The sequence below is a fragment of the Dendrobates tinctorius genome, unplaced genomic scaffold (assembly GCF_039654945.1).
Source record: "Dendrobates tinctorius isolate UK_male_01 unplaced genomic scaffold, ASM3965494v1 ptg000152l, whole genome shotgun sequence".
Classification (NCBI taxonomy): domain Eukaryota; kingdom Metazoa; phylum Chordata; class Amphibia; order Anura; family Dendrobatidae; genus Dendrobates; species Dendrobates tinctorius.
The window spans coordinates 1,739,584-1,806,351 of NW_027361819.1; the positions used below are offsets into that span (position 1 = coordinate 1,739,584).

Genomic DNA, 66,768 nt, shown 5'->3' on the forward strand with positions numbered 1-66,768 from the left:
TCAAGATGTACACTGCCCTGCCATGACTCAGTTTGTCGCTTCAAGTACTCGGCCAGCACCTCGGCGGTATGTCTGTCGCCCAAACACATCATCTGCAACACAGCCTGCTGACGCTTTCCACTAGCTGCTCGATAGGGGGACACATCGTGTGCAACAGTGGCAGCTGCAGATGGAGTGCTCGTACGACTGCGCTCTGTGGACGAGCTTTCGCTTCTGGAGGAGGAGGAGGAGGAGGGTGGAACGCCTACAGCCAACTGTTTCCTATACCGTGGGCTAGGCAGCACTGTCCCACCACCGCTGTCCCCTGTGGACCCTGCATCCACCACATTAACCCAGTGCGCAGTGATGGACACGTAACGGCCCTGGCCATGCCGACTGGACCATGCATCAGTAGTGAGGTGCACCTTTCCGCTCACTGACTGCTTGAGTGCATGGACAATGCGGTCTTTCACATGATGGTGGAGGGCTGGGATGGCTTTGCGAGAGAAGAAGTGGCGACTGGGTAGGTCATAGCATGGTACTGCATAGGCCATGAGTTCGCGGAAAGCTGTGCTTTCCACCAACCGAAAGGGCATCATCTCAAACGAGATTAGTTTGGCAATGTGGGCGTTCAAACCCAGTGTACGCGGATGAGAGACTGAGTACTTTCTTGACCTACTCATAGTGTCTGGGAGGGTGAGCTGGACTTGAGAGCTGCATATGGTGGAAGTAGCGGTGGACAGGGCAGACTGAGAGAGGGTTGATGATGGTGATGGAGTTGGTGTTCTTTCTGATGGCCTAGAATCAGTCTTTCGTTGATATAACAGTGGGATTCCCTGACTGCTGTGGCTTTGCAACGACACCTCAACATTTGCTGCTGTGCTAACCGGTGGGCTTACAGTGGGGGAAACAATGTAGCGTTGCTGACTACCTTCGTTGTGATCAGTTGCACATGTGGTACTTGAGGTTTGGTGTTGTGTCCACGCTTGCAAGTGCATGCTGGTTAAATGTCTAAGCATGCAACTGGTATTCAAATTTTTCAGATTTTTCCCTCGGCTAAAGGTCTTTGCGCACTTCTTACAGATAACCTTGGCCTGATCATGAGGATTTTGTTCAAAAAAGTTCCACACTGCACTCTTCCTACTTTGGCAGACATTTTGCGGCCTAGCACGCTGTGATCTTTTGACCCTCTGGACAAGCTGTCCAGCAACTCTTTTGATGTTTGGAACCTGTCTTTGGAGTGCTCCGGGCCTGCCAGATAACAGCTGTTGCGATGTCGATGTCTGCTGTGGATGCTCCTCATCTGAGCTATTGGAAGCAGCACCCTCTTCCCCCAATGGATGCCAATCTGGGTCAACAACTGGGTCATCCATCACCTCCTCTTCTATGTCATGTGCACCTTCCTCTGTGTCACCGTGTATGGTGGTATAGTGTGCGGGAAGGGGCACCTGAGTCTCATCAGGGTCAGAATCTGGCTCTGTACACTGCGAGGACAATGTAGTGCTCTGAGTGAATGTACCAGCAGAATCATCCATCAGCGGCTGTGCATCAGTGCACTCCATGTCAGATTCATCTTGGCCTGGGTAATTCACCATTTCACTTGATAATCCAGGCATGGTATGTGAAAACAGCTCCATGGAGTAATCAGTAGTATGGCCTGCGTCATCCTTCAATCTTGGTTGGGGTGAAGGACACAAGGAAAGGTGTGGTTCATGAACATGAGCCTCCAATGACGACTCAGTGCTTTTACTTTTTACAACTGAAGAAGAGGAGGCGATAGAGCTGGAGGCTGAGTCAGCAATGTAAGACAAAACTTTTTCCTGATGCTCTGGCTTTAAAAGCGGTTTGCCAACTCCTAGAAAACTAAGCGTTCGAGGCCTTATGTAGCCAGACGATGACGCAGGCTCAACACCTCCTGCATTCGGTCCTATTTTGCTCTTGCCACTACCATCAGATCCACCACCAACACCATCATTACCAGCTGCCAACCCCCGCCCAATTCCACGGCCTCTTCCACCAGCCTTCCTCATTTTTGGTAGAAATGTAGACAAAATCCAACAAACTATATATTATGTAAAACAAGGTACAAGGTGTCTATAGGACAGGGGAGATTTTGAATTTCTGCACACACTTTTGGACACTGGACACTTTTGGATTGTGTGAGGCCCACTGATATCTGAGCGCTATGTGACAGGCTCGATGGCACAGCTGTGACCTAAGTGACTAGAGGATAAGTGAGATTTTGAATCTCTGCACACACTTTTGGACACTGGACACTTTTGGATTGTGTGAGGCCCAATGAATATCTGAGCACTATGAGACAGGCTTGATGGCACAGCTGTGACCTAAGTGACTAGAGGATAAGTGAGATTTTGAATCTCTGCACACACTTTTGGACACTGGACACTTTTGGATTGTGTGAGACCCAATGAATATCTGAGCGCTATGTGACAGGCTCGATGGCACAGCTGTGACCTAAGTGACTAGAGGATAAGGGAGATTTTGAATCTCTGCACACACTTTTGGACACTGGACACTTTTGGATTGTGTGAGGCCCAATGAATATCTGAGCGCTATGTGACAGGCTCGATGGCACAGCTGTGACCTAAGTGACTAGAGGATAAGGGAGATTTTGAATCTCTGCACACACTTTTGGACACTGGACACTTTTGGATTGTGTGAGGCCCAATGAATATCTGAGCGCTATGTGACAGGCTCGATGGCACAGCTGTGACCTAAGTGACTAGAGGATAAGGGAGATTTTGAATCTCTGCACACACTTTTGGACACTGGACACTTTTGGATTGTGTGAGGCCCACTGATATCTGAGCGCTATGTGACAGGCTCGATGGCACAGCTGTGACCTAAGTGACTAGAGGATAAGTGAGATTTTGAATCTCTGCACACACTTTTGGACACTGGACACTTTTGGATTGTGTGAGGCCCAATGAATATCTGAGCGCTATGTGACAGGCTCGATGGCACAGCTGTGACCTAAGTGACTAGAGGATAAGTGAGATTTTGAATCTCTTCACACACTTTTGGACACTGGACACTTTTGGATTGTGTGAGGCCCAATGAATATCTGAGCGCTATGTGACAGGCTCGATGGCACAGCTGTGACCTAAGTGACTAGAGGATAAGGGAGATTTTGAATCTCTGCACACACTTTTGGACACTGGACACTTTTGGATTGTGTGAGGCCCAATGAATATCTGAGCGCTATGAGACAGGCTCGATGGCACAGCTGTGACCTAAGTGACTAGAGGATAAGTGAGATTTTGAATCTCTGCACACACTTTTGGACACTGGACACTTTTGGATTGTGTGAGGCCCAATGAATATCTGAGCGCTATGAGACAGGCTCGATGGCACAGCTGTGACCTAAGTGACTAGAGGATAAGTGAGATTTTGAATCTCTGCACACACTTTTGGACACTGGACACTTTTGGATTGTGTGAGGCCCAATGAATATCTGAGCGCTATGTGACAGGCTCGATGGCACAGCTGTGACCTAAGTGACTAGAGGATAAGGGAGATTTTGAATCTCTGCACACACTTTTGGACACTGGACACTTTTGGATTGTGTGAGGCCCAATGAATATCTGAGCGCTATGTGACAGGCTCGATGGCACAGCTGTGACCTAAGTGACTAGAGGATAAGTGAGATTTTGAATCTCTGCACACACTTTTGGACACTAGACACTTTTGGATTGTGTGAGGCCCACTGATATCTGAGCGCTATGTGACAGGCTCGATGGCACAGCTGTGACCTAAAGGGGGTTTTACACTAAGCAATATCGCTAGCAATATCGCTAAAACGTCACTGGTTTTGTGACGTTATAGCGATATTGCTAGCGATATCGCTATGTGTGATACTTACCAACGACCGGCTCCCCCGCTGTCCATCGCTGATCGCGCGAGAATGTCCGGCTCCATTTCTCGTCGAGCGCTTCCTGCTGAGACTTCCTGCTGTGACGACGAGCGACGCTGGACGCGGGCGGGAGGACGCCAGGATCACTGTGTGTGAATGGTAAGTATCGTGCGCTGCGTTGCTGCTGCATCGCTGTGAGATCTTTCTGTATGAAAGCTCACTAGCGATCATTTAGCGATGCACCAGCGATCCTGACCGGGTCGGATCGCTGGTTGGATCGCTGGTGCATCGCTAAATGTAAAAGGGCCTTAAGTGACTAGAGGATAAGTGAGATTTTGAATCTCTGCACACACTTTTGGACACTGGACACTTTTGGATTGTGTGAGGCCCAATGAATATCTGAGCGCTATGTGACAGGCTCGATGGCACAGCTGTGACCTAAGTGACTAGAGGATAAGGGAGATTTTGAATCTCTGCACACACTTTTGGACACTGGACACTTTTGGATTGTGTGAGGCCCAATGAATATCTGAGCACTATGAGACAGGCTCGATGGCACAGCTGTGACCTAAGTGACTAGAGGATAAGGGAGATTTTGAATCTCTGCACACACTTTTGGACACTGGACACTTTTGGATTGTGTGAGGCCCAATGAATATCTGAGCGCTATGTGACAGGCTCGATGGCACAGCTGTGACCTAAGTGACTAGAGGATAAGGGAGATTGGATTGCTTTTAAAAAAGCAGTTTGCGGAGCAGTGGGTAAACAGCAATGCCAGCCTGTCAGGAAGCCTTAAAAGGCAGCCCAACAACCAACACTACTGATACACCACAATATAGCCTCCCCTTGCACTGCACACACAGTGACTGGTGTGTTGTGCAGGCCAAATTGCTATCAGCAGCAGAAGCAGTTTTTTTTTCTTCTCAGCAGGACAAAAAAAAAAAATTGGGATTGCTTTTAAAAAAGCAGTTTGAGGCCCAATGAATATCTGAGCGCTATGTGACAGGCTCGATGGCGCAGCTGTGACCAAAGTGACTAGAGGATAAGGGAGATTGGATTGCTTTTAAAAAAGCAGTTTGCGGAGCAGTGGGTAAACAGCAATGCCAGCCTGTCAGGAAGCCTTAGAAGGCAGCCCAACAACCAACACCACTGATACACCACTATATAGCCTCCCCTTGCACTGCACACACAGTGACTGGTGTGTTGTGCAGGCCAAATCGCTAGCAGCAGAAGCAGTTTTTTTGTCTTCTTCCCTGCCTAACGCTCTCCCTACAGAATCAGCAGCAACCTCTCCCTATGCTAAGATCGGCAGAAGTAAGATGGCGGTCGGCGTGCACGCCCTTTTATACCCCCTGTGACGCCCACCAAAGCAAGCCAATCACTTGCATGCCCTTCTGAAAGATGGTGGTGACCCCTGCCTATGTCATCACGTTGCCCACAGTGTCCGTGGATCCTGATTGGCTGAAAAAGAGCGCAAAACAAACTTTTGAAACGCGACTTTGGCGCGTAAGTCGCCGACCTCGTGGCCGACCTCATCCTAGGGCGGGTTTCGTTTCATGAAACCCGACTTTGCCAAAAGTCGGCGACTTTTGAATTTTTTCGACCGGTTTCGCTCAACTCTAGTAACGAGGACTAGTAGCCACGCTCGTCCTTGTGGTATATTTGAACTTTGACATGTCATGTGCTTGGTTCGGCAGCTCTTTTTCAAGAAGACACAGCATATAGGACATCTTAACCATACAGTCTCCCGATGGTGTGTCCTAATGAAGAGGTCCTGCGTGACCTCGAAACGCGTTGACTTTCAAACCTGTTTAAATAAAAGCATTTTATTTTACCGACAATTTGTCATCAGCAACGCATGAGTGATGCCTCCGTTTTCATCTTTATGTCAGTTCTCTGGGGCAGAGGTAAACGAGCAGCGCTGGGTAGCTGAGCAGCCCTGCCAGATTTGGGGACATTAGCTGGGGAAGGCATAAGCCACAGGGTAGAGGTTATTTTTTGGGGGGGCATGAGAGTCCTTTAGGGGCATGTTATTCTTAGCCTCCAGATGAGAGGCATGGCTGCCGACTCCAGACTTCTTAGGGGTAACCTTGGACATTTTGAAATCATGGAAAGTTATAATCCGCACAGGCTGGTATAAGAGGGTCCTATGATCCAAAACACAGCAAACTTGTCCCTTTTTTCAATTATCATCGCTTCTGTAAGATCTCCAGAAGGAGCTCAGTGAATGTACATGGGTCGCCCTCCCAGGGCTGTGGGGTACTCGGTACCGGGCCGGTATCAGTGGGACGTGTCACAGCAGCGGTGACCCGGACCGTGGCCCTGGGCGCCCAAGTAATAGGAAGATGTGAATGGTGGAATTTAGTTACATGAATAGTTCGTGACGCCACATGTGGTGCTCGGCAAGGGAGGTGTTAAGCCGACGCTGCATGCAGATCCGCTGGGACTGATGGTGTGGTGCAGCAATGATGGTATAGCCCTCCACAGGCAGGGCTGTTGTCCCAGGGCAGGATAGGTGAAGAGACACCTAGATGGTGTAGTGTTTGGAGCAGGGGATGTAGCAGTGCCAGGCGGACAGACGCAGGAAGGAATGGAGGACACCAGGGCACGTAGTTCCAAAGCTTTACTCACAGTCTGTAGTGCTCACTTCTGTGCCGTGTCCTCCGGGTTAGGGACTCAGTCAACCTCCAAGCAAGATGGAATGCTCCCTTCCACACTCCGCCAACTTATGTGCCTTTTCTGAACGTCTCCTCTAAAGCGCCTTTAAGTGTCAAGATCTCCTAGTACTGAGTTACACTGGAGTTCCTCCTGACAGATGTTCCCAAGAACTCTACTAGTACGGCAGACAGCTGTAGCCTGCTTCGGGGACTCCTCTCTCCTGAGTCCCGGCTCCCTATCCGTGTTGCTGTTGTGCCCCCAAGTCTTAGATGGGAGTAGTGCATTTACAGCCCACTACTCCACCGGTGTCTGCTGCAGAACCATTAGTGTCCATACAACCTCGGGGACCGGGCCCCGGCCTTGTGCTTAGAACTTCTAGGCAGGGTTCTTCCTCTAACCCACGTCCTCTGTGTTCCCTTTTACTCCTACGTTCCGTACTTGTCTTTCCTATGGAAGCTCAGGCTTCAGTTCAATGTCTTTCTCCTTCTTTCCTTTCCCGTGCCAGCTGGCTCAGATCACTCAGATCGCATACATCTTAGGCTAGTTTCACACTTGTGGACAGAGGGCTGCGGACTTCCTCTGTGAATCCCCGCCCCCTGCCGTGCCTCCTCCGGTCAGCTCCGCGAATTGCTTCATGCGGCCTGCGTACTCTATCTTTAACATTGGAGAGGTTTATGTTTTTATTGAATGGTTTTTCTTCAGGCATATTGACTTAGGGTGTGTGTAAACGCTGCAGATTTTGCTGTGGATCCGCAGTGTTTCTGGCCCTGTGGGTCTGCAGCAGAATCTGCTGTGTTGTACAGTACCATTTTACTCTATGTAAAATGGAAACCGCTGTGCACATGCTGCGGAATTTTCTGCGCGGTTTTGCTGCGGTTTCAAATCCACAGAAAAAAAAGACATGTCACTTCTTTTCTGGGGATTCCGCTGCGGTTTACCATCTCCTCCATTGTAGAGGTGATAAACCGCAGCCTAATCCGCAGGTAAACCGCAGGTCTTTTGACCTGAAATTTACCTGAAGATTTTACAAAATCCGCGGGGAGAAATCCGCAGCACCTAAAAACTACGTGTGCACATACCCTTAGAGGATTTCACCCCTGGTATTTGTAGGAGTGATCTGTTTCATCTTTCAGACACTGGCCTGGATATCTTTAATTTGGATCTTCAGTCTATAAATGACAAAAGGCTGTGGTGTTTTGGGGGGCCATGCCTCTTTGAGTCATGGCATTTAGTAAAGTCGACCAGTTTTCATGGTGGATTGGATTATTATATAACTAATCTATTGGTGTTATGGTTATTAATATGTTATAAAGGACTATTCAGTTACCCTAAATAAACACCACGGCCATTATTCTTCCACAATTTGGTGTCTCTTTTGTTTAATAATTTTATTTATGGGTTTTGTGTTACCATGAACTCTGCTGTTTTCTTCCTTCCTTTGGAGTATGTCATCCCAGAAAGCCTAAACAAATCATTGCGGTGTTCGACTCAAGCGCCAAGCATCATGGTGTGTCTCTGAACTACGTTCTCGTCAGTGATCCCGACCTGACCACTGACCTGGTGAGAGGACTTAAGCCCCCGTTACACACTGCGATATCGCTAGCAATATCGCTGTAAAGTCACCGATTTTGTGACGTTGCAGCGATATTGCTAGCGATATCGCTGCATGTGATACTTACCTCCGACCGGCTCCCCCGCTGGTTATCGCTGATCGCGCGAGAGCTCCTGGACCATTCCTCGTCGTCCACTTCCTGCTGGGCTTCCTGTGGCGCCGACGAGCGGCGCGTGGAGCCGGGCGGGAGGACGCAGGATCGCCTCGTTTGACAGGTAAGTAGCGATCCCCGTCCCCAGCGATGTCGCTGGTGAGATCTGCCTGTGTGGCAGCTCACTAGCGACCACCTAGCGATGCACCAGCGATCCTGACCGCGTCATATCGCTGGTCGGGATCGCTGGTGAGTCGCTAGGTGTAACGGTACCCTTAGAAAGAGCCAGTACAACAAGATCACAGAAATTATCTCTGGTTTCTATGGCACCGAGACACCAGCAAAGAAAAGGTTGAATAAAACATGAAGGTACACGTGTTCGGAAACAGTCCTTCTCTTGCAGAAGGACTACCTAAGATGGCGAGTTAGATTATGGAAAGGATGCCCAACAGTTTGTTGAAAAGGACTTCTATGTGGATTACGAGCTCAAGTCCCTACAGTGGAAGAAACCATAGATCTACTTAAGCGAACGCAAGGTATGCTTCCCGAAGCTCCTCTGAGATTGCATAAAATTGCCTCCAACAGTGCTGTCGTCATGAAGGCCTTACGATCATGTTGCAGCAATTTTATTTTCAATGAGTGCAATCCAGAGTGAGAAAGATCTCCAAAATAAAGTTACTTCTTTTCACTATAACTGAGTGCCAAGTTTTCATATCCACATCATTACAGCTCAGGATCCTACTTGAGCACCCTCCATCCAGAAGTGCCGTGTTCTGCGTTTATGCTGCAAAATTTAGAGACTCAAATCTAGGCTTTGACAATCCACCAGTACAGCGAAGTCTGAGCTTGACATGGAACTTGTTGAAGAACTCATTCTGGTTTTAGGTTAGTTCTACAGAAATTTTTTTTTACAAAGCGTGGGGTTCTGTCCGTGGTGATCAGTCTATATGATCCACTCGGATTGGTAACACCCCTGACTACAAGGCAAACATTTGCGATGACACCTCTCAGAGTCTATTAAGGACTGGGACGCCCCACTGCCTGCTGACAAACAACTAAACTGTAGGTTCTGGAGGGAATCTTTTTTTGCCTTGATTGGAGTCCACATACCACGCTGATACACTTTGGCATCCCTCGATGCGAGTCAAAGGAAGGGGATCCATATATTCTCTGATGCCTCTACTCAAGCTATTGCAGCTGTTGCATATTAGAAATCATAGACTCTAATTATGAAGCTCATGTTGGCTTTCTATATGGGAAGAAAATTGGCTCTTAGACATGAGCACACCACACCCAGACTTGTACTAGCCATAGAGATTACAGACTTCATACAGGGCGTGAGCCAGCTATTGACGTGGGTAACACAAAATTCGACACAGACAGCCAAGTTGTTCTAGGTTTAACATACAGCCAGACAAAACACTTCTATGTCCACTTTTAATTTTCTGATGTATAATATTGCAGCTGTCAATCATTTTTACACTTTATTTTTCTCAGTTGATCTGCTACAGTGTAGGAGCTCTAAAGGGCCCGTTACACATAGCGATATTGCTGTAACGTCACTGGTTTTGTGACGCAGCAGCGATATTGCTAGCGATATCGCTATGTCTGATACTTACCTCCGACCGCTCCCCCGCTGGTTATCACTGATCGCACGAGAACGTCCTGGACCGTTTCTCGTCGTCAGCTTTCTGCTGGGCTTCCTGCTGTGGAGACGAGCGACGCGTGGACGCGGGCGGGAGGACGTCAGGATCGCCTCGTCTGACAGGTAAGTAGCGACCCCCGACCCCAGCTATGTCGCTGGTGAGATCTGCCTGTGTGGCAACTCACTATCGACCACTTAGCGATGCACCAGCGATCCATATCGTTGTCGGGATCGATGGTGCATCACTTAGTGTAACGGTACCCTTAGGTGACACATTGATGTCACCCTTTAAGTTGCTTAATCTGTTATCTATGTCTAGTTGGGCTACCTGTTCATTTTTCCGAGATGGGATATTGAGATGACACATTGTATGATATAACATTGCATGAAATGCCTTATGTATTAAAGACATATCTCTCTACCTGATTAATAGCTCATTGTCTGATTTCCTTGGCTGATGGCGCAAAATACTGCCACAGTGTGACTTATGTTAAGACCAAAATGTCATGTAACCTAAACAAATCTTAACTACTTAGGGTATGTGCACACGTTGAGGGTTTGGCTGCGGATCGCTGCGGATTTGGCCCTGCGGATCCGCAGCAGTTTTCCATGTGGTGTACAGTACCATGTAACTAGTAGCGTAGCTACCGGGGGCAGAGGGGGCGGTAGCAGGTGCCAGACCAAGTCAGAGAGGTCCGCCGCCTGCGCACTGCATTACTTTACTCTGCCCTCAACAGGGCAGATAAAGTACGCCGGCGCTGGAGCCGCGACGTGAAGCAAAGAAAAGGACTTCACCGCTAGAAGATGGGAGGCGCTGGACCAGACCGCGACACCCGTCGGACCAAAACCGGACCCGGACGGCCCCTGGGTGAGTATAATCTAACTAGTTTTTCTTCTCTTTCAGGATACATCCGGGGTTTATCTACAGCATTACAGAATGCTGTAGATAAGCCCCTGATGGCGGTGCCGCCAGCTGAAAGTCCAAAAATGGGGTGACAGATTTCCTTTAAGAACTCTGTTTATTTCAGCATGAAAGTAGGTCGCCCTCCCAGGGCTGTGGGGTACTCGGTACCGGGCCGGTGTCAGTGGGATGTGTCACAGCAGAGGTGAGGGAGGTGTTAAGCCGATGCTGCAAACAGATCCTCTGGGACAGATGGTGTGGTGCAGCAATGATGGTATAGCCCTCCACAGGCAGGGCTGTTGTCCCAGGGCAGTGTAAAAGTGGTTGGCATGGGGATGAAGCAGTGCCGGAAAGGTAGGAAGCAGACAAGACACAGCGGGGTGCAATTTCTGTACCTTTACTTGGTAACTGCAGTCCAGGGTCCTGATTACAGATGGTATTGGAGCAGGCTAGCCTGGAAGCAACTCAGGGATTCTCTTTCAGCAGATGGGCTGTGCGGTCTCCTTCCTAGCGCCTATTTGAATGAAGTACTCCAAGCACTGAGTTACTCTGAAGTTCCTCCTGTCAGATGTTCCCAAGACCCTTACTTGCATGGCAGACAGCTGTAGCCTATCTCGGGGACTCCTTTCTCCTGAGTCCCGGCTCTCTATCCAAGCTGCTGTTGTGCCCTCAAGTCTTAGATGGGAGTAGGGCATTTACAGCCTCCTACTCCTCTGGTATCTTTTGTAGGACCGTTAGTATCTGTACAACCGTGGAGACCAGGCTCCAGTTCATGCGCTCACTGTGAGGGAGCGCTCCTTTCCTAGCTCAACCTCCAGCTTCTCTCTACACGTCTGCACACTTCACCCTCCGCAGACTAACTAACCACTCCTTCCTCTTGGCCCTCAGAGCGCACTCCTCCCCTTAATTCCGGTTCAGAGCTCCCCCTGCTGGCCTGGAGTGGAACTGTGTTGCATGTATGGATTGACTGCGAGAGAGATCCATCATTGCCTCCAAGCCTGGCATTACCCTCCCCTGGAGGAAGGCAAAGCCACTGTGGCGACCATACTCCTGAGGGCGCCACAAAAGGAAGAGGTGAATATAAATTTTACTTCACTCAACTCAACATTTGCAAACATCCTTCTTTGTATGCACTAAAGTTTTCTTGGTTTTCTGCTTCTCCTACATCAAACTGTTGGTGGATTCTCTTGATAATCAGGTAAAGTCACTGCAAGTTCTAATACTCCATTAGATCCTCATGGCTGATCAGTAAGTAATTTCTTCCTAAGGGGGAATCAGCCGGGAACACAATCACGGAGCTGAAGGGGTTAATTATTCTCAGAAACCTCCACCCTTCCTACTGGGAGGAAACTCTTTCAATATCAGTTCCCGCTCTTTCCCAACTACAATGGCGTCTGTGGAGCTGAATGACGAGCTGAACTGCTCCATCTGCCTGAGCCTCTATAGATCCCGTATCCCTGAGATGTGGACACAACTTCTGCCGCTCGTGTATTGTGAGTTTGCTGGATACCCAGGAGGCGGCTGGAGGGTATTCCTGTCCTGACAGCAGAGCAGAATATCCGGAGCGTCCGGCCCCGGAGAAGAACAGAAAGCTGAGGAACATAGTGGAGCGTTTCTCATCTACTCAGCCTGGTATGGAGGATACTGGTATCTTTTGTGCTTACTGTACAAAGTCTCCTGTACCGGCTGTGAAATCCTGTCTGCAGTGTGAGAACTCTCTATGTGACGACCACCTGACTGTCCACAATAAGACGTTGGATATATTAATAGATCCCACAAGATCTTTTGGCAACAAAAAATGTTCCCACCACAAGAAGGTTCTGGAATATTATTGCCCGCAGGACGCGGCTTGTCTGTGTGTGTCTTGCTGTCTGGTTGGCAAACACCGAGGACACCAGGTGGAACTTCTAGATGAGGCTTCTGAGAAGAAGAAAAAGGAACTGAGGGAATATCTGGATGAACTATACCCACAAAAAGCAGATATTTCGACAAGAGTCCAGAATCTGCAGGATCATAAGAGGAAGATCCAGGAGAAATCCATAGATAAGAGGAAGAACATCAGTAAGATATTTATGGACATTAAGAAGCAACTGGAAATAGCAGAAAAGAAGGCGCTGAGCGAGGTCTCCAGGCAGGAGGAGAAGATTGTGTCCCAGATATCTGATCTGATCAAGCAGCTGGAAATACAGGAGGACAAGCTGTCCAGGAAGATGCGTCACGTGGACGAGATGTGTCGTGTCACCGACCCAATAAGACTCTTACAAGAAAGTGACATTACAGTGTGTAGTCATGGAGGTGATGAGGACACAGGAGGAGATGGTAGAGAGGTCAGTTCTGAGGAGGATCTGGATGAGGTTCTGATCTCACTGACCTTACACCGATCTATGAGGGATATTGTCACCAATGTAACATCAGAGCTCGGGGTCCATGTCCCAGACACATTGCTGGATGTGGACACTGCTCATAAATGTGTGAAGTTAACAGAAGATCTGAAGACAGCAACAGAATCAGGAGAACAAGAAAGACCAGAATCACCAGGGAGATTTATAACATCTGTCCAGGTGTTAAGCAGATGTATCTTCTCCTCAGGGCGACATTACTGGGAGGTAAAGTGGAACCAGATAGGAGACTGTGCCATCGGATTGTCCTATCCCAGTATGGATAGGACAGGAGGACAGTCTGGTATTGGATATAATGATAAATCTTGGTGTTTCGATATGTATCATGGAGGATATAAAGTATATCACAACTCAGGTGAATTAGCCCTCAGTGTAGAGCCAACATGTCCGACACTTGGGGTCTTCTTAGACTATGAGGCCAGGCTTCTGTCCTTCTATGAGCTGTGTGACCCCATCAGACACTTACACACCTTCACCGCCTCCTTCACTGAGCCCCTACATGTTATCATCTATGTGGATGATGGGGCCTCTGTTACAATAAGAAGCTGAGGCCGATGTCGTCCACGTCACATTATAATGACATTATTCCTTGTCACATGGACACATCTGTATATAGTGAGATATCAGCGGGACCCTCTAATAATACAATGTATATGGCGGAGTCATGGGGGGATTGTTCCTATAGTTTTTCCCTCTTCCCTGTAGATTAGATGCAGAATGTAAATATTAATGGCTGAATTGTCCTACTGATAATTGTAATTCAGTAATGAGTTAATCTTTTCTGATGGCATAAATTAACTTTTTGATGATATTCTAATTTAGTTACAAGTTCTTGTGTATGTCAGTACTGTCCCTTTACTTCTAAGGCTGAGTTCACACGTGGCGTTTTTTTCGCGTTTCCGCGGCGGTTTTAACCACGCGATTTTGCCGCGAAAACGCGAAAAATAAGCATCCCATGCATTCCTATGGGATTCCGCAATGCTGTGCTAATGCTGCGGTTTTTACCGCGGCGGAATCGCTTCGCAGTAAAAACCGCAGCATGCTCATTAATTTGCGGAATCGCAGCGATCCTGCACCCATAGGAATGCATTGTTACGCATATTTCCCGCATGTGGCTGTGCACACCATGCGAAAAGTAAGCGGAACATTTGCAGATGGTACCCACGGTCCGGAGGAGAGGAGACTGTCCTCCGGGCTTTGGGTACCATATCCCTGTAAAAAATAGAATTTAAAATAAAAAATATTGTTATTCTCACCCTCCGGCGTCCCGCGCAGCATTCCCGCCTCTCTCCACGCTCTCGTTCCCAGTAAGCCTTTGCGAAAATGCCCGCGATGACGTCCGTTCTCGCGGGATCGCGAAGTCTCGCGGTCATTCGCGCGACGTCATCGCGAATTACCGCGAGACATCGCGATCCCGCGAGAACGGATGTCATCGCGGGCATTTTCACAAAGGCTTACTGGGAACGGCTGCGCGAGACGTCGGAAGGTAAGAATAATACCATTTTTTATTTTTTTTACATTCTATCTTTTACTACTGATGCCGTATAGGCGGCCTCAGTAGTAAAAAGTTGGTCACACTCGTCAAACACTGTTTGACGAGTGTGACCAACCTGTCAATCAGTTCTCCAAGCGATGCTACAGATCGCTTGGAAAACGCTAGCATTTTGCAAGCTAAATACGCTTGCAAAATGCTAGTTTTTCCGTGGGAAAATCGCGGGAATTTAAAATGCGATTTTCCCGCGGAATGGAATTCCGGAATTCTCGCGGTAATTTCCGCGAGAGTTCCGGTACATGTGCACTTAGCCTAAAGCTTTCCGTTAATACTGTCAGTGCGCCCTCTAGTGGGTCAGGATATCATCGATGATTTCTCCTTCCCTCTATACATACAGAGAGCTATTGATATCTGACGCTGGTTTCATGTACAATGTGCGCCCTCTAGTGGTTCTCCATATTACAGGTAGTACGATCCTGGTAACATGTAAAATGTGCGCCCTCTAGTGGTGCTCTTTATTACAGGTAGTACATCCCTGGTATCAAGTACAATGTGCGCCCTTCAGTGGTTCTCCATATTACAGGTAGTATGTCCCTGGTATCATGTACAATGTGCGCCCTCTAGTGGTTCACCATATTACAGGTGGTATGTACCAGGTGTCATGTACAATGTGCGCCCTCTAGGGGTTCTCCATATTACAGGTAGTATGTCCCTGGTATCATGTACAATGTGCGCCCTATAGTGGTTCTCCGTATTACAGGTAGTGTGTCCCTGGTATCATGTACAATGTGCGCCCTCTAGTGGTTCTCCATATTACAGGTAGTATGTCCCTGGTATCATGTACAATGTGCGCCCTCTAGTGGTTCTCCATATTGCAGGTAGTGTGTCCCTGGTATCATGTATAATGTGCGCCCTCTAGTGGTTCACCATATTACAGGTAGTGTGTCCCTGGTATCATGTACAATGTGCGCCCTCTAGTGGTTCTCCATATTACAGGTGGTACGTCCCAGGTGTCATGTACAATGTGCGCCCTCTAGTCGTTCTCCGTATTACAGGTAGTGTGCCCCTGGTATCATGTACAATGTGCGCCCTCTAGTGGTTCTCCATATTACAGGTAGTGTGTCCCTGGTATCATGTGCAATGTGCGCCCTCTAGTGGTTCTCCATATTACAGGTAGTGTGTCCCTGGTATCATGTATAATGTGCTCCCTCTAGTGGTTCACCATATTACAGGTAGTGTGTCCCTGGTATCATGTACAATGTGCGCCCTCTAGTGGTTCTCCATATTACAGGTGGTACGTCCCAGGTGTCATGTACAATGTGCGCCCTCTAGTGGTTCTCCATATTACAGGTAGTGTGTCCCTGGTATCATGTACAATGTGCGCCCTCTAGTGGTTCTCCATATTACAGGTAATGTGTCCCTGTTATCATGTACAATGTGCGCCCTCTAGTGGTTGCCCATATTACAGGTAGTACATCCCAGGTATCATGTACAATGTGCGCCCTCTAGTGGTTCTCCATATTACAGGTGGTACGTCCCATGTGTCATGTACAATGTGCGCCCTCTAGTGGTTCTCCATATTACAGGTAGTGTGTCCAGGTATCATGTACAATGTGTGCCCTCTAGTGGTTCTCCATATTACAGGTAATGTGTCCCTGTTATCATGTACAATGTGTGCCCTCTAGTGGTTCTTCATATTACAGGTGGTACGTCCCAGGTGTTATGTACAATGTGCGCCCTCTAGTGGTTTTCCATATTTCGCTAGTTTCACACTAGCATATGGAGGAGCTGCAGACTGCTGCGGGCTTCCTCCGTGAAGCTCTGCCCCCTGTAGCGCCTCCTCCGGTCAGCTCCGCCTCTGTCGACCACACGGACGGCCGCCGGGGAAGAAGCTGCTACTGTAAGCGCTCTCTTCCCCGGTGGCTGGTGCTGAAGCCGGCTGTCATGCTCCCCTGCTATGCCTGCAAGCAGAGGAGAACGATCAGCGGTATATTAAAGTCAGAACCACAGCACATGTCGGATGATATGGGCAACAGTCCCAAAAGCCCCCACCTGCTGTCGTTCGGACTTGTCATGATACCAGTGCTGGGTGACCGGCACTTCTGGGGTTAATGTTCTGATCTCAGTGCAGACTCTCACCTGCACACCTGGGACCTATTATGGTGGCCTCTCATTGGTTCTGGGGAGGCTTCTTATAGCCGCAGGAAGCTCCCATCCCCCGTCAGTTATACTTTCGCCCTTGGCATTGTGTGGTAACCCCTGAGTGTGTTTGTGCTGTGTTCTGGTTACTTGATTCTCTGTGTATGACTCGGTCTGTTCCCTGGATATCGCTTTGGATTCTGCCTGGTACCTCCTATGTCTGTTTGGTTCCGATCAAGGTGATGGCCATTGACTCCTCTCCCCTCACTAAGGAACTGTCATGATACCAGTGCTGGGTGACCGGCACTTCTGGGGTTAATGTTCTGATCTCAGTGCAGACACTCACCTGCACACCTGGGACCTATTATGGTGGCCTCTCATTGGTTCTGGGGAGGCTTCTTATAGCCGCAGGAAGCTCCCATCCCCCGTCAGTTATACTTTCGCCCTTGGCATTGTATGGTGACCCCTGAGTGTGTTTGTGCTGTATTCTGTGTACAAGAGTTGTCCTTTTTGGGGTTAATTGTATCCGGTGAGGGTTTTCGCATGGACCCCAAGAAGGTGCAGGCCATTGCGGATTGGGTGCAACCCCGAGATCTTAAAGGTCTTCAGCGCTTCTTGGGGTTCGCCAATTATTACCGCAAATTTATACGGGGGTTTTCGCAAGTGGTCAAACCTCTCACGGATCTAACATGCAAAGGTGCAGATGTGAGAAATTGGTCCTCGCTCGCAAAAGAGGCATTTGCAACGCTGAAAAAATGTTTTATGTCTGCTCCTGTCTTGATACAGCCAGATCCTTCCAAGCCATTTGTGGTGGAGGTGGACACCTCCGAGGTGGGGGTGGGGGCAGTGTTGTCCCAAGGGCCTGCCACTCTAACCAAACTCAGGCCATGTGCCTTCTTTTCCAGGAAGTTCTCTGCTGCTGAAAGAAATTATGATGTAGGCAATAGAGAGCTTCTTGCGGTTAAGTTGGCGTTTGAGGAATGGAGGCACTTTTTGGAGGGGGCCAGTCACCCGGTTACTGTGATCACTGATCACAAAAATTTGTCTTACATTGAGTCTGCTAAAAGATTAACGCCCAGACAGGCCCGTTGGTCACTTTTTTTTTTTTCTCGTTTCCAGTGTACTATTACGTTCCGTCCAGGGTCAAAGAATGTCAAGGCTGACGCCTTATCTCGTAGTTTTCACCCTGTGTCTGTCCCTGAGCCACCGTCCTCCATTCTGCACCCTGGGGTGGTGTTAGCAGGGATATCGTCTAAATTGGAACAGGAAATTGAGGGGGCCCAGTCGCTGGCTCCTGCGGCCAAGCCAGGGGGCAAGTTGTTTGTCCCAGAGCAACTTCGCCTTAAACTCTTGCAAGAGTTCCACGAATCCAAGTTGTGTGCTCACCCTGGTATATCAGCCACGCGACTGGCGGTGGCTAGGATCTTCTGGTGGCCTACTCTGGGTTCTGATATAAAGAAATTCATTTCTGGTTGTGGGGTCTGCACGCGTTCTAAAAGCTCCCATAGCCGGCCGGCGGGGGAGCTGATGCCCTTGGAAGTTCCCGAAAGACCGTGGACCCATCTGTCCATGGATTTTATTACCAATCTTCCCTCTTCCAGGGGTAATACAGTGGTATGGGTAGTGGTGGACAGATTTTCTAAGCAGGCTCGTTTTGTACCCCTGTCCGCATTACCTTCTGCTGAGATCTTATCCAGATTGTTTGTGCAGCATGTGGTCCGCTTGCATGGGGTACCCCTGAATGTGGTGTCTGATCGTGGTGTGCAGTTTGTGGCTAAGTTTTGGCGTGTTTTCTGCAAAAAAGTAGGGATATCTCTGTCTTTTTCGTCTGCATACCATCCTGAGAGTAATGGTCAGACGGAACGCACTAATCAGTCTCTGGAACAGATCCTCAGATGTCTGACTTCTGCTAGACAGAATGACTGGTGTGATATACTGCCGTTGGCTGAATTTGCCTTCAATAGTCGGGTGAGTCAATCCACTGGTATGTCCCCTTTCTTGATTAACTATGGGTTCAGTCCTCATTTTGGTGAGTTTTCTCGTCTGGATTCGGTGTGCCCCGGGGCTGAGGACTCTGTTCAGCGGTTAAAAGATACATGGGCAGAAGTCCAGCGGCGTATTTCTAGGTCTCAAGGCAGGTATAAGTTTTTCGCGGACAGGAAACGAACACCTGGTCCCATGTTTCAGGTGGGAGAGAAAGTTTGGCTCTCCACGCGAAACATTAAGTTAAAGATTCCGTCAGCCAAGTTGGGCCCCAAATTCATTGGCCCGTACAAGATTGTGGAAAAAATCAACCCAGTAGCATACAGGCTGTGCCTTCCACCCTCTTTCAAGATCCCTAACGTCTTCCATAGATCTCTACTGAAACCGTTTGAGGCAGTCCGGGGAGAATCCGAGTCCGCTGCTCCCCCGGTTTTGGTTGAGGGACATGTGGAATATGAGATTGGTTACATAGTGGATTCTAGGTTGGTACGGCGGTCAGTACAGTACCTAGTTCATTGGAAGGGGTATGGGCCAGAGAACAGGTCCTGGGTGCCGGCCCGGTTGATGCATGCGGATCGTCTGGTTCGGGCTTTCATGCTAGGTACCCGGGCAAGCCTGGGGGTCCAGAGGCCCCCCCGTTGAGAGGGGGGTATTGTCATGATACCAGTGCTGGGTGACCGGCACTTCTGGGGTTAATGTTTTGATCTCAGTGCAGACTCTCACCTGCACACCTGGGACCTATTATGGTGGCCTCTCATTGGTTCTGGGGAGGCTTCTTATAGCCGCAGGAAGCTCCCTTCCCGGTCAGTCATACTTTCGCCCTTGGCACTGTGTGGTAACCCCTGAGTGTGTTTGTGCTGTGTTCTGGTTACTTGATTCTCTGTGTATGACTCGGTCTGTTCCCTGGATATCGCTTTGGATTCTGCCTGGTACCTCCTATGTCTGTTTGGTTCCGATCAAGGTGATGGCCATTGACTCCTCTCCCCTCACTAAGGAACTGCCCCCTGTAGCGCCTCCTCCGGTCAGCTCCGCCTCTGTCGACCACACGGACGGCCGCCGGGGAAAAAGCTGCTACTGTAAGCGCTCTCTTCCCCGGTGGCTGGTGCTGAAGCCGGCTGTCATGCTCCCCTACTATGCCTGCAAGCAGAGGAGAACGATCAGCGGTATATTAAAGTCAGAACCACAGCACATGTCGGATGATATGGGCAACAGTCCCAAAAGCCCCCACCTGCTGTCGTTCGGACTTGTCATGATACCAGTGCTGGGTGACCGGCACTTCTGGGGTTAATGTTCTGATCTCAGTGCAGACACTCACCTGCACACCTGGGACCTATTATGGTGGCCTCTCATTGGTTCTGGGGAGGCTTCTTATAGCCTCAGGACGCTCCCATCCCCCGTCAGTTATACTTTCGCCCTTGGCATTGTGTGGTGACCCCTGAGTGTGTTTGTGCTGTGTTCTGGTTACTTGATTCTCTGTGTATGACTCGGTCTGTTCCCTGGATATCGCTTTGGATTCTGCCTGGTACCTCCTATGTCTGTTTGGTTTTGATCTCTGCTTGGCCCTGATTATCCGTCCTGTCTCGTCCCTGGTACTGTACTTATATCTTGTGTATGACCTTTGGCTTTGTCTGACCTCCCGTCTGTTTATCTCTCCTATACCTCGCTGGTCTGTTCTGTACATGACTTCTGCTTTGCCTGTATCTGAGTTCTCTGGCTTCTCTGAAAGCCAACGCTAAGCCCCGCCCCCTTTCAGTCACATGACCGTTCACATAACCGAAGGTCCTGTGCCTGCTTTCTAGACTTCTAAGCTAAGGTCCCGTGCATCTGCATTTCCCGGCTATTCTTGTCCCCGGGGGTCCCTGCGGTGCGGGTGAGTCCCTGCTTAGCAGAGGCTGCACGCCGACGCTGTCAGGACCCTGACAGGACTTTACTATACCGCTCATCATTCTCCTTTTCTCACAGGCAGTGCAGGGGAGAATGACAGCCAGTTTCAGCACAGCGGTCCGTGCACACGGAGGACAGTGTGCACTGTTCTCCGTGTGCATGTTTTGCGGACCATGCTGCCGGTAAAAACGCACATGTCAGCGTGTTTTGCACACGGACACACGGTCCGTGAAAACATGCTGACATGTGCATAGACCCATTCATTTGAATCGGTCTACGTGTGTCAGTGTCTGACGTGTGAAACCAGCCTTAGGCTATGTGCACACGTTGCGGATTCTGCTGCAAAATATGTTGTTATTGATAACAAATTTTATCTGTTATTTGAGAGGCAGCAGGCAGGGAAAAGGGAGAGAGGCAGGAGAGCTGCAAGTGCAACATCCAACCCCACTGCACTTGCAGCTCATTAGCATTCAGTTCAACTATGGATTTCTCTAAATCAGCAAAATGGATTTCTACAAGAAAGGTCAAGATTTCATCAACATTAAAAGCCCCCCCTGGCGTAGCGTGGGGGGGGCGGTCCGCCCCAGGCGGCATGTGTGTGGGAGCGGCGCGGCAGCAGCAATTCCACCCTGCAGTGCAGTGCAGCAGCGGGCAGGGAGCAATGCGATCACGGCAGCTCTGCTGCCTGCAAGAGTGAATAGCAGGAGCGGAGCGGCAAGGGTCCGTCCTGCTTCCTGCCCGGAGGCCGCGCTTCCTGTTTCACACAGAGGAGCGCCGCTGAATGACGTTATCATTCAGCGGCCGCTGCTGTGTGAGGGAGGAAGCTTGGGCGATGCTGCGGACAGGTGAGAGGAGAGAGGTGGTGTCTGTGTGTATGTATGTATGTATGTATGTCTGTGTGTGTGTGTGTGTGTGTATGTCTGTGTGTATGATGGAGCAGGCAATGATGGGAGTGATGGTCTAGAAGGCAGTGATGGGGGTGATGGAGCAGGCAGTGATGGGGTGATGGAGCAGACAGTGATGGGGTGATGGAGCAGGCAATGATGGGAGTGATGGGGTGATGGAGCAGGCAATGATGGGGGTGATGGAGCAGGCAATGATGGGGGTGATGGAGAAGGCAATGATGGGGGTGATGGAGCAGGCAATGATGGGGTGATGGAGCAGGCAATGATGGGGTGATGGAGCAGACAATGATGGGAGTGATGGGGTGATGGAGCAGGCAGTGATGGGGTGATGAAGCAGGCAATGATGGGAGTGATGGGGGTGATGGAGCAGGCAATGATGGGGGTGATGGAGCAGGCAATGATGGGGGTGATGGAGCAGGCAATGATGGGGTGATGGAGAAGGCAATGATGGGGTGATGGAGCAGGCAATGATGGGGTGATGGAGCAGGCAATGATGGGGTGATGGAGCAGACAATGATGGGAGTGATGGGGTGATGGAGCAGGCAGTGATGGGGTGATGAAGCAGGCAATGATGGGAGTGATGGGGGTGATGGAGCATGCAATGATGGGGGTGATGGAGCAGGCAATGATGGGGTGATGGAGCAGACAATGATGGGAGTGATGGAGCAGACAGTGATGGAGCAGACAATGATGGGGGTGATTGAGCAGGCAGTGATGGGGTGATGGAGAAGGCATTGATGGGGTGATGGGGCAGGCAATGATGGGGGTGATGGAGCAGGCAATGATGGGGGTGATGGAGCAGGCAATGATGGGGGTGATGGAGCAGGCAGTGATGGGGTGATGGAGAAGGCAATGATGGGGGTGATGGAGCAGGCAATGATGGGGGTGATGGAGCAGGCAATGATGGGGGTGATGGAGCAGGCAATGATGGGGTGATGGAGCAGACAATGATGGGAGTGATGGGGTGATGGAGCAGGCAGTGATGGGGTGATGAAGCAGGCAATGATGGGAGTGATGGGGGTGATGGAGCAGGCAATGATGGGGATGATGGAGCAGGCAGTGATGGGGTGATGGAGAAGGCAATGATGGGGGTGATGGAGCAGGCAATGATGGGGTTGATGGAGCAGGCAATGATGGGGTGATGGAGCAGACAATGATGGGAGTGATGGGGTGATGGAGCAGGCAGTGATGGGGTGATGAAGCAGGCAATGATGGGAGTGATGGGGGTGATGGAGCAGGCAATGATGGGGTGATGGAGCAGACAATGATGGGAGTGATGGAGCAGACAGTGATGGGAATGATGGTGTGATGGAGCAGGCAATGATGGGGGTGATGGAGCAGGCAGTGATGGGGTGATGGAGCAGGCAATGATGGGAGTGATGGGGAGAATGCAGTGATGGGGTGATGGAGAAGGCAATGATGGGGGTGATAGAGCAGGCAATGATGGGGTGATGGAGAAGGCAATGATGGGAGTGATGGGGAGAAGGCAGTGATGGGGTGATGGAGAAGGCAGTGATGGGGAGAAGACAATGATGGGGTGATGGTCTAGAAGGCAGTGATGGGGTGATGGAGAGGGCAATGATGGGGTGGTGGGTGAGAATGCAATGATGGTGGTGGTGGAAAGGGCAATAAATGGGGGTGGTGGAGGAGGAAATGATGGAGGTGGTGGAATGGGCAATGATGGGAGTGGTGGGGGAGAAAGCAAAGATAGTGATGGAGAAGAAAATGATGGAGGTGGGGGAGAGGACAATAATGGGATGCGAGGGGAGGAGGACTATGAGGGATGTGGGGGATTGGGATGGGAGGAAGGGGGACTTATAATGGCCTTAGGAACAGGGGGAGGTGGAGGAAGACATTATCGCTTATTATGTCTAACACAGTCCCTTAGTATATAGTGTACTCACTAATTCTGTATAACTCCATCCTTAGTTACATAGTTTCCTCTTTTATTATGTATAACACCATCCCTTATTACGTATCATTCTCTCTAGTTATATATGATGCCGTCCCTTATTATATAGCTGTTATGTATAGTGCTGTCTCTTACATAGTGTATTCTTGTTAATTTTGTTATTTACAGTGCCCTCTTTTATTACATAGTCCCTTCTCTTTTTAGATATAAAATGACTGCTGATCGAAGAGCCGGTGACCAAACTACCAGTCCATCAGCTCCTCCATTAGAAAGGAAGCTTTCCCATACTCCATCAGCCATCATTGCATTATACAGCCAACAAGACAGGACGGTATGTAATAAATAACAGGGCTCTATATAATCCAATATGTAAGGGACGGTACTGTACATAACAAGAGAGGGCACTGTGTAAGGGACAGCAATATACATAATAAAGGAGACTATGTAATATATACCTGTATGTGTGTGTGTGTGTGTGTGGCTATATAATATCAATAATCTATCTATCTATATATACAGTCATGGCCAAAAATATTGACACCCCTGCAATTCTGTCAGATAATACTCAGTTTCTTCCTGAAAATGATTGCAAACACAAATTCTTTGGTATTATTATCTTCATTTAATTTGTCTTAAATGAAAAAACACAAAAGAGAATGAAGCAAAAAGCAAAACATTGATAATTTCACACAAAACTCCAAAAATGGGCTAGACAAAAGTATTGGCACCCTCAGCCTAATACTTGGTTGCACAACCTTTAGCCAAAATAACTGCGACCCACCGCTTCCGGTAACCAATGAGTTTCTTACAATGCTCTGCTGGAATTTTAGACCATTCTTCTTTGGCAAACTGCTCCAGGTCCCTGATATTTGAAGGGTGCCTTCTCCAAACTGCCATTTTTAGATCTCTCCACAGGTGTTCTATGGGATTCAGGTCTGGACTCATTGCTGGCCACCTTAGAAGTCTCCAGTGCTTTCTCTCAAACCATTTTCTAGTGCTTTTTGAAGTGTGTTTTGGATCATTGTCCTGCTGGAAGACCCAGCTTTCTCACAGTGGGCCCTACATTAAGCTGCAAAATTTGTTGGTAGTCTTCAGACTTCATAATGCTATGCACACGGTCAAGCAGTCCAGTGTCAGAGGCAGCAAAGCAACCCCAAAACATCAGGGAACTTCCGCCATGTTTGACTGTAGGGACCGTGTTCTTTTCTTTGAATGCCTCTTTTTTTCTCCTGTAAACTTTATGTTGATGCCTTTGCCCAAAAAGCTCTACTTTTGTCTCATCTGACCAGAGAACATTCTTCCAAAACGTTTTAGGCTTTTTCAGGTAAGTTTTGGCAAACTCCAGCCTGGCTTTTTTATGTCTCGGGGTAAGAAGTGGGGTCATCCTGGGTCTCCTACCATACAGTCCCTTTTCATTCAGACACCGACGGATAGTACGGGTTGACACTGTTGTACCCTCGGACTGCAGGGCAGCTTGAACTTGTTTGGATGTTAGTCGAGGTTCTTTATCCAACATCCGCACAATCTTGCGTTGAAATCTCTTGTCAATTTTTCTTTTCCATCCACATCTAGGGAGGTTAGCCACAGTGCCATGGGCTTTACACTTCTTGATGACACTGCGCACGGTAGACACAGGAACATTCTGGTCTTTGGAGATGGACTTGTAGCCTTGAGATTGCTCATGCTTCCTCACAATTTGGTTTCTCAAGTCCTCAGACAGTTCTTTGGTCTTCTTTCTTTTCTCCATGCTCAATGTGGTACACACAAGGACACAGGACAGAGGTTGAGTCAACTTTAATCCATGTCAACTGGCTGCAAGTGTGATTTAATTATTGCCAAAACCTGTTAGGTGCCACAGGTAAGTTACAGGTGCTGTTAATTACACAAATTAGAGAAGTATCACATGATTTTTCGAACAGTGCCAATACTTTTGTCCACCCTCTTTTTTATGTTTGGTGTGGAATTATATCCAATTTGGCTTTAGGACAATTCTTTTTGTGTTTTTTCATTTAAGACAAATTAAATGAAGATAATAATACCAAAGAATTTGTGTTTGCAATCATTGTCAGGAAGAAACTGAGTATTATCTGACAGAATTGCAGGGGTGTCAATACTTTTGGCCACAACTGTATATGTATATATACACACACACACGTAGCTTTGACGCCATAAAAGGAGGGGGGCCCGGACACATTTCTTGCACAGGGACCCCAAGCTGTCCGCGTCCGCCCCCTGTCCGCCAAAATAATTTGTACTTTCTGGGTTTTTTTCTGTCACATTATTAAAAATTATTATTAAAAAAAGCCATTAGGTCTTCATCCAGCATCATCAAGCTAATACATACATATATATAGAGAACTGCAAGAAGTTGAAAGTCTAGAAATTTAGAAATAATACCAGAGTTAGTAGCAGACTAAAAATTAGATCTTTGAGTGTAGTGTGGGCTCTTCGGATGCTTCCGAATTATCAACGACCAAAGGGGCGGCAAATTTTTCGACCGCCCCGGGCGCCACAAACAGTTGCTACGCCACTGAAAGCCCCTTTACTTACCTGCCATTAGTTTAGGTTATGACGTCCTGAGTAGAGATGGGCGAACCCAAACAGTAAAGTTCGGCGGCTGTAGTGAAAGATCCAAAGGGTGCACTCGTCCCCGAGACGTCTTCCACATATGAGGGAGTAAAGATTTCACCATTATAGAGTTCACCTATCGGTCATTGGTGCAGGATCTCTCTGTAGGTTTAGCGAGTGCCATAAAGACCTTTTCCTTATTTCTGCAGCTGCCGACATAAGTCGTAATGTCCACGGCTGCCAATGTTCTCTCCATAGAACAGGAGAAAGGAAGAGAATATTATTTCCTGGGGATTTATGACAAAGTCTAAGAAGATGTTTGTTCCATTAAGAACAATGTCCAACTTTCATAAATGAGGAGACGAAACAATAAAATGTCTCTCCGTATATATGGACCGTGCATCCAAAAATAAGATTATAATGAAAATGCCGGTAATATAATAGCAAACATTAGTTTATTCAAATTCTCAGAAGTCTTACTGGTTACAGGGTTCAAGCCCTTCTTCAGACTCCTAGATAATGACAAGAGAGCACAGCAGGGCAGTAGAACTGTGCAACATGGAGCCAAAAGTATCACAACCGTCTAATCAGAACCTGCACAGCAGAGTTAGGAGTGGCCATCATGTGTATAACCGAGCATGGTGGAAGTCTTAAAAAACATATATAACAGTATATATATTACGCCAACACAGTAAAAAATATAAGTATATTTTGTTTTTTAAGGGGGGGGGCAATTTGAACATTTGCATGGGGCCCTGTGATTTCTACATACACCACTGCCTGCAATGCCAAGGACATAATTTTCTCTCCTTCAGTGTGACTGGTCTTCTTCTTCATTACAGGCAGATTGTGCAGGTACATAGAGCTACATCTTTATATATCAGCGCATTTCTATGTATGTATTTCAATGTATTCTTGAGGTAAAATAAAAAGTCTTTCTTCCTTTAAAACTACTAAAAAATAATGAAGAACATTTATAATAAATTTTTACTGCGCTTCTTCAAAAATAAACAACACAAATCTTCAAATAAGAGACAAATTTGGTGTCCTTGTAATCGTAACAATCTGTACAACACAGTGATCAGATTATTTATGGTGATCGGAAAATGGTGTCAAAAAATGGTGTCATTGATTTTTTTCCTTAATTAAACCCAGAAATTTTTAATAATATAACGCTGAGGCTGTGTTCTCACATAGTGTAAATGCTGCGTGTTTTCTGCAGGTGTCCGTACCACACGACGCAATCTTATTAAGCTTACGCTGCATTTTTTATGCCTTTTCCCGTTTATTTGATACATTTTTGGTGCAGATTTGGAGCTGCGGTTTTTATATAATAAAGATTCTGTTTTTAAAAGAGCAACTGCAGATTTTTTTCTTGCAACTTTCAGGTTCCACAGGTTAAAAAAAAAAAAAAAAAACACCAAAATCGCACAGATCAGCAGCATCTTTAAACACAGCGGACAGCAGTTCTCATGAATTTGCATCCATTTTGTTAGCACAGTTAGGCCGTGTTCACATCTGGTGTAAATGATGCGTTTTTTTTCTGCTACATGTTATTTTGTGCAGAAAATCTGTTGCGTTTAACTGTTCACGCGGTTTCTCATCTAAACAGCCTGAATTGGAGGATACCAGAATCTTTTTACAGTACTGACTTGTTGTCTGAAATAAATCCGGGGAACAATCAAGGCTAAAAATTATTGCAATTTGTCTTTAAATTCAGAGGTGAGTTGTGAGAAATACAATAAGTTTCATAATCAGACTCCAGGATAAGGTTCTACTGACTGTAAACCTCCCTGTGAAGCACAACCACGGCCGCCCCTTTATTGGCCTGACGTATGACATTGTCAGGTATTGTCTCCAGAAAACGAGTCTTTCTTCATATTTTACATTGTGCTTTGAAGATGCAGAACCAACGTCAGAATGTAGAGGAACAATTTAACCCTCAGTCATCAGCAGGTCCATAGAGGGAGGCGAGGAGGGTTATCTACAAATTATTAGGATTACTGTACTTCCACATTGAGCATTCACATCAGTGTGCACCACCGGTTATAATGGTAATTAATGTGAAAGGAGTTAGACGGCAAAGGATATAAGTGTGCAAGAATTATAAATAATACAGTAAAAATTATATATTTAATATTGTGTGTATACTAAAATTAGAATAAAAGCCTGACTAGTTATGGTGTATTAGAGGAATCCTTAAACTGGGGTACCCATAATAAATGAAACCCAGTTTAAGTAGGAAGTTCATCTTTGGATATCCATTTCACTAGGTGCCCTGGATGAAGCTGAGTGACCTGCGAAACGTGCATTGGGATGTTAGTTCTGAGAGTAGTTTAGGGAGAGATCCAATTTTCATTCCGCAACGAAACAAGCAAATGTGCGATAGCAGCGTGTGAATGACGGATGCTAATGCAATCAGTTTAGTGATCACTAGCGCTAATCTCTGCTTGGAGACAGCTCAGCATGCTATTATTATGATTATTTATTTTTAGAGCGCTATTGATTCCATGCCGCTGTCCATGAGAACGGGTTCCATACAAATATAAATTACAGTGAACAAACTAACTATGAGAGACAGGTACAGTGGGGAGAGGACCCTGCCCTTGTGGGCTTAGTCTACCAGATAACGAGGAAGGAGAATTAGGTTTGGGGCAACTCTGGTGGTGGTCAGTAGGCACCTCTGGTGGGGGTTAGGTGAAGCTCCGGTGGCAGTCAGGAGGCAGCAGGGTAATTGCAGGCTGTAAGCTTGCTTGAAGAGATGTGTTTTTAAGTTCTGTCTGAAAGTTTTGAAACTGACTGATAATCAAATGTGTTACGGCACAGAATTCCAGAGTATGGGGGGTGCTCAGGAGAAGTCTTGGAGGCGATAGGGTGAGGAACAAAAAGTGTGGAGGGGAGAAGGTCTTGAGTGGACCTTAGGTTATATGTTGGAAGGTAAGTAGAGATGCGTTCAGAAATGTATGGAGGAGACAGATTATGGACGGCTAATGAAGGGATTTGTATCGGGGATAAGCGGAGGAGTAGCGAGGTGAGAGGTGAATTAGTCAGGCAGCAGAGTTAAGGATGGACTGGAGAGGTGTGAGAGTGTTAGCAGGGAGGCCACAGAGGAGGATATTGCAGTAGCTGAAGTGGGAGATGATGAGGGCATGCACTAACATTTTAGTAGACTAAGGGTTGAAGAAAGGAAGGATTCTGGAAATATTTTTGAGTTGGAGGTGGAAAGAGCTTGAATGTGTGGTTTGAAGGACAGGGCAGAGTCAAGGGTTACTCTAAGGCAGCAGACTTGCTGTACAGGGGAGAGTGTGATATCATTTATTATGATAGATCAGGTGAGATGGAGGAAAGATGATGAGTTCAGTTTTGTCTACATTGAGCTTTAGGAAGCGTGATGAGAAGAAGGAGGATGTGGCTGGTAGACACTCATGTATAGATTGAGAAGGGTAAGGGTTCCAGAAAAGGGTCTTAAGGGACACCAACAAAAGGAGGGTGGGATGAGGAGGTAGTGTGGGATTGGGAGACGCTAAATGCACAGTTGGAGAGGTATGAGGAGATCCAGGAGAGAGCGAAGTGTTTGACGCCAAGGGAAGCGAGGATTTGTAATAGGAGGAAATGGTTGTCTGTGTCAAAGGCAGAGGACAGGTCTAGAAGGAGGAGTATAGAGATTTGTCTGTTAGCTTTGACAGTCAAGCCCCCGTTACACACTGCGATATCGCTAGCAATATCGCTGCAAAGTCACCGATTTTGTGACGTTGCAGCGATATTACTAGCGATATCGCTGCATGTGATACTTACCTCCGACCGGCTCCCCCGCTGGTTATCGCTGATCGCGCGAGAAGCTGCTGGATCATTTCTCGTCGGTCACTTCCTGCGGCGCTTCCTGCTGTGACGACGAGCGACGCGTGGAGCCGGGCGGGAGGACGCAGGATCGCCTCGTCTGACATGTAAGTAGCGATCCCCGTCCCCAGCGATGTCGCTAGTGAGATCTGCCTGAGTGGCAGCTCACTAACGACCACCTAGCGATGTACCAGCGATCCTGACCGCGTCATATCGCTAGTCGGGATCGCTGGTGCATCGCTAGGTGTAACGGTACCCTAAGTCATTGGTCATTTTGGTAAGGGCAGTTTCGGTGGAGTGGTGGGGACGGAAGCTGGATTCGTAGGTTGTCAAAGAATGATTGAGATGAGAGGTGGGAGGAAAGTTCAGCATGGAATAGATTGTCATTCTTGCAGAGCCTGTGTGGTTAAAGAGCAACATAATTCCCCCATAAATGTATTTTTTTTGTAAATTATATACTGTAATGTATTTATGTACAGGGGTAGTGAGTAGTTTGATACCACCATTTTTTATGCAGTTGATGCAACACAAGTTTGAAAATTTACAATTTGCATTTTTTCAGTCTCTTTTATCATTTTTTCTGTATGTTCTGAGGAACACAACTCAAGTTTGATTGCACTAGTTTTTCAGTGTTCAAAGTACATCCAATATGGCACCAATGTGGGTACTGGACATATGGCTCTGCCTATAATAATGGATGGCACACCATTTGGTCTTTAGGGTAAAATTGATGGAATTCCCGGACTCATTCAGAGCTAAGAGAGACATTGAGCTATGAAACGAGAAAATCCTTCCAGGAATTATAACTCACAGAGGGAGGCATGCCCCTAAAAACACATTCGCTGATTATAAGATTTGATCTTGCTTACAAAACAGTTGTGCTGCAATTGCGTATATTGTAGTAGGAAGAATAAACTGGACTGGACTGGGGAGGCTATGGGGGTCTTACTGTGGGGAGGCTATGGGGGTCTTACTGTGGATATGGGGAGGTTATCGGGTTTTCATGCTTGCTATGGGGAGGCGGCTGTGTGGGCCTCGTATGCAGGATATGGGGAGGCTATGGGGGTCTTGCTGTGGACATGGGGAGGCTATCAGGTTTTCATGCTTGCTATGTGGAGGCGGCTGTGTGGGCCTCGTATGCAGGGTATGGGGAGGCTGTGTGAGCCTCCTATGCAGGATATGGGGAGGCTGTGTGGGCCTCATATGCAGGATATGGGGAGGCTGTGTGGGCCTCATATGCAGGATATGGGGAGGCTGTGTGGGCCTCATATGCAGGACATGGGGAGGCTGTGTGGGCCTCATGAGCAGGATATGGGGAGGCTGTGTGGGCCTCATATGCAGGACATGGGGAGGCTGTGTGGGCCTCGTATGCAGGATATGGGGTGGCTGTGTGGGCCTCGTATGCAGGATATGGGGAGGCTGTGTGGGCCTCGTATGCAGGATATGGGGAGGTTGTGTGGGCCTCGTATGCAGGATATGGGGAGGTTGTGTGGGCCTCGTATGCAGGGTATGGGGAGGCTGTGTGAGCCTCCTATGCAGGATAAGGGGAGGCTGTGTGGGCCTCATATGCAGGATATGGGGAGGCTGTGTGGGCCTCATATGCAGGATATGGGGAGGCTGTGTGGGCCTCATATGCAGGACATGGGGAGGCTGTGTGGGCCTCATGAGCAGGATATGGGGAGGCTGTGTGGGCCTCATATGCAGGACATGGGGAGGCTGTGTGGGCCTCGTATGCAGGATATGGGGTGGCTGTGTGGGCCTCGTATGCAGGATATGGGGAGGCTGTGTGGGCCTCGTATGCAGGATATGGGGAGGTTGTGTGGGCCTCGTATGCAGGATATGGGGAGGTTGTGTGGGCCTCGTATGCAGGATATGGGGAGGCTGTGTGGGCCTCATATGCAGGATATGGGGAGGCTGTGTGGGCCTCATATGCAGGACATGGGGAGGCTGTGTGGGCCTTGTATGCAGGATATGGGGTGGCTGTGTGGGCCTCGTATGCAGGATATGGGGAGGCTGTGTGGGCCTCGTATGCAGGATATGGGGAGGTTGTGTGGGCCTCGTATGCAGGATATGGGGAGGTTGTGTGGGCCTCGTATGCAGGATATGGGGAGGTTGTGTGGGCCTCGTATGCAGGATATGGGGAGGCTGTGTGGGCCTCATATGCAGGACATGGGGAGGCTGTGTGGGCCTCGTATGCAGGATATGGGGAGGCTGTGGGGGCCTCATATGCAGGATATGGGGAGGTTGTGTGGGCCTCGTATGCAGGATATGGGGAGGCTGTGGGGGCCTCATATGCAGGACATGGGGAGGCTGTGTGGGCCTCGTATGCAGGATATGGGGAGGCTGTGTGGGCCTCGTATGCAGGATATGGGGAGGTTGTGTGGGCCTCGTATGCAGGATATGGGGAGGCTGTGGGGGCCTCATATGCAGGACATGGGGAGGCTGTGTGGGCCTCGTATGCAGGATATGGGGAGGTTGTGTGGGCCTCGTATGCAGGATATGGGGAGGCTGTGTGGGCTTCGTATGCAGGATATGGGGAGGTTGTGTGGGCCTCGTATGCAGGATATGGGGAGGCTGTGTGGGCCTCGTATGCAGGATATGGGGAGGTTGTGTGGGCCTCGTATGCAGGATATGGGGAGGTTGTGTGGGCCTCGTATGCAGGATATGGGGAGGCTGTGTGGGCCTCGTATGCAGGATATGGGGAGGTTGTGTGGGCCTCGTATGCAGGATATGGGGAGGCTGTGTGGGCCTCATACAATATATAGGAGAGTCTGTATTCGGGTTCAAATGGTATATAAGGGAATGTCGGCATACTTAATTCTGCTCAATATTGAGTGATGTAATTTATATTATAATTATTATATTAATAATTATTTTTTATATTAATATTGATGTTAATTGATTTCAGTCTATTGGTTCGGCTTCCACAACAGTCATGGTCTCTCATGTGGCCCCTCGGGAAAATGAATTGCCCACCCTTGGTATAGGGGGATGCTCGTGTACTAGCTGTCAGTATACACGTGGTACCCTTACTGGAAAAAGTGTGTCATTAGCTCCCAGACAATGTTACTTAGGATGCCAATTGTCTGGGGACGGTTTGGGGGGCTGATTTGGCGCTCCTTACCTTCATATGTTAGGAAAGTGGATGTGTAGCCTGACATGCTCTCGCACATTTTGTATAGTTTAATGCTATATTTTGCTTTCTTGGAGGGGATGAATTGGGGGAATGACAGACGGCCCTTGAAACTCATCAAGGACTTGTCGACTGCCATATTTTGCTCTGGGGTGTAAGAATTTAAAAATGAAAGTTTTAGGAGGGAAACTATGGGTCTCAGTTTGTTTAGTCGATCATAGTTCGGATCAGTTCTTGTGGGTGCTTGGGAATTATCACTAAAGTGGAGGAATCTTATTAGGGCTTCATAGCAGGCTCGGGACAAGAACAGCTGGAAATACAGGGATACTGTGGATAGATTTTGTTGCCTACTAGGAGCAGAGTGAGGTTTTTTTTTTTACCAATCCCATGTTAAGGCCGGGATCACACACAGCAAGATACGGCCGAGTCTCGCAGGTTAAAACCAACCTCTGGTGCCGGCACTCCGGAGCGGAGCGTGCAGCCGCACAGCAATACATGGAGCTGCCGGTGCCAGAGCTTGGTTTTAACATGCGAGACTCGGCCGTATCTCGCTGTAGTGTGACTCCGGCCTAAAGGGTAAGGCCCAACTTTTTTATTTTCTATTTCGGGGGCATTTGTGGGGATTCGGGAACGGGAATGAAAGGCAGTGGGTTTTTGGGAGATAAATAAATTGGTTTCTTGGGCAATCAATTGTAGGACTTCTGGGGTAATGAAAATTTGGAAAAAATCAAAGGGGGTAAAATTGTTGACATCTAATTTTATTCCGGTGGCTGCTAAAAAACGGGGAATTGGAGGGTAAAATGATGTCATGATACAACAGCGATGGGGGGACTGAGGTACTTGGTCCTGCCTCTGAACCTTCAGCAATGACGACTGACACCGCTACCATCGGGCTGTGGGATCCCGCGGAGGAAGAGTCGTCGTCATTCTCTGAAAATTGCCCTCCTTCAGAGGCTCTGCACTGAATGCTCTGTGGGCTATTCCTTTATTCGCCGGGCTATTCCTTTATTCGCCAGACTAACAAGAAAAAACAAACCTAATCTAACACTAGCATTGTTTTTTAACTTTTTTAAAAAAATGCCTAACCCTAACCCTCACTATACTCCGCTCCATTGGCCTCAAGGACACCGTTCTCTCCTGGTTCTCCTCCTATCTCTCCGACCGCTCCTTTACTGTTTCTTTTGCCGGTTCCTCCTCCTCTCACCTTCCCCTTACTGTTGGGGTTCCTCAAGGATCGGTTCTAGGCCCCCTCCTCTTCTCCTTGTACACTGCCCCTATTGGTCAAATAATCAGTAGATTTGGTTTCCAGTACCATCTCTATGCTGATGACACCCAATTATACGCTTCTTCTCCTGACATCACGCCAGCCTTTCTAGAAAACACCGGCGATTGTCTAAACGCTGTGTCTAATATCATGTCCTCACTATATCTGAAACTGAACCTGTCAAAGACTGAACTCCTTGTGTTTCCTCCCGCTACTAATGCACCTATACCCGACACTGCCATTTCTGTGTGTGACTCCACTATTACTCCCCAGCAACATGCCCGCTGTCTTGGGGTCATATTTGATTCTGAGCTTTCATTCACCCCCCACATCCAATCACTGGCTTGCTCTTGTTATCTGCAGCTCAAAAACATTTCTAGAATTCGACCTTTTCTTACTTTCGACTCTGCAAAAACTCTACCCGTTTCTCTTATTCGTTCTCGTCTGGACTGTTGTAACTCTCTACTAATTGGTCTCCCTCTTACCAAACTCTCCCCCCTCCAATCTGTCTTGAATGCTGCAGCCAGGATCATATTCCTCACCCATCGTTATACCGATGCCTCTACCTTGTGCCAGTCATTACACTGGCTACCCATCCACTCCAGAATCGAATTCAAACTTATTACCCTCACCCACAAAGCCCTCCATGGCTCAACACCACGCTACATCTCCTCCCTTGTCTCAACCTACCACCCTACCCGTGCCCTCCATTCTGCTAATGACCTGAGGTTAACATCCTCATTAATCAGAACCTCCCACTCCCGTATCCAAGACTTCTCACGTGCTGCGTCAATTCTTTGGAATGCACTACCCAGGTTGATACGATTAATCCTCACAGTTTTAAGCGTGCCCTAAAAACGCATTTGTTCAGACTGGCCTATCGCCTCAGCAGCACATTAACCTAATTATCCCTGTGTGGCTCATTCAAAAATGTTTTTTTTTTTTACCATAACCAGGTTCCTTGCATCATGTTCTCACATGCTGTATGCATTTAATAGCCCTCTCTGTCTGTACTGTTATATACTTAGCTGTTAACTGATTCATGCAGCATTACAGGAACACCCGATTCGTACACTATGGCTGGTCCGAACAATGAAAGCAATTGTTATCACCCACCTTTCATGTCTGCCCTTTTTCCTCATAGATTGTAAGCTTGCGAGCAGGGCCCTCATTCCTCTTGGTATCTTATTTGATCTGTGTTTATTGTTATGCTGTAAAGTCTATTGTATGTCCAAGCCACCTCTATAATGTAAAGTGCTGCGGAATATGTTGGCGCTATAGAAATAAAATTATTATTATTATTCTGCTACGACACTCACAAATATGCGGTAGCAGCGTGTGAATGATGGATGCTAACACAATCAGTTTAGTGTGGAGCGGCCCACACACATACATGTGCAGGCAGCAGACTCGGATCTCTGAATATCAGCACCTCCTCTATCACTAATGTCTATTTTGAGACAGCTCAGCATGCTATTATGTCCATGAGAAGGGGTTACATACAAAATACAAATATAAATTACAGTGAAAAAACTAACTATGAGACAGGTACAGTACAAAGGAAGTAAAATTCGTGACTTGTAATTTTTTTCAGGAGCTGCTAAAAAGGGGGGAATTTGAGGGGAAAATGATCTGTCGCGACACCATAGCGATGAGGAGTCTGCATCTGAAGCCTCAGCAGTGACGGCTGACTCCGATACCATTGGGCTGTGAGATTCCCACGGATGAAGAGTTGTTGTCACTCTGAAAATTGCTCTACTTCAGAGGCAGATTCAGTTTCGCTGGTGGAGCAAAGCAGGCTGTACGCTTGCTCCACGCTGAATGCTCTGCATGTCATTGCTTTAGTCGCCTGTATACCAAAAAACAAACAAACCTAATCTAACACTAGTATTTTTTTGTACTTTTGAAAAAACTGCCTAACCTTAATAATCCTAAGCCTAGTAAACCTAACCCTATCTGCCAAAAATGATAAAGTGGATGACGCAGAAGGGAGGGTGATCAATTTGGTTTAGGGGATTATAGACACGGAGGTAGAAATGTGATTTTTTTTTTTTTTTCACTTTCTCTTCACTGACATTGCAGCACTCGGACGTACTGTATCTTTCTTCTCTCCTAGAATAACTACAAGGATAGAAGAGAGAGGAACAGCCCAAGTACTGTCATACTGTCATATTTGCTAATATTGGGAGCCTTTGATCTGTGTCCTCAAATCCCCCCTTGCTCCCCATACTGTGTCCTCAAATATTTCAACCCCTCACTCCTCATAGTGTCTGCACCCATCCTGCTCCCCATACTGTGTTCTCAAATTTCCCTTCTTCCAATATTGTATTCACACCCATCACTTCCCCATACTGTGTGTGTCCTTACATTTCTTCTCCCCCTCACCATACTGTTTCCGCACCCATCATGCCCCATCACTTGTCATCATACTCCCTCACTCCTCATACTGTCCTTAACTTTATTCACCCACTTGCTCCCCCATATGTCCGCACCCATCTCACCCCCATGCTCCCAATACTGTGTCCTCAAATTTCCCCCCTCGCTCCCCATACTGTGTTCTCAAATTTTACTCCGTGTCTGTATACCCATTCCTCATACTGTGTCCGCACCCATCAACCCCCTCGCTCATCATACGGTGTCATCAAATTTCTCCCCCACTAGTTTGCTCCTCCTACTGTGTCCTCACCAATTCCCACCTAACTTCCCTTACTGTGTCCTCAAATTTCTTCTACCACTCTACTAATTACAATACATTTTCAGTGTTTTTAGTTCCACTGGAGCGTTTATCACACCTTCTGCTTTTCTCTGCGGAGCCGAGTAGTGACATCAGCAATATAATCACAATATGTGATCACGAGCAATATGATCAAGACCTGATCATGCTGCTGACGTCTCCCTGACTGGAAGTGCTGGCAGGCAGGACTTCAATTGTACTCCCATCTGAATTACGGGCGTACAGTTGATCATTGGGAGCAGGCTCACTGCACCTTATGTCAGCCTGACAGCTCACAGAACGGCCAACTCCCATTATGGGAACAGCAAAATGAAGCCACTAGGGTCATACCTTGGATTGCTGCATGAGGCGGCCCAACGGTGCACCCTTGCTGACTACGCCCGGGGAAAATTCCGCACATGCCCTACCTAGATACGCCCCTGAATTAACAGACAGCATCATAATCTATAGGTCAAACTAAGTGATCCCACAGCCCAAGCCTCCCATAGTAGCTAGGATTACAGGTGTTTGCACTGTGAGCTCATCCTTGGTTCTGTGGCTACTTGGTACACTGACCCTCCTGCTGATGATCATTAACCCTTTAATAGCACAATTGTTGGGTTACACAGAACAGCTTGCAATGACAAATAAGGCAGACACAGGCGAGTGTACTCCACCATATTCTGCTGCCATCACAATCACCGAGTTTGTGACATCTGTCCCCGGCTCCTGATGAAATAGACATCCTAACAGGAACTTCCTGCTTATCTGGGTTTCATTTATTATTTGGACCCCAGTTTAGTGTCTCCTCTCCCTACACTACTAGTAGGCAGGTTCTTTATACAGTTTTGTTGTGGTAGCTATTGAGGGAGGGCTAAATTAACCCTTCACGGTTGATCCAGTGATTTCCAAATTAATCCACAGAGTGTTGCTAGCAACTCAAATGACCACACGGAGATGGTGGTCTCTGTACGGGAGGATCGAGACAGATCACCAAGCCCCTTTATTTTAGTCACTTCTTTTATAACATTTTGCTTAATTATGCAAAGTTCTCAACTACCAATAACATCACTTCACTTTATAAGCCAATAATATTGCAAGAAAACCGGAAACTGCATATATGTCCGTATCCAAATGGCATATTCTTCAGAGTTCTACACCCCGCCTCCCTTATTTTGCACCTGATGGGAACAGTCTGGTTTCATGACAGCCCATCCCAATTACAAAAATTTCTCTTACAGCAGCAAAAACGGAGAAACGAAACCTTCAGGAACAAAGGAGAAGTGAAACTTCAGCTCTGATATTAGTATTAACCCTTCACAGTTTCAGCAGATGCACAATATTAATATCGTAAAATTATATATTAATCATTCTCGCACATTCACATCCTTCCATCTTATCTACAAATTAGAAGACATTTCTGTCACCTACAGACAGGGCCGGTTTTAGGCAAAGTGGGGCCCTAGGCAAAGTTTAAAATGGGGCCCCAAATGCTAACATATTGCACATCACACAGAAGCGTTTCGATTGTATTTACATGCGCTGAGTTCAGGCCGCCAAATGATAGACAAAATTGAAGAAGTCAATCAATACTTGTTTCCCGGCCTCTTTCCACCATCTGAGAAAGAATGATGGGGAAAGAATGATCACTAATGGATAACTAAGGGTGTGTGCACACGTTGCTGTTTTTGCTGCGGATCCGCTGCGGATTTGGTCCTGCGGATCCGCAGCAGTTTCCATACGGTTTACAGTACCATGTAAATCTATGTAAAACCGAAACCGCCGTGCACATGCTGCGGAAAATTCTGCGCAGATTTGCTGCGGTTTATTTTCTGCAGCATGTTACTTATTTTTTTGCGGAACCGCAGCTGCAGTGTACGTTCCAGGACATACAAATCAATCAATCTCTCTCTCATCCGCACTGACAAACCGCACTAGAACCTGCATCAAATCCGCTGTACACATGCTAGGAATCCGCAGGAAAAATGCATGTGTTTTACCCTGCGGTTTCTGCCAAGAGATATGGATTCTCTGCAGAAAAAGCCGCAGACTAATCCGCAACGTGTGCACACACCCTAACAGATCACCATACAGTATCATGTTATCAGCAGCACATCTACAGTTTACCCCCCATAGTCCTTCATATAATATAATCTGCCCCATAGTCCTTCATATAATATAATCTGCCCCATAGTCCTCCATATAGTATAATACACTCCTCAGTCCTCCATATAGTATAATACACTCCTCAGTCCTCCATATAGTATAATACACTCCTCATAGCTCTCCATATATTCAAATACACTGCTCAGTCCTCCATATAGTATAATACACTCCATATAGTATAATGCACCGCCATAGTCACCCATGTAGTACAATTTACTTCCCGTAGCATAATGCACCCCATAGTTCTTCATATAATGTATTCCCTATAGTCCTCGATACAGTATAATGCAGCCCACATATAGTATAATGCAGCCACCCAATAGAGCATAATGCAGCCACCCCACAGAGTATAATGTCGCCCCGCCATACAATATAATGTAACCCCCATAGAATATGCAGCCCCCTCTTATAGTATAATGCAGCCACCCCAGAGTATGATGCAGCCACTCCACAGAATATAATGTAACCCCCATAGAATATAATGCAGCCCAACCCCCCATATAGTATAATGCAGCCCCTCCATAGAATATATGGCAACCGCCTCATGGGATATAATGCAGCCCCTTATATAGTATAATGTAGCCCCTCCATAGAATACAATGTAGCCCTCCTCATATAGTATAATGCATAATGCCCCCATAGAATATTACAAATATAATACAGCTCCCCCACAGAATATAATGTAGCCCCAAATAGAATATAATACAGCCCACCTCCCCATAGAATATAATGTAGCCACCCATATTATATAACACAGCCTCCCCCTATAGAATATAATGTAAAATGTACCCCCCATGGTATATAACACAGCCGCATAGTATATAGCCCAGCACCAGTTGGTATATAGCCAAGCACCACATGGTATACAGCCCAGCCCACCATGGTATACAGCACAGCATGGTATAATACAGACCACCATGGTATACAGGCTGTATACCATGCTGGGCTGTATAATACAGCCCACCATGGTATAATACAGCCCAGCATGGTATAATACAGCCCAGCATGGTATATAGCCCCCCAAAATGGTATAATACAGCCCAGCATGGTATATAGCCCCCCCAGAATGGTATAATACAGCCCAGCATGGTATATAGCCCCTCCAGAATGGTATAATACAGCCCAGCATGGTATATAGCACCCCAGAATGAAATAATACAGCCCAGTATGGTATAATACAACCCAGCATGGTATATAGCACCCCCCCAGAATGGTGTAATACAGGTCAGCATGGTATAATACAGCCCAGCATGGTATATAGCCCCCCCAGAATGGTATAATACAGCCCAGCATGGTATAATACAGCCCAGCATGGTATATAGCCCCCCAAAATGGTATAATACAGCCCAGCATGGTATATAGCCCCCCCAGAATGGTATAATACAGCCCAGCATGGTATATAGCCCCTCCAGAATGGTATAATACAGCCCAGCATGGTATATAGCACCCCAGAATGAAATAATACAGCCCAGTATGGTATAATACAACCCAGCATGGTATATAGCACCCCCCCAGAATGGTGTAATACAGGTCAGCATGGTATAATACAGCCCAGCATGGTATATAGCCCCCCCAGAATGGTATAATACAGCCCAGCATGGTATATAGCCCCCCCAGCATGGTATAATACAGCCCAGCATGGTATATAGCCCCCCCAGAATGGTGTAATACAGCCCAGCATGGTATATAGCCCCCCCAGAATGGTGTAATACAGCCCAGCATGGTATATAGCCCCCCCAGCATGGTATGATACAGCCGAGCATGGTATATAGTCCCCCCAGAGTGGCCCCACAGTCCAGTACTCACACTGATTTTAAAGAAAAAAAAACACTCCTCACCTCCTCGTGCCTGCGCTGCTGGCTGCTCCTGTCTCCTCCTGCTCTGTCTGGCACACAGTGAGAGCGCGATGACGTCATCGCCCCCCCGTGTCAGAGGCAGAGCGGGGAATGATGGGAGAGAGAGCGTCATAGAATCATAGAATCATAGAATCGTAGAGTTGGAAGGGACCTCCTGGGCCATCTGGTCCAACCCCCTGCTCAAAGCAGGATTCGCTAAATCATCCCAGTCAGATGTCTGTCCAGCCTCTGTTTGAAGAGCCTCCTTCAGTGCGGCGGCGGCGGGAGTCAGCGCTGGGGCAGGAGGGCCCCCCTGCCTCACAGGGGCTCCACAGCGGCTGTGTGATGGGCCGCTGGCTGGGGGCCCCTGGAGGAGCGGGGCCCTAGGCAGCTGCCTGGTCTGCCTGCCCATAACGCCGGCCCTGACTACAGAGAGGGAACCGGCTGCTACTTTGTAGCTCAGAACCATTATTTGGTCATGTAGGCATTAAACAGGTGAACTACCTATCTATCTATATATATATCTCTGTTCTCCCTATATATTTTCTATATAGCTATATGTATTTTCTCTATATATATATATATATATTCAGTTGTACTCAAAAGTTTACAAACCCCAGCAGAATTTTTGCTTTCTTAGCCTTTTTTTCAGAGAATATGAATGATAACACGAAAACTTTTTTCTCCACTCATAGTTAGTGGTTGGGTGAAGCCATTTATTGTCAAACTACTGTGTTTTCTCTTTTTAAATCATGGCAACCCAAAACATGTAAATGATTCTGTTCAAAAGTTCACATACCCCATTTCTTAATACCGTGTATTGCCCCCTCTAACATCAATGACAGCTTGAAGACTTTTGTGGTAGTTGTGGATGAGGTTCTTTATTTTCTCAGATGGTAAAGCTGCGCACTCTTCTTGGTGAAAAGCCTCCAGTCCCTGTAAATTCCTGGGCTGTCTAGCATGAACTGCGCGCTTCAGATCTCCCCAGAGTGGCTCAATGATACTGAGGTCAGGAGACTGAGATGGCCACTCCAGAACCTTCACTTTGTTCTGCTGAAGCCAATGACAGGTAGACGTGGCCTTGTGTTTTGGATCATTGTCATGTTGGAACATCCAAACATGTCCCATGTGCAGGTTCTGGGTTGATGATTGCAAATTTGCCTCCAGTATTTGCTGATAACGTGCTGCATTTATCTTTCCTTCAACTCTGACCAATTTTATTGTGCCTTTGTAGCTCACACATCCCCAAAAAACATCAACGATCCACCTCCGTGCTTTACAGTAGGAATGGTGTTCCTTTCATCATAGGCCTTGTTGACCTCTCTCCAAATGTAACATTTTGGGTGTGTGCACATGTTGCGGATTCTGCTGCGGAATTTTCCGCGTGGATTTCGCAAAATCCGCAGGTCAAAAGACCTGCGATTTATCTGCGGACGGATTAGCCTGCGGTTTCCCCCTGCGGTTTGACACCTGTACAATGGAGCAGGTGTCAAACCGCTGCGGATTCCGCACAAAGAAGTGACATGCTGCGGATTTTCCATTGAAAATATAGGTACTGTACAACGCAGCAGAAACTGCAGCGGATCCGCAGCAGAATCCGCAACGTGTGCACACACCCTTATTGTTGTGGTCAAAAAGTTCAATTTTGGTCTCATCTCTCCAAATTACCTTGTTGCAGATGTTTTGAGGCTTGTCTCTGTGCTGTTTTGCGTATTGTAGGCTATCAAAGCAACCTGGGCTTCCATAACCCCTCAGCAGTGCCACAGGCTGATCGCCTCCATGCCACGCCGCATTAATGCAGTAATTGATGCAAAAGGAGCCCGACCAAGTATTGAATGCATTTACTGATCATACATTTCAGGAGGACAACATTTCAGATTTTACAATTATTTTTTCAAGCCGGTGTTATAAAGTATTCTAATTTACTGAGATAATGACTTTTGGGTTCTCATTGGCTGTAAGCCATAATCATCAACATTAACAGAAATAAACCCGTGACATAGATCACTCTCTGTGTAATGACTCTATAGAATAGAGGAGAGTCACTTCTTGTATTGAAGAAATGAAATAAATTAATTTTTGGATGATATTCTAATTTTGTGAGAAGCTCCTGTATATATTCTATTTATTCTATTGTGACATTTCGGGCTGTAAATTTATTGCACTCGGTTGATGAAATGTCAGGTTTCCTATGTGATGTGTGCATAAAAATCAGGTGCCATACGCATGATTTTTTTTCTCCCACTCATTGACTTGTATTGGCGAGTGCGCTCTGATTCTCGCATCCACTCGTAGAATGCTGTGATTTTTTCTTTAGTCTGATTAGAGCTGAGGAAAAACTCCCAGATCAGCACTGACCATAGCTCCCAACTGTCCCGATTCTCGCGGGACAGTCCCATTTTTGACCCTTCCACCCGAGTCCCGCCCGAGACTCTATTTTTCCCACACTGCACTGAGCCGCCATGCCCCCCCATGCACCGACCCCATCCTCGCCCTCCCAGAGAGACCCACCGCAGCCTGCAATGATGTCCTAGGCTGTTCTATTCTGTGCGCACAGGACCTGTGATGAGGTCACAGGAGGGGAGGAGTCAGGGGTCTCATGATCAAGGGCCTCCGTGTCTGCAGGACTCTGCTGTGCTGGTTGTCATGGTGCTGGATGAGGTGAAGTTTCTGTGTGGGGTCAGGAGGGGTTTACAGTGTGGATGTGTGTACGAGGTGTACGGAGCGGAGCCACGCGTGTGTACGAGGTGTACGGAGCGAAGCCACGTGTGTGTACGGAGCGGAGCCGCGCGCGTGTGTACGAGGTGTACGGAGCGGAGCCGCACGCGTGTGTACGAGGTGTACGGAGCGGAGCCGCACGCGTGTGTACGATGTGTACGGAGCGGAGCCGCGCGTGTGTACGAGGTGTACGGAGCAGAGCCGCGCGTGTGTACGGAGCGGAGCCGCGTATGTATGGGGTATGCGGAGCGGAGCCATATGTACGGAGCAGAGCCAAGTGTGTACAAGGCATACAAAGCGGGCTTTTCCCGGAGTACACGGTGGAGCCCTGAGGTGCAGTTTAAAACTCGCACATGACGTTCCACTGAAAGTGACGTGCTGGAAGCTGACTGGAAATTAGGTAATTTCATGAGGAGATAGTGACGGAACCATGGAGGCACTTCAGGGAATGCTTCAGATCCATCACCATGTCCTCCTCCGACAGCGCGGACAGCGGGATCACCTTGGAATCGGGGATGCCAGCCATGTGAGCGGATCATGATATGTCCTGCAACAGGAGGCTCAGGTGGGTATTATAATGGGAGCTAGGCTTCTATAGTATCTTTATAGAATCGTTCTTTATTTCTTTCTCTCTCTGTTTCTTTCTCTGATCTTTTCGTCTCTCTCTCTATTTCTTTCTTTCTCTGTTCTTTCTCTGTTTCTTTATCTCTGTTCTTTCTTTCCCTCTCTTTTCCTTTCTCTTTATCTGTTCTTTCCTTCTCTCTCTAATCCTTCTTTTTTCTTTCTCTCTCTCTGTTCTTTCTTTCCCCTTTCTTTCTTTCTTTCTTTCTTTCTCTCTGTTCTTTCTCTTTCTTTACTTCTTTATTTCTCTCTCTGTTCTTTCTCTCTATCTCTCTGTTCTTTCGTTCTTTCCCCTCTTTCTTTCTCTCTCTGTTCTATTTTTCTCTTTCTTTCTCTCTGTTCTTTCTTTCCCCTCTTTCTTTTTCTCTCGCTCTGTTCATTCTTTTTCCCCTCTTTCTCTTTTCTTTCTTTCCCCTTTCTTTCTCCCTCTCCCTGTTCTTTCTTTACCCTTTTTCTTTCTCTCTCTCTGTTCTTCCTTTCTCTTTCTCTCTGTTCTTTCTTTTTATCTGTTCTCTCTCTGTTCTTTCTTTCCCCTCTTTCTTTCTTTCCCCACTTTCTTTCTCTCTCTCTCTGTTCTTTCTCTCTCTGTTCTTTTTTCTGTCCCCTCTTTCTTTATCTCTGTGTTCTTTCTTTCTCTTTCTTTTTCTCTGTTCTTTCTTTCCCCTTTCTTTCTCTCACTGTTCTTTCTTTCTTGCCCCTCTTTCTCTCTCTCTCTGTTCTTTCTTTCCCCTCTTTCTTTCTCTCTCTGTTCTTTCTTCTTTCTCTCTCTGTTCTTTCTTCTTTCTCTCTCTGTCCTTTCTTCTCTCTCTCTGTCCTTTCTGCTCTCTCTGTTTTCTTTTTTTCTCAGTATCTGTCAATGTGCCTACAGTACCAGCCACTGTGCCCATAATGCCAGCCACTGTGCCCTCAGTACCAATCAGTGTGATCAGCAGTGCTAAATGTGTGCGGCTGGGCGTGGACATAGGTGTGACTAGTTTTGAAATGGGTGTTGTCAGGGACATGGACTAAAATTTGTCGCGGTGCGCCGCAGCACTTATCGCTCTTCCCCTTCTTTAAAAGTTGGGAGGTATGGCACAGCGGACATCCCACTGGAAGATCCATTCTGTAGCAGGGATACAAGTTTCCCTCCTGCTGATCGGTGCAGGTCTTCATGCTTGGACATTACCTTCAGATAGCTGATAATGTGTTTTATTGGACATTCCCTCTAATGATCATTAGGGAGCAATCAGGAGGGTCCGACACTGCCAGGCTCCCCTGACTGTGGACTACAAGAAGCAGGGACTTTTTAGCAAGAATTTGTCTTGTTAAAAAAGTGTATCATCCTGAAGCCTCATGCACATTGCCTTGTTTTCCATCAGTGTGCTGTCTGCGTGCCCAACACACCACAACTGCGCAGCATACCGACCATTGCTATGTAATGGACAAGTGAGTGAATTTCCACACTGAACAATTGTACGTATGGAAAATAAATCTCATCATTCTTTGTACAGCCCAGAATCGTGCATATAATAATAGCAGGAGGCTCCTGTCCAAAGTACGGACGGGCTCACTGAGTGACACATTTGATCCACAGGTGAATAAGGCTGCCGTGATCTTTCTAATGGTCTCCTGGCTCCTGTCTGATCGGATAAGTGGAATTATGCTTCTATTTATCTCACATCTGGGAGAGGCTCTTTAGAGCTCAGTTGACTTCTTCCCTGAACTGGTGGATTCTCTACAACTACTACAACTCTCATCCCTACACACGATTATGTCAATCATTTTCTGCTTCAGCAGCAAACAGTCACTGAGCAGCAGGATTAATAACTTATTCTCAGAAACCTCCACCTTTTTATGTTTTTTAACGTTTTAGCTTTCGGTTCCTGCTCTTTCAGTCTGCTGAGCTGAGGGAGGAGCTGAACTGCGCCATCAGCCTGAGCCTCTATATAGATCCCGAATCCTTGAGATGTGGACACAACTTCTGCCGCTCGTGTATTGTGAGTGTGCTGGATGCCCAGGAGGCGGCTGGAGGGTATTCCTGTCCTGACTGCAGAGCAGAATATCCGGAGTGTCCGGCCCTGGAGAAGAAACGGAAGCTGGAGAATATAGTGGAGCGTTTCTCATCTACTCAGCCTGATATGGAGGAGACCAGAATCTTCTGTACTTACTGTACAAAGTCTCCTGTACCGGCTGTGAAATCCTGTCTGCAGTGTGAGAACTCTCTATGTGATGACCACCTGACAGCCCACAAGACGGTTGATCATATATTAATACATCCCACCAGCTCCTTTGGTAACAATAAATGTTCCCTCCACAAGAAGCTTCTGGAGTATTACTGCCCACAGTACGAGGCTTGTCTGTGTGCATTTTGCTGTCTGTTTGGCGAACACCGAGGACACCATGTGGAACTTCTAGATGAGGATTCTGAGAAGGAGAAGAAGAAACTGAGGGAATATCTGGATGAACTGAACCCACAAAAAGTAGATATTCAGACAAGAGTCCAGAATCTGCAGGATCGTAAGAGGAAGTTCCAAGAGAAAGCCTCCGAAAAGAGGAAGAACATCAGTAAGATATTTGTGGACATTAAGAAGCAACTGGAAATGGCAGAAAAGAAAGCGCTGAGCGAGGTCTCCAGGCAGGAGGAGAAGATTGTGTCCCAGATATCTCATCTCATCAAGAAGCTGGAAATACAGGAGGAAGAGCTGTCCAGGAAGATGCGTCATGTGGAGGAGATGTGTCGTGACAAAGACCCAATAAAACTCTTACAAGAAAGTGACATTACAGTAAGTAGACATGGAGGTGATAAGGACACAGGGAGAGATGGTTGAGAGGTCAGTACTGAGGAGGATCTGGATGAGGTTCTGATCTCACTGACCTTACATCAACCTTTGAGAGATATTATCACAAATATGACATCACAGCTCGGGGTTCATGTCCCAGGCATATTGTTGGATGTAGACACTGCTCATAGAAGGGTGAAGATGTCAGAAGATCTGAAAACATCAACAGATTCAAAAGAACAGGAGAACTCAGAATCATCAGGAAGATTTGTAACTTACTCCCAGGGGTTAAGCAAATGTGGCCTCTCATCAGGACGACATTACTGGGAGGTAGAGTGGAACCAGATGGGAACATATGGCATCGGATTGTCCTATCCCAGTATAGAAAGCGAAGGACTACAGTCTGGTATTATATATAATAATGAATCTTGGAGTTTGGATATGTATAATGGAGGATATAAAGTATGGCACAACTCAGATGAATTAGCCCTCAGTATAAAGCCAACATGTCCAAAACTTAGAGTCTTCTTAGACTATGAGGCCGGCCGTCTGTCCTTCTATGAGCTGTGTGACCCCATCAGACACTTACACACCTTCACCGCCTCCTTCTCTGAACCCCTACATGTCGTCTTCTGGGTATATGATGGGGCCTCTGTTACAATAAGAAGCTGAGACCGATGTCGTCCTCGTCACATTATAATTACATTATTCCTTGTCACATGGACACATCTGTATATAGTGAGTTATCAGCAGGACCCTCTAATAATACAATGTATATGGCGGAGTCATGGGGGGATTGTTCCTATTGTTTTTTCCTCTTCCCTGTAGATCAGATGCAGAATCAATGATTGAGCAGAATGTAAATACTAATGGGTGAATTGTCCTGAGACTGATAATTGTTATTCAGTAAAGGGTTAATCCTATCTGATACAGTGCTGTTATATAGCTGGGATATGTCAGCACTCTCTGACTCTAGGGACCCCCACCGATCCTGAGAATAAAGGGGCTGCAGCATTAGTTCAGCCTCCTGCACATCGGAGCTTTGGACTCCCCCGGTGCAGGAGCTGCAGTGGATGGGGGGCACATCAGTGATGACATATTCCAGCTTTACACAAGCAGATTCAGCAGTGCAACCTCACAGCCGATTACAGGTAACATGGCGGCCGGAGCCCAAAGTCCCCGACCCACTGGACTTACAGAAGAGAGACGACCACAGCCCCCCATAATGAAGACCCCACATCTGCTTATTAACGCCACAGCAGCACAACCCGAATCGATGCCGCTGGGCTCCGTGTCCTCGCCCTCCTTGGAGCGGTTTTACGTCATTTTTGTATGTTATTTGCACATGTGAGGTTCATTCTCTAATAAAGCCCATAAATTTAATGGTTGTGGAGTAATGATCAGGACAATGTGGAGGCGCTCCCAGCTCTCATAACCGGCTGCTCTTCTGGTGTTGGGAGATGAATGTGTGGAGACTTGATGTAGACTTTATGCCACAGAGCAAACAGGTCTCATATGTGTGGATTTAGTGGCCAATAAGGCTCCTGTAGCCATTTCCCAGCTTAATACTGTCAGTGCATCCTCTAGTGGGTCCTGATGTCAGCAGTGATTTTTCCTTTTTCCCTCTACACACAGAGTGCTATTGATCTCTGATGCTGCTATCATGTACACTGTGCGCCCTCTAGTGGTTCTCCATATTACAGGTAGTACGGCCCTGGTATCATGTACAATGTGCGCCCTCTAGTGGTTCTCCATATTACAGGTAGAACGTCCCTGGTATCATGTACAATGTGCGCCCTCTAGTGGTTCTCCATATGACAGGTAGTACGTCCCTCGTATCATGTACAATGTGCGCCCTCTAGAGGTTCTCCATATTACAGGTAGGATGTCCCTGGTATCATGTACAATGTGCGCCCTCTAGTGGTTCTCCATATGACAGGTAGAACGTCCCTGGTATCATATATAAAAAGAATACTCCAAAGAAACATCCATATTCCATTATTGTAAAATACAAAGGTAATGCCTCATAAAGTCTCATTATGTGGAGGCGACTCTCATGTAGACATGAGAAAAAATTGGAGAACATAGAGTCCAAATCCATTTCAAGCATAAACATATTTATTTATCAATAGAAAGACACATATCAGAGATACAGGGTAGTGAAAAAAACAATAAAATGGGTAATCACATTAATAACCCGGAACCAGAAAAAACAAGTCAGCAGCCTGATGACAAGCATGAGTGCCCAAAACAAATCCTCCAAGGAAAAATTATGCAGAGAAATACTAAATAGTGATGCTTAGAGAACTTCTGCTACACAGTATTATAAATTGCACATAGCCCGGATAATAATATATGGCAATGCCAATTAATGGGCTGGGTGAAAACAACCATTGTTGCAGTGGATTATGTAACCCCCCTTTGTCAGAAAATAATCTGATAGTTGACACAATTGTCCATGTGCACTATATGTAATAGAACGGGGAAATCAGCCTCCATTCACAGCATTGGTTGTGGTATAACATTTAGGCTAAGTGCACACGTACCGGAACTCTCGCGGAAATTACCGCGAGAATTCCGGAATTCCAGTCCGCAGGAAAATCGCATTTTAAATTCCCGCGATTTTCCCGCGGAAAAACTAGCATTTTGCAAGCGTATTTAGCTTGCAGAATGCTAGCGTTCTCCAAGCGATCTGTAGCATCGCTTGGAGAACTGATTGACAGGTTGGTCACACTCGTCAAACATAGTGTTTGACAAGTGTGACCAACTTTTTACTACTGAGGCCGCCTATGCAGCATCAATAGTAAAAGATAGAATGTAAAAAAAAATAAAAAATAGTGTTATTCTCACCCTCCGACGTCCCGCGCATCCGTTCCCAGTAATCCTTTGCGAAAATGCCCGTGATGACGTCCGTTCTCGCGGGATCGCGACGTCTCGCGGTAATTCGCGATGACGTCGCACGAATGACCGCGAGACTCCGCGATCCCGCGAGAACGGACGTCATCGCGGGCATTTTCGCAAAGGACTACTGGGAACGGGAGCATGGAGAGAGGCGGGAAGGCTGCGCGGGACGTCGGAGGGTGAGAATAACAATATTTTTTATTTTTAAATTCTATTTTTTACAGGGATATGGTACCCAAAGCCCGGAGGACAGTCTCCTCTCCTCCGGACTGTGGGTACCATCCGCAAATGTTCTGCTTACTTTCCGCATGGTGTGCACAGCCACATGCGGGAAATAAGCAGGACAATGCATTCCTATGGGTGCGGGATCGCCGCGATTCCGCAAATTAATGAGCATGCTGCGGTTTTTACCGCGACGCGATTCCGCTGCGGTAAAAACCGCAGCATTAGCACAGCATTGCGGAATCCCATAGGAATGCATGGGATGCTTATTTTTCGCGTTTTCGCGGCAAAATCGCGCGGTTAAAACCGCCGCGGAAACGCGAAAAAAACGCCACGTGTGAACTCAGCCTTAGACTGAATCTAAGGACATATAGTACAGAGTCCGTGGAGGGTAAAAAAAATTATCTTAAATAAGCTGAGTAAACATACCCATCATGTCCTTGTGTGTGGCAGGTGCCGGCTTGTGTACCCCTACACGCGTTTTGCGGTATACAACACCACTTCCACGGGGGGCGTGGCTATAGCTGTGAGCGTCCCAGTTAAATGTCTTGGCCTAACATGCTTGTCATCAGGCTGCTGACTTGTTTTTTCTGGTTCCGGGTTATTAATGTGATTACCCATTTTATTGTTTTTTTCACTACCCTGTATCTCTGATATGTGTCTTTCTCTTGATAAATAAATATGTATATGCTTGAAATGGATTTGGACTCTATGTTCTCCAATTTTTTCTCAGTCCCTGGTATCATGTACAATGTGCGCCCTCTAGTGGCTCTCCATATTACAGGTAGGATGTCCCTGGTATCATGTACACTGTGCGCCCTCTAGTGGTCCTCCATATTACAGGTAGTATGTCCCTGGTATCATGTGCAATGTGCGCCCTCTAGTGGTTCTCCATATTACAGGTAGTACGTCCTTGGTATTATGTACACTGTGCGCCCTCTAGTGGTTCTCCATATTACAGGTAGGATGTCCCTGGTATGTGCAATGTGCGCCCTCTAGTGGTTCTCCATATTACAGGTAGTATGTCCCTGGTATCATGTACACTGTGCGCCCTCTAGTGGTTCTCCATATTACAGGTAGGATGTCCCTGGTATGTGCAATGTGCGCCCTCTAGTGGTTCTCCATATTACAGGTAGTATGTCCCTGGTATCATGTACAATGTGCGCCCTCTAGTGGTTCTCCATATTACAGGTAGTATTTCCCTGGTATCATGTGTACACTGTGCGCCCTCTAGTGGCTCGCCATATTTCGGGTTGTATGTCATTAGTCAGAGGTGGCGCTCGCCCGATACAGCAGATATGAGCGCCGCACTCTAGTCTTAGCTGCACCATTACACATGGCTTGATCGCTCATTCTCGGCTCAGGTCCTCGGTCGTTGCAGCTCCCAGTTTTTATGACACTAATAATAGAAATCCAATCCTGAATTACAGACAATACGTCACATATTAGAATCCAGGATTCCTGCATATTTGTCCCCTGGAAAGCTCCATATTCGGCCGTCCTTAGAATATCACTGGTCACATACGTGAAGACACGTACAAGTGGGGCGTCATGGGTGGGTCATGGTAAGGACCTTTACACTAATGACACATAGATACAACTTTTCGCTGTATTTTTGGCTACATATACTCGTTGTTCCTCCTTGTTTGAGGGATGCACATTATGCTGACCGGGCAAGAAACGAGACTGCATGGAGGCGCATATGTTGCAAAATGTTCCCTGATTTTGGTGATCGGCCACGTGAGGAGCAGCAGCACATAAGTATGTGCACATAAATTATGTATGTCAAATTACCTGCCATCCCAAAAAAATTTAACAAGTAGGCTCCCCACATCCTGTTCTTCTGATATTGGGCTCTTGTGGCTTGTAAATTATTTTTGGACACACTGTTTGACCCTGCGAGAATGTTACCCTGTCCCCAAGCTCCAGTTTAAAGAGTTGCTAATTGCCACATGAGCTACTGTGACCCTGTGCATCTGGCCTGGTTGCACCAATGCTATATGCCACCCTGGGTAGAACTCACACCCTAGTAGGCCACATGACTTTGATACTAGTTCAAAAACTTGTTTTCGGCAAATTGTAAGTTTTCATTCTTTTATGTCACATTGCAGTCGAAGATGTGATGAGACGCTGGCGCAGCATCCGTGACCAGTATCGCCGTGAGCGCCAGCAGCGGGCAAGAAGTGGTTCAGGGGCCCACACAAAGCGGAAATATGTTTATTTCGACCACCTCTCGTTCCTCGCTCCAATTACGGATCTCAGACCGTAAGTATAACAAAAACACCATATGACACAAATGCTTTATAGGGCCCGATCAAAAATTTCCTTTTTCTACATTTTATATTTAATCACAGAACTCAGTCTAACATCACTGAAAGGGAGACAGGGTCTGAATCAGAGGCCATCATCGATCCTGTAGGTGGAGGGATTGAGTTGTCTGGCCCATCTTGTGACCTTCCAAGGAGCCAGGCCCAAGTCACTTCTCCGGCTCGACCTGATCCTGCCCTAGAACCTGGGCCGCCACCAGAAACACCAGCACCAGAAACAGAGCCACAACAAGGACCATCAGCTGCATCACCACCCGACATCCAGGATGAACAGGGCAACAGCAGCAGCCCATCTGTTCGGCTAGAGGGCTCCCCCCAGCCTGCTGTGCCATCCAGGCGACGTAGACGAAGGCGTCATATGCCTGCCACTGATACCACGACCAATGTGGATACAGGGGACCAAAATTCTCATAACAGAGTTGCCACTGATGATGGGGAGGAGGAGTACTCACGCAGCCTTGCCCATTATTATTATTATTATTATCCCCCCGCTATTCCCCAGCTTCTCCCCTGTGTCAATCCCTTCACTGGCTCCCAATTGCCCAGAGACTCCATTACAAAACCCTAACCATGACATACAAAGCCATCCACAACCTGTCTCCTCCATACATCTGTGACCTCGTCTCCCGGTACTTTCCCGCACGCAACCTCCGATCCTCACAAGATCTCCCTTCTGTACTCCCCTCTTATCTCCTCTTCCCACAATCGCATACAAGATTTCTCTCGCGCATCACCCCTACTCTGGAACTCTCTACCACAACATATCAGACTCTCACCTACCATTGAAACCTTCAAAAAGAGCCTGAAGACCGACCTCTTCCGACAAGCCTACAACCTGCAGTAACCACCGATCGACCAAACCGCTGCACGACCAGCTCTACCCTCGCCTACTGTATTATCACCCATCCCTTGTAGATTGTGAGCCCTCGCGGGCAGGGTCCTCTCTCCTCCTGTACCAGTTATGACTTGTATTGTTTAAGATTATTGTACTTGTTTTTATGTATACCCCTCCCTACATGTAAAGCGCCATGGAATAAATGGTGCTATAACAATAAATAATAATAATAATAGAAGATGTTATATTGTTTTGTGGCTTCAGTGTCCGCACTGCCCTCCAGTGGTCGTATTCTTAGGTCCTTGAGTTAAAGAGTTTGCGTTGTTTATGTTTATTTCAGAAAACAACGAAACATGAGAAAATAAGAAACTTAGTAATAAATCTTATCTGAGAAATCTACCTTTTTAATTCCCAAATAATGTGAAAGATCTGTGTTCCATGAAGACAGATTCTCCCATTACTGAGATATGAGATGACAGTTGGTGCTTATAAATCTCTATGGAGGGAGAAGCCAGAGCTGATACAGACATTTTCCTGCAAGGTCTCTTGAAACGACATTGATGGATATCCATAGAACATTATGAGCACCGACTGTTATCTCACATCTCAGTAATGGGAAAGTTTGTTTTCACGGAAGACAGAATTTTGAGAAATAATCAGCTGAGGAGACAGAAGTGAATTACTACGATGAAATATATTACAAAGGTTCTTGTTTTCACATTTACTATTGATTTATGAATAAAATAAAATGTAAATTACGGTACGTTTAGAAATGACCAATGACTGATATGTCTTGAAGGTGTATATATAATAATGCCATAAACTGACAATGTTATAAGGTATCAAAGGGACGTAATGTGCAGAGAAGATAGTATGGCGGAGCTCTCATTGAGGCCAGAACTGCGACCATTATGAAATATCAGCTCCATATCCCCCGTCTGCTTTGTGACACCAAATGATGTAATTTACATCTAGACAGAGCAAAAAAAAAAATCTGAGCTCTCATATAAAAAAGTAGGAATAGGAGTAGGGCCTTGTGTTCCAAACTGGAGATGAACGATCTGTCTCTTTCTTCAATCCGAGGTCGATGTTTCATCTTCAGTTGCTCAAAGTCTAAACAGCGAGGATTACAGGACCGTCGTTTCTAGAAATTGTTGGATGGAGACTTCCAGAATGTTAATTAGCAGTATTGGAAAATTGAAAATTAAAATCCATTCAAGTCTACCTATGGGAAGAAACATGGCAAGAGATCTTGGGGCTTCTGCCCTTCCTGAGACTTCTTGGCCTTTTAGACCCTTTATGTCAGGGTCATGGAGCCTCTTAATCATGTTTCGTCTATGTACTGTGTGCCTTTACTTTAGTAAACTTTACGTTCTCTATACCTGAAGTTGTGCGGTGTTATCAAGTCCTACGTGTCTTCTCCTTGTCCACATGCTCAGCTGCCACAGAATCCCGGTCGCTGCCCTTCCCTAGTTCGGGTAGGCCCGGGGCCCCCTCTGCAGGATAGAGGGTTCATATTGCGCCCGCCCAACGCCGTCGTGGTCGGGCGGTGTGGGGGCGTTTTTGGACTGGGCCGCATCTGCGGCTTCAGTTTTCATGACAATTAGTAAATGTCTTCATTAGTAGATAACAAGGTATCAGGACAGGTATACAGGCAGCACAGAAATACATGAGGCAAATGGCGGAACAGTTTATAAACAGAGTGTATGAAACCAGCCTGCTGTCCAGCCTTATAAATGCACCCCTAAGGCAGGGGTGAGAGTCTAAATATCTGGTGGCTGAAAACAAGCACCACATAACCCTTCTTACCAGAGATGTTATCATGAGGGGAATAAAATGGTGGATGTCCTGTGAGGTAATGAGCTTCCCACAATGCACCACTACAGAGCAAGAGACAGAAAGAGAGGAGGGACAAAAAGCTAGTGCCCATAAATCCAGCCACTAGATAGAGCCGGTGTGCTGCAGCGCAAAGGCATTTCTTCTGCGGTGTTGCTATCGGTGTGTCCAGAGCGGGAGGAGAGCGCTGCATTGACAATCCTACACAATGGGCAGCACATTGAACACATTTTTATAAGTGGTCATAAACTTGTAAATAACTCATGAAAGAATAAAGTTACATTAAAACCAAGCACACCATTGTTTTTCTTGTGAAATTCTCAATAGGTTTGATGTGTCACATGACCCTCTTCCCATTGGAAAAAAATAAAGTTGGATCCAAAATGACCGACTTCAAAATGGCCGCCATGGTCACCCCCCATGTACTAATGTGCCACCAACAGGACGTGGATATCACCAACCATTCCCATTTTATTTAGGTGTATCCATATATTATTTTTTGTGTTTCTTTTACACACATGGAAAGTAATCCTTTACAGGATTTTATTTTACTTTCCTATATAGCATTATCTCTTGTAGCCAAAGTCCCAAAATCAAGACCTGCACAGGAGGAGGAAAGGAGCGATTGGTAATGAATCTCACCTGCAGATGCTTCTGTCCAACCTGTAGATCCTCTTGATGGAGTGGCATTGCCAAGGGAATAAAGACTGCTGGATATGCCCGCATTATCCACCACCTGATATGGTAAATCAAGCCAAAATTTGGTCTTCACTGGGGATTTGAATAAAAGAAAAATTTTATTTAAAAATGTATTTAGAATAAAGTTACTATTAGAAGAGATAGAAAAGATATTATATAGAAGGCGTACATGGGACCCCTATAAATATGAGCGGGATCTGACGGTTGTAAAAGGCTGCAGGATTTATATCAAAATTCTGTCTCACAGCCGCGGAGTTTCAGTGTATGTAGAACATCAGTAATAATGACGAGATCAAAACAAAAAACATAAACAGTTATTAGTTTTCAAAAATAATTTTGTTCTTCATGAATGAGCCCATCGTCAACCAAATACAGCGATTACCTGTAGGGATCATGACTTTTGGTTGAGTCTGATAGGAATAGATAGAATTCAGCTTTGTTTCAGCAGATGGGACAGTCTCATTTTTTATGTAGTAACATTTAGTGGGTTTACTGCGTCCTTTCCTTTGTTGTTCTGGTGATGAATTCTCCGTATGCTTTTCACCGATAGAAGATGGGAGGCGCCGGACCGGATCGCAACACCCATCGGACCAAAACCGGACCGCCCCCCGGTGAGTATAATAAAACTCGTTTTTCTTCTCTTTCAGGTTACATTGGGGGCTTATCTACAGCATTACAGAATGCATTACAGAATGCTGTAGATAAGCCCACTGATGGCGGAGCCGGCAGCTGATAGTCGAAAAAATAGGTGACAGATTCCCTTTAATCAGGTGCAACCAACTACAAAGACAACATCTGTAATCCTACACCATATTTTGCTAAATATTTTCCACAGTACAAATCAGCAGTAAGCCCAGTTTTTGAGCTGCAGGGTTCATAGTTTATTCTCAGAAATTGTCCACCCATCTGACATAAGGAAACTTTTTAGCTTTCAGTTCCTGCTCTTTCCCACTACAATGGCGTCTGCGGAGCTGAGGGACGAGCTGAACTGCTCCATCTGCCTGAGCCTCTATACAGATCCCGTATCCCTGAGATGTGGACACAACTTCTGCCGCTCGTGTATTGTGAGTGTGCTGGATGCCCAGGAGGCGGCTGGAGGGTATTCCTGTCCTGACTGCAGAGCAGAATATCCGGAGCGTCCAGCCCTGGAGAAGAACCGGAAGCTGAGGAACATAGTGGAGCGTTTCTCATCTACTCAGCCTGATATGGAGGAGACCAGGATCTTCTGTACTTACTGTACAAAGTCTCCTGTACCGGCTGTGAAATCCTGTCTGCAGTGTGAGAACTCTCTATGTGGTAAACACCTGACAGCCCACAATAAGACGGTGGATCATTTATTAACAGAACCCACTGGCTCTTTTGGTTTCAAAAAATGTTCCCTCCACAAGAAGGCTCTGGAGTATTACTGCCCGCAGGACGCGGCTTGTCTATGTGCGTCTTGCTGTCTGGTTGGCGAACACCAAGGACACCAGGTGGAACTTCTAGATGAGGCTTCTGAGAAGAAGAAACAGAAACTGAGGGAATATCTGGATGAACTAAACCCACAAAAAGTAGATATTCAGACAAAAGTCCAGAATCTGCAGGATCATAAGAGGAAGATCCAGGAGAAAGCCTCCGATCACAGAAAAAATGTCAGTAAGAAATTTATAAACACAGAGGAGCGACTGGAAATGGCAGAAAAGAAAGTGCTAAGTGAGATCTCCAGGCAGGATGAGAAGATTGTGTCCCGGATATCCCATCTGATCAAAAAGCTAGAAATAAAAGAGTACGAACTGTCCAGGCAAATTTGTCACGTGGAGGAGATGTCTCGTGTCACCGACCCAATAAGACTCTTACAAGAAAGTGACATTACAGTATGTAGTTATGGAGGTGATGAGGACACAGGGGGAGATGGTGGAGAGGTCAGTTCTGAGGAGGATCTGGATGAGGTTCTGATCTCACTGACCTTACACCGATCTATGAGGGATATTATCCCCAATGTAACATCAGAGCTCGGGGTCCATGTCCCAAACATAATGCTGGATGTGGACACTGCTCATAGATATGTGAAGATATCAGAAGATCTGAAAACGGCAACAGGTTCAGATAACGAACAGAAAAGACCAGAATCATCACGAAGATTTCTGTATTTCCCCCAAGTGTTAAGTAGACATGGCCTCTCCTCAGGACGACATTACTGGGAGGAAGAGTGGAATAAGATTGGAGGGTGTGGCATCGGATTGTCCTATCCCAGTATAGAAAGGGAAGGACAACAGTCTTGTATTATATATATTGATAAATCTTGGTGTTTGGGTATGTATGGTGATATGTATAAAGTATTTTACCATTCATTCAGATTAGCCCTCAGTGAAAAGCCAACATGTCCGACACTTGGGATTTTCTTAGACTATGAGGCCGGGCGTCTGTCCTTCTATGAGCTGTGTGACCCCATCAGACACTTACACACCTTCACCGCCTCCTTCACTGAACCCCTACATGTCGTCTTCTATGTGTATGATGGGGCCTCTGTTACAATAAGAAGCTGAGGCCGATGTCGTCCTCGTCACATTATAATGGCATTATTCCTTGTCACATGGACACATCTGCATATAGTGAGTTATCAGCAGGACCCTCTAATAATACAATGTATATGGTATTTTCATGGGGTGAGGAATTTTCTATTTTATCTTTTTCTTCCCTCAGAGATCTGATGAAGAATTAATGCTTGAGCCAAATGGTGATATTAATGGGTGAATTGTGCCGACACTGATAATTGTTAATTACTAAAGGTTTACTACTATCTTATAGAGATATTTAGCCTAGACATGTCACAATTTTATGAATACTGAGATCCCCAATGATTTTGAAACTTAAGAGGCTGCAGCATTAGTTTAGGGCAGCCTCCTGCAGATTGGAGCTCCGAACCCCACCGTGCAGCCCATCTTGTGGGGTCCACACTTGCCGGGTTGGATACTTTGATCCATCTCTTTGGTTCCAGGAGATAATTGAGCTCAGCGCTATGGAGCGGAGTTGAGCTCTGCCAAACATTGGAGCCGGGAGGTGGAGGCTGATGTCTTCATATAAGCAAAGAACACAGGACTTTGTAGGATGATAGAAGTTTTAGTTTCAGGCTTCTATATTTCTCTATTGTCAATGTTAAAAAGTAATTAAATAAGAATATAACTTGTTGTCATGGATTTCTCTACTAATTTCCTTCTACCAAATGCTTCCACCAGAAACATTTATAGATTTATGGGAGCACGTGTGATACATCTTCGGGAGGACAATTGCTGGGACCCGACTGACCCCAAGAACAGGGTCCTTTGTATAATCAGATTCTTCTGTATCTCTTATCGATGAAAACTGGAAGTGTTGTCACTTCTCCTGGTAGCAGGATCCCTGTATGTAAGGGAGGTCTCTGACCGAGGGTTGCGTCGTTATTCCTAAACACCGTAGAAATGGATACTTGGGTGGGTGTGTGTTGGTGATTCCCATACATGCACCTGCAGACCGCACGCTGCCGATTTTGGTGGGAAGCCATGATCCAACAACTTAAGGATGACTGAGAGAGACAGCAGTGTGAAAATAAACTTTATTTTACTGGATGAACTTGTAAAACAAATATACAACTGGTCACAGGTATGACACTTTGGTCCTAGTTCTCCTGCACAAAATCGATGTATAATGTTGACTGTTATAACTGGCAGGACTTAGCTTGTGAAGGACTTTACAATTGCACAGCAAGTTTCCCTGGGCACATCCATCCCATAATTATAAGAGTTATGTTGTTCAATGAGTGTCGCTGTGACTTAAGTTCCCCTACACAACCTTACGTTCCTCTTATATAAGGGTCGATCTCTCAGCTGCTATTCCTTTTATGAATGTGTCCCGGCCTGGCCGGTCCTGTATTCCTTCACTAAAACCTCCAGGTACTAGGGCAACCCGTTTTTGATCAAAATGTTTGGCGCCCGATAAAATAATGAAGCCTATATTCATCTCCCATGCATGAACCATTCCATCGGTGTCTACACTCGTGGTCCCGAGCTGTGCGGTTGTTGTAACACCGGTGCCCAATCAGCGCTGGTGTCACGGTCCCCACCTTCAGACAAATCAAACATGAAGAGGAAGCCCGGTAGCAGCTGATCTCTGATTTCCTCGTCATGCTCAATTCGACAGGAAGCGGGGACAGTGATGCCGGCGTTGATTGGCCACCAGCGTCACGTGTCACAACAACAACACGGGAGCCCTGGGGAGAGCGAGGAAAGGCGGGAATGGCGCCAGAATGGAGATGAGTATAGGCTTTATTATTTTAAAAGAGTCAGATGAGGGGTATGAGAAGTTGTTCAAGTAATGGACAACTTCTTTAAGTATTCTCTTTCTATAGGTGACCACCTAATATCATTATTATAACATATAAGGCCTTATTCACTCATTTTCACGTACATTATCCATCTATATAATACAGAAAAAAAGAAGTGCATGAGGAACCAATGATAATAAAAGCAATAGTTTTATTTTATGTACAAAAAAATAATGGAGGGTGGTATGGGAGGGCACAATGGTAAGTGGTGGTTACAAGCCAAGAAGATGGGGCACCATGGATTGGCATAAAATAGCTACTTAGTACTATAGCACAGGTGAATACTCGTTGCATATTAATGAGTCCTGATATTTCAAAAAATATATTTAGACCTGGCTTTTTCATAAGTGTTACCCCATAATATATAGTGTGAGAGCTAGAGATGGTCTAAAGTCTATAATAAAGTGCAAATCATATAAAAAAGAAAAGTCCAGCAGCAATTCAATCATATAGTAACACAATCACATGTAAACAGGTCATATCTGAACCAAAAGATATCAACAATGAGGGTTCAAAATTAGGTTCAGACATAGTAACACCGAGGACAAACCAGATTCCAGTAACAATAACATTTCACAATCAAGCTCAACCCTAAAATTCCTATCATTGCTTTTATCATCATTGGTGTCTTGTGTACCTTTTTTTTCTATATGATATTGCTACACATTTAGCGTGATACATACCATAGTCTTATGTAGGGTATCTAAACTTCATGAAAGAGAACGTATGTATTAATGCTACTAGTTTTGGTACCATAACAGAAGCATGGTACTCACTATAATCTGTGCAGCTGTTCACGTGTTTTTGTTTTTTGCGGACCGTATGTCAGCAAAAAAATCATGGAAACATGGCAATTTTTATTCAAAGTCACAGATCAAAATGACCAATATAAAATTACTGACACCACACAGATGGCATGAATGTGCTGCCTGTATACAGTCCAAGATAAACTGTCCCATAGATAGAAGATATTCCATTTATCTATTCTGTTATCAGTAAAAAAAAATCACTGAGACCTAATGTAGACTTATATAATATGTCATTCACAGTCTGTGGGAAACTATGTAAATGGATATCCTAAAAGGTAGAAGCCGCTCTTACCTGGTTATCCTCCCTATTCCCTCTTACCTGGTCATTCCGCTCACACTTGTCTGGTTATCATCCTCACACTAGCTTAGTTATTCCCTTACATCTAAATAGTTTTTTCCACTCAAATTTACCTGATTATCCCACTCACACTTCATTATCCCATACACATTTAGCTGTTTATCCCCTAATACTCATCTGGCTGGCCTTCTCACATTTACCTGGACATCCGCCTTACACTTACTTGGTTATTCCGCTCACATTTATCTGGTTATCCTCCTCATACTTACCTGGATTATTGAGCTCACACTTACCTGACTATCACACTCACCTGATTATCACACTCACACTTACTTAATTATCCCGCTTGTAATTACCTAATTATCGAGCCACATGATTATCCTTCTCACACTTACATGATTATCCAACTCACACCTCGTTATCCCGCTCACACCTCATTATCACGCTCATGCTTACCTCATTATCCCCCTCACACCTTGTTACCTCGTTATCCCCCTCACACCTTGTTACCTCGTTATCCCCCTCACACTTACCTCATTATCATGCTCATGCTTACCTTGTTATCCCTCTCACCCTTGTTTATCTACCTCACACTTACATGATTATCCTTCTCTCACTTACATGATTATCCCGCTCACACTTACCTCGTTATACTGCTTACACTTACCTCATTATCTACCTCACACTTACCTCGATTTCCCGCTCACACTTACCTCATTATCCCACTCACATTTACCTCATTATCCCACTCACACTTACCTCATTATCCCACTCACACTTACCTCATTATCCCGCTCACATATACCTCATTATCCCACTCATACTTACCTCATTATCCCGCTCACATATACCTCATTATCCCGCTCACATATACCTCGTTATCCCCCTCACACTTACCTTGTTATCCCTCTCACACTTGTTTATCTACCTCACACTTACATGATTATCCTTCTCTCACTTACATGATTATCCCGCTCACACTTACCTCGTTATCATGCTCACACTTACCTCGTTATACTGCTTACACTTACCTCATTATCTACCTCACACTTACCTCGATTTCCCGCTCACACTTACTTTATTATCCTGCTCACATTTACCTCATTATCCCGCTCACATATACCTCATTATCCCACTCACACTTACCTCATTATCCCGCTCACACTTACCTCATTATCCCACTCACATTTACTTCATTATCCCACTCAAACTTACCTCATTATCCCACTCACACTTCATTATCCCACTCACATTTACCTCATTATCCCACTCACACTTACTTCATTATCCCACTCACTTACCTCATTATCCCGCTCACATTTACCTCATTATCCCACTCACATTTACCTCATTATCCCGCTCACACTTACCTCATTATCCCACTCACACTTACTTCATTATCCCACTCACACTTACCTCATTATCCCGCTCACACTTACCTCATTATCCTGCTCACACTTACCTCATTATCCCACTCACATTTACTTCATTATCCCACTCACATTTACTTCATTATCCCGCTTACACTTACCTCATTATCCCGCTCACACTTACCTCATTATCCCGCTCACACTTACCTCATTATCCCACTCACATTTACTTCATTATCCCGCTCACACTTACCTCATTATCCCGCTCACATTTACCTCATTATCCCACTCACATTTACCTCATTATCCCACTCACACTTACCTCATTATCCCACTCACACTTACCTCATTATCCCACTCACATTTACCTCATTATCCCACTCACATTTACCTCATTATCCCACTCACACTTACCTCATTATCCCACTCACACTTACCTCATCCCACTCACATATACCTCATTATCCCACTCACACTTACCTCATCCCACTCACATATACCTCATTATCCCGCTCACATATACCTCATTATCCCACTCACATATTCCTCATTATCCCGCTCACACTTACCTCATCCCACTCACATATACCTCATTATCCCGCTCACATATACCTCATTATCCCACTCACATATACCTCATTATCCCGCTCAAACTTACCTCATTATCCCACTCACATTTACCTCATTATCCCGCTCACACTTACCTCATCCCACTCACATTTACCTCATTATCCCACTCACACTTACCTCATCCCTCTCACACTTGTTTATCTACCTCACACTTACATGATTATCCTTCTCTCACTTACATGATTATCCCGCTCACACTTACCTCGTTATCATGCTCACACTTACCTCGTTATACTGCTTACACTTACCTCATTATCTACCTCACACTTACCTCGATTTCCCGCTCACACTTACTTTATTATCCTGCTCACATTTACCTCATTATCCCGCTCACATATACCTCATTATCCCACTCACACTTACCTCATTATCCCGCTCACACTTACCTCATTATCCCACTCACATTTACTTCATTATCCCACTCACACTTACCTCATTATCCCGCTCACACTTCATTATCCCACTCACATTTACCTCATTATCCCACTCACACTTACTTCATTATCCCACTCACTTACCTCATTATCCCGCTCACATTTACCTCATTATCCCACTCACATTTACCTCATTATCCTGCTCACACTTACCTCATTATCCCACTCACATTTACCTCATTATCCCGCTCACACTTACCTCATTATCCCACTCACACTTACTTCATTATCCCACTCACACTTACCTCATTATCCCGCTCACACTTACCTCATTATCCTGCTCACACTTACCTCATTATCCCACTCACATTTACTTCATTATCCCACTCACATTTACTTCATTATCCCGCTCACACTTACCTCATTATCCCGCTCACACTTACCTCATTATCCCGCTCACACTTACCTCATTATCCCACTCACATTTACTTCATTATCCCACTCACACTTACCTCATTATCCCACTCACATTTACTTCATTATCCCACTCACATTTACTTCATTATCCCGCTCACACTTACCTCATTATCCCGCTCACATTTACCTCATTATCCCGCTCACATTTACCTCATTATCCCACTCACACTTACCTCATTATCCCACTCACACTTACCTCATTATCCCACTCACATTTACCTCATTATCCCACTCACATTTACCTCATTATCCCACTCACACTTACCTCATTATCCCACTCACACTTACCTCATCCCACTCACATATACCTCATTATCCCACTCACACTTACCTCATCCCACTCACATATACCTCACTATCCCGCTCACATATACCTCATTATCCCACTCACATATTCCTCATTATCCCGCTCACACTTACCTCATCCCACTCACATATACCTCATTATCCCGCTCACATATACCTCATTATCCCACTCACATATACCTCATTATCCCGCTCAAACTTACCTCATTATCCCACTCACATTTACCTCATTATCCCGCTCACACTTACCTCATCCCACTCACATTTACCTCATTATCCCACTCACACTTACCTCATCCTACTCACATATACCTCATTATCCCGCTCACACTTACCTCATTATCCCACTCACATATACCTCATTATCCCGCTCAAACTTACCTCATTATCCCACTCACATTTACCTCATTATCCCGCTCACACTTACCTCATCCCACTCACATTTACCTCATTATCCCACTCACACTTACCTCATCCCACTCACATATACCTCATTATCCCGCTCAAACTTACCTCATTATCCCACTCACATTTACCTCATTATCCCGCTCACACTTACCTCATCCCACTCACATTTACCTCATTATCCCACTCACACTTACCTCATTATCCCACTCACATTTACCTCATTATCCCACTCACACTTACCTAATTATTCCACTCACCTCATTATCCCGCTCACACTTACCTCATCCCACTCACATTTACCTCATTATCCCACTCACACTTACCTCATTATCCCACTCACACTTACCTCATCCCACTCACATTTACCTCATTATCTCACTCACACTTACCTCATTATCCCGCTCACATTTACCTCATTATCTCACTCACACTTACCTCATTATCCCGCTCACATTTACCTCATTATCCCGCTCACACTTAGCTCATTATCCCACTCACATTTACCTCATTATCCCGCTCACACTTACCTCGTTATCCCGCTCACACTTACCTCATCCCACTCACATTTACCTCATTATCCCACTCACATTTACCTCATTATCCCACTCACACTTACCTCATTATTCCGCTCACACTTACCTCATTATCCCGCTCACACTTACCTCATTATCCCGCTCACACTTACCTCATCCCACTCACATTTACCTCATTATCCCACTCACATTTACCTCATTATCCCGCTCACATATACCTCATTATCCCTCTCACATATACATCATTATCTACCTCACACTTACCTCGATTTTCCACTCACACTTACCTCATTATCCCGCTCACATTTACCTCATTATCCCGCTCACACTTACCTCATTATCCCGCTCACATTTACCTCATTATCCCGCTCACACTTACCTCATTATCCCACTCACACTTACCTCATTATCCCGCTCACATATACCTCATTATAACGCTCACACTTACCTCATTATCCCGCTCACACTTACCTCATTATCCGGCTCACACTTACCTCATTATCCCGCTCACATATACCTCATTATAACGCTCACATTTACCTCATTATCCCACTCACACTTACCTCATTATCCCGCTCACACTTACCTCATTATCCGGCTCACATTTACCTCATTATCCCGCTCACACTTACCTCATTATCCGGCTCACATTTACCTCATTATCCCACTCACACTTACCTCATTATAACGCTCACATTTACCTCATTATCCCACTCACACTTACCTCATTATCCGGCTCACATTTACCTCATTATCCCACTCACACTTACCTCATTATAACGCTCACATTTACCTCATTATCCCACTCACACTTACCTCATTATCCGGCTCACATTTACCTCATTATCCCACTCACACTTACCTCATTATAACGCTCACATTTACCTCATTATCCCACTCACACTTACCTCATTATCCGGCTCACATTTACCTCATTATCCCACTCACACTTACCTCATTATAACGCTCACATTTACCTCATTATCCCACTCACACTTACCTCATTATCCGGCTCACATTTACCTCATTATAACGCTCACACTTGATTATTCCTCTCACACTCACCTGACAGAATTTCTGAGGTAACAGACATACTGGTCACATAGAGGAAGACACCAAATGTTACATATTTATAGGGGAGGAGAAACCAGCACTGCTAGATGGACTAAACCAAAAGAAATGGGATACAGTCACACTAATTATGGCTTTGGCCGCCCGCCTGTAGAGATCATTAATGAATGTCGTTCATCTTCTGAAGAATCTTCTTTGCTGAATCCTAGAAAGCAAGGAAACCATAACCAGGAAACCGAGCAGGA

General features: G+C 46.2%; 1 protein-coding gene, 1 long non-coding RNA gene and 2 pseudogenes across 2 annotated transcripts; all 4 read left to right on the top strand.

Annotated features, from left to right (window-relative positions):
- The first annotated feature begins 12,147 nt into the window (after window positions 1-12,147).
- LOC141050622 (E3 ubiquitin/ISG15 ligase TRIM25-like) lies at window positions 12,148-13,819 on the top strand (annotated as a pseudogene).
- Window positions 13,820-28,989: 15,170 nt separating this feature from the next.
- Window positions 28,990-48,454, top strand: LOC141050637 (E3 ubiquitin-protein ligase TRIM39-like; annotated as a pseudogene).
- A 3,689-nt stretch (window positions 48,455-52,143) lies between these two features.
- Window positions 52,144-53,611, top strand: LOC141050623 (uncharacterized). The gene is made up of 2 exons (XR_012220515.1): window positions 52,144-52,476; window positions 52,566-53,611. It is a non-coding gene; the product is annotated as an uncharacterized lncRNA (long non-coding RNA).
- Window positions 53,612-56,772: 3,161 nt separating this feature from the next.
- Window positions 56,773-58,504, top strand: LOC141050624 (E3 ubiquitin/ISG15 ligase TRIM25-like). The gene has a single exon (XM_073547213.1). It carries the CDS (start codon window positions 56,865-56,867, stop codon window positions 58,431-58,433), a length of 1,569 nt encoding a protein of 522 aa, XP_073403314.1. The 5' UTR covers window positions 56,773-56,864; the 3' UTR covers window positions 58,434-58,504.
- The last annotated feature ends 8,264 nt before the right edge of the window (window positions 58,505-66,768 follow it).

What these genes read in the sequence shown, in the direction of transcription:
- LOC141050624 (XM_073547213.1), top strand. Translation starts at nt 56,865, where the DNA reads ATGGCGTCTGCGGAGCTGAGGGACGAGCTGAACTGCTCCATCTGCCTG.